This window comes from Triticum urartu, chromosome 1A, assembly GCF_056163025.1.
Source record: "Triticum urartu cultivar PI428250 chromosome 1A, HENAU_Tu73, whole genome shotgun sequence".
In the NCBI taxonomy this organism is placed as follows: domain Eukaryota; kingdom Viridiplantae; phylum Streptophyta; class Magnoliopsida; order Poales; family Poaceae; genus Triticum; species Triticum urartu.
In genome coordinates this window covers 252,363,288-252,435,376 of record NC_141873.1, presented here as the reverse complement: position 1 = coordinate 252,435,376, position 72,089 = coordinate 252,363,288, and the positions used below count along the sequence as shown (strand labels likewise).

At 48.8% G+C, this 72,089-nt stretch overlaps 3 protein-coding genes across 3 annotated transcripts; 1 reads left to right on the top strand and 2 right to left on the bottom strand.

The window, feature by feature from the left end:
* Positions 1-23,261: 23,261 nt before the first annotated feature.
* On the bottom strand, positions 23,262-48,242 carry LOC125556269 (AT-rich interactive domain-containing protein 1). The gene is made up of 2 exons (XM_048719042.2): positions 47,161-48,242; positions 23,262-24,221 (listed from the first exon to the last, which is right to left on the bottom strand). Exons 1-2 carry the CDS (start codon positions 48,004-48,006, stop codon positions 23,529-23,531), a joined length of 1,539 nt encoding a protein of 512 aa, XP_048574999.2. The 5' UTR covers positions 48,007-48,242; the 3' UTR covers positions 23,262-23,528.
* LOC147990739 (uncharacterized) lies at positions 29,468-33,686 on the bottom strand. Its single transcript, XM_087517974.1, has one exon. It carries the CDS (start codon positions 30,782-30,784, stop codon positions 29,468-29,470), a length of 1,317 nt encoding a protein of 438 aa, XP_087374100.1. The 5' UTR covers positions 30,785-33,686.
* Positions 34,699-37,471, top strand: LOC147990738 (uncharacterized). Its single transcript, XM_087542885.1, has 2 exons — positions 34,699-36,245; positions 36,916-37,471. The coding sequence occupies exons 1-2, from the start codon at positions 35,342-35,344 to the stop codon at positions 37,374-37,376; spliced, it is 1,365 nt and encodes a 454-aa protein (XP_087399011.1). The 5' UTR covers positions 34,699-35,341; the 3' UTR covers positions 37,377-37,471.
* Positions 48,243-72,089: the final 23,847 nt, after the last annotated feature.

The following is a 72,089-nucleotide window of genomic DNA, read 5'->3' as shown; positions in this document are numbered from 1 at the left end:
TGTGTATGCTTGCATAATATTTCTAGCATTTGATCGATAAAAGGTAAGGGGTAATGACCTTTCTTAGTAGCCTTATTTAATTTGCGAAAATCAATTACCATCCTAGAACCTGTAATAATTCTTTGTGGAATCAATTCATCTTTATCATTAGGAACAATAGTAATACCTCCCTTCTTAGGGACACAATGAACAGGACTTACCCACTGACTATCAGCAACGGGATAAATTATACCCGCCTCCAGAAGCTTTAGTATTTCTTTTCTTACCACTTCTTTCATTTTAGGATTCAGACGTCGTTGAGGATCACGAACTGGTTTGGCATCTGCTTCCAAATTTATTTTATGTTGACATAGAGTGGGACTAATGCCCTTAAGATCGTCAAGAGTATATCCAATAGCAGCATGGTGCTTCTTCAGAGTTTTCAATAATCTTTCTTCTTCATGCTCTGAAAGGTTAGCACTAATAATAACAGGATATATCTTCTTTTCATCAAGATAAGCATATTTAAGATTATCAGGCAACAGTTTAAGCTCAAACACGGGATCACCCTTAGGTGGAGGGGGGTCCCCTAGGATTTCAACAGGCAAATTGTGTTTCAGAATAGGTTCCTGTTTAAAGAATACTTCATCTATTTCCTTCTTTCATTCATAAACATATCATTCTCATGGTCTATCAAATATTGTTCTAAAGGATCACTAGGAGGTACGGCAATAGAAGCAAGACCAATAATTTCATCCTTACTAGGCAATTCTTCTTCACGGTGTTGTTTACTAAATTTAGAGAAATTAAACTCATGAGTCATATCATCTAAGGCGACAGTAACAACATCCCTTGTGCAATCTATGGTAGCATTAACAATATTTAAGAAGGGTCTACCAAATGTAATGGGACAAAAGCTATCTTGTGGGGAACCAAGAACAAGAAAATCAGCAGGATATTTAGTTTTCCCACACAAGACTTCAACATCTCTAACAATTCCCATTGGTGAAATAGTATCTCTATTAGCAAGTTTAATAGTAACATCAATTTCTTCTAACTCAACAGGTGCAATGTCATGCATAATTTCTTTGTATAAGTTAATAGGTATTGCACTATCACTAGCACCCATATCACATAAGCCATGATAACAATGATTTTATATTTTAACAGAAATAACAGGCATGCCTACCATAGGTCTATTTTTATCTTTAGCACAAGGTTTAGCAATTCTAGCAGTTTCACCACAGAACTGAATAACATGCCCATCAATATTATCAGACAAGAGATCTTTAACAATAGCAATATTAGGTTCAACTTTAACTTGCTCAAGAGATCTTTTATGAACCACAGTTGAAGCTTTAGCATGATCCTTTATCCTAACAGGGAAAGGTGGTTTCTCAACATAACAAGTAGGAACAATAGGATCATTATAAGTGACAGTCTTTTCTTCAACTTTAATAGGTGCAGATACTTTTACTTCTATGGGAGGATGATATTTAAACCACTTCTCCTTAGGGAGATCAACATAAGTAGCAAAAGATTCACACAAAGAAGCTACTATCTCAGAATCAAGTCCATATTTAGTGCTAAACTTACGGAAAATATCGGTATCCATAAAAGATTTAACACAATCAAACTTAGGTGTCATACCTGACTCCTTAGCTTTGTCGAGATCCCAATCTTCAGAGTTGTGTTTAATTCTATCCAGTAAATCCCATCTAAATCCAATAGTCTTCATCATAAAAGATCCAGCACAAGAAGTATCGAGCATGGTGCGATTATTTTCAGAAAGCCGAGCATAAATTTTTTTGAAGAATTGTTTCTCTTGGGAGCTCATGATTGGGGCATGAATATAACATTGATTTAAGCCTCCCCCAAGCTTGAGCGATGCTTTCTCCTTCGCGAGGCCAAAAATTATATATATAATTGCGGTCACGATGAACAAGATGCATAGGGTAATACTTTTGATGAAATCCCAAATTCAATCTTCTATAGTTCCATGATCTCGTATCATCACATAGCCTATACCATGTCAATGCGTCTCCCTTCAAAGATAAAGGGAAGACCTTCTTCTTAGCAACATCATCGGGTATACCTGCAAGCTTAAATAATCCACAAACTTCATCCACATATATTAGGTGTTCATCAGGATGCTTTGTTCCATCTCCTGTAAAAGGATTAGCTAGCAGTTTTTCTATCATACCCGAAGGATACTCATAAGGAATTTCATTTACAATAGGTTCAGTAGGTTGAGGAGCAACTCTTTGCTCTACTGGTTGGGGTGAAGATACCCCGAACAAGCCCCTCAAAGGATTACTTTCCATAGTAACAAGTGACAGTAAATTTCAGCACTCTATATAAATTTTTCCTTACCAAATTCCACCTACCAAAGGCGCTTCACTCCCCGGCAACAGCGCTAGAAAAGATTCTTGATGACCCACAAGTATAGGGGATCTATCGTAGTCCTTTCTATAAGTAAGAGTGTCGAACCCAACGAGGAGCAGAAGGAAATGATAAGCAGTTTTCAGCAAGGTATTCTATGCAAGTACTGAAATAAGTGGTAACAGATAGTTTTGTGGTAAGATAATTTGTAACGAGCAACAAGTAACAAAAGTAAATAAAGTGCAGCAAGGTGGCCCAATCCTTTTTGTAGCAAAGGACAAGCCTGGACAAACTCTTATATAAGGAAAAGCGCTCCCGAGGACACATGGGAATATCGTCAAGCTAGTTTTCATCACGTTCATATGATTCGCGTTCGGTACTTTGATAATTTGACATGTGGGTGGACCGGTGCTTGGGTGTTGTTCTTACTTGAACAAGCATCCCACTTATGATTAACCTCTATTGCAAGCATCCGCAACTACAACAAAAGTATTAAGGTAAACCTAACCATAGCATGAAACATATGGATCCAAATCAGCCCCTTACGAAGCAACGCATAAACTAGGGTTTAAGCTTCTGTCACTCTAGCAACCCATCATCTACTTATTACTTCCCAATGCCTTCCTCTAGGCCCAAATAATGGTGAAGTGTTATGTAGTCGACGTTCACATAACACCACTAGAGGCTAGACAACATACATCTCATCAAAATATCGAACGAATACCAAATTCACATGACTACTAATAGCAAGACTTCTCCCTTGTCCTCAAGAACAAACGTAACTACTCACAAAGCATATTCATGTTCATAATCAGAGGGGTAATAATATGCATAAAGGATCTGAACATATGATCTTCCACCAATTAAACCAACTAGCATCAACTACAAGGAGTAATTAACACTACTAGCAACCTACTAGCACCAATCCCAGGCTTGGAGACAAGAATTGGATACAAGAGATGAACTAGGGTTTTGAGATGAGATGGTGCTGATGAAGATGTTGATGGAGATTTCCCTCTCCTGATGAGAGGAGCGTTAGTGATGACGATGGCGATGATTTCCCCCTCCGGGAGGGAAGTTTCCCCGGCAGAACAACTCTGCCGGAGCTCTAGATTGGATCCGCCAAGGTTCCGCCTCGTGGCGGCGGAGTTTCGTCCCGAAAGGTTGCTTCTGGTTTTTTTCTCAAGGGAAGACTTCATATAGGAGAAGATGGTCATCGGAGAGCCACCAGGGGGCCCACGAGGTAGGGGGTGCCCCCCACCCTCGTGGAAAGGGTGTGGGCCCCCTGGTCTTCATCTTTGGCGAGGATTTTTTATTATTTATTATAAGGTATTCCGTGGAGTTTCAAGACTTTTGGAGATGTGCAGAATAGGTCTCTAATATTTGCTCCTTTTCCAGCCCAGAATTCCAGCTGCCGGCATTTCTCCCTCCTTTATGTAAACCTTATAAAATAAGAGAGAATAGCCATAAGTATTGTGACATAATGTGAAATAACAGCCCATAATGCAATAAATATCGATATAAAAGCATGATGCAAAATGGACGTATCAGGGACAGACCAGCCCCTAAGGGGTTGGTGCGCCCCTCCCATATGGGCTGGCCAAATTGGAGTGGAAAAGGGGAAGGAGGGAAGGAAAAAAGGAATAGGATTCCCCCTTCCCTCTCTTCCCTTCCTACTCCGAATAGGAATAGGAAAGGGGGGAGGCCAAATTGGGAGGACCCCAAGTAGGATTCCTCCTACTTGGGGCGCCCCCTTGGCTGCCTCTCCTCCCCTCCAACCTATATATATGAAGGGGGGCACCGCTAGAACACACAACAAACATTGTTAGCCGTGTGCGGCGCCCCCCCTCCATAGTTTACGCCTCCGATCATATTCACGTAGTGCTTAGGCGAAGCCCTGCGTGTATCAGTTCACCATCACCATGCCGTCATGCTGATGAAACTCTCCCTCGACACTTTGCTGGATCAAGAGTTCTAGGGACGTCATCGAGCTAAACATGTGCAAAACTCGGAGGTGTCGTATGTTCGGTGCTTGATAGGTCGGAACAAGAAGAAGTTCGACTACATCAACCGCTTTGTCAAACGCCTCCGCTTTCGGTTTACGAGGGTACATGGAAACACTCTCCCCTTCTCGTTGCTATGCATCTCCTAGATAGATCTTCCGTGAGCGTAGGAAATTTTTGAAATTGCATGCTACGTTCCCCAACAGTGGCATCTGAGCCAGGTCTATGCATAGAGTAGAACACAAAGATTTGTGGGCGATAATAGTCATACTACTTACTAGCCACGACTTACTTTGATTCGGCGGTATTGTTGGATGAAGCGGCACGAACCGACATTACATGACCGTGTTCATGAGACTGGTTCTACCAACGTGCTTTGCACACAGGTGGCTGGCGGGTGTCTGTTTCTCCAACTTTAGTTGAATCAAGTTTGACTACGTCCGGTCCCTGTTGAAGGTTAAAACAACACACTTGATGAAAAATCGTTGAGGTTTTGATGCGTAGGTAAGAACGGTTCTTGCTAGAAGCCCGTAGCAGCCACGTAAAAATTGCAACAACAAAGTAGAGGACATCTAACTTTTTTTTGCAGGGCATGTTGTGATGTGATATGGTCAAGACATGATGTGATATACGTTATTGTATGAGATGATCATGTTTTGTAAAAGTTATAGGCAACTGGTAGGAGCCTTATGGTTTTCGCTTTATTGTATGAAATGCAAACGCCCTGTAATTGCTTTACTTTATCACTATGTGTTAGCGATAGTTGTAGAAGCAATAGTTGCCGAGACGACCACGACGCTACGATGGAGATCAAGGTGTCAAGCCGGTGACGATGGAGATCGTGATGGTGCTTTGGAGATGGAGATCAAAGGCACAAGATGATGATGGCCATATCATGTCACATATTTTGATTGCATGTGATGTTTATCTTTTATGCATCTTATTTTGCTTAGTTCGGCGGTAGCATTATAAGATGATCCCTCACTAAAATTTCAAGGTATAAGTGTTCTCCCTGAGTATGCACCATTGCGACAGTTCATCGTGCTGAGACACCACGTGATGATCGGGTGTGATAAGCTCTACGTTCACATACAACGGGTGCAAGACAGTTTTGCACATGCGGATACTCTGGTTAAACTTGACGAGCCTAGCATGTACAGACATGGCCTCGGAACACTGGAGACCGAAAGGTCGAACGTGAATCATATAGTAGATATGATCAACATAGAGGTGTTCACCATTGAGAACTACTCCATCTCATGTGATGATCGGACATGGTTTAGTTGATATGGATCACATGTTCATTTAGATGACTAGAGGGATGTCTATCTAAGTGGGAGTTCTTAAGTAATATGATTAATTGAACTTTAATTTATCACGAACTTAGTCCTGATAGTATTTACATATCTATGTTGTAGATCAATAGCTCGCGTTGTAGCTCCCCTATGTTTTTGATATGTTCCTAGAGAAAACTAAGTTGAAAGATGATAGTAGCAATGATGCGGACTGGGTCTGTGATCTGAGGATTATCCTCGTTGCTGCACAGAAGAATTATGTCCTTGATGCACCTCTAGGTGACAGACCTATTGCAGGAGTAGATGCAGACGTTATGAACGTTTGACAAGCTTGGTATGATGACTACTTGATAGTTTAGTGCACCACGCTTTACGGCTTAGAACCGGGACTCCAAAAACGTTTTGAACGCCACAGAGCATATAAGATGTTCCAAGAGTTGAAATTTCTATTTCAGACTCATGCCCATGTCGAGAGGTATGACACCTCTGACAAGTACTTTGCCTAAAACATGGAGGAGAATGACTCAGCCAGTGAGCTTGTACTCAGAATGTCTGGGTAGTACAATCGCTTGAATCAAGTGGGAGTTAATCTTCCAGATAAGATAGTGATTGACAGAGTTCTCTAGTCACTATCACCAAGCTACTAGAACTTCATGATGAACTATAATATGCAAGGGATGACGAAAACGATTCCCGAGTTCTTCGCGATGCTGAAATTGGCGAAGGTAGAAATCAAGAAAAAGCATCAAGTGTTGATGGTTGACAAGACCACTAGTTTCAAGAAAAAGGGCAAATGAAAAGAAAGGGAACTTCAAGAAGAATGACAAGCAAGTTGTCACTCCTGTGAAGAAGCCCAAAGCTAGACCTAAGCCTGAAACTGAGTGCTTCTACTGCAAAGGGAATGGTTATTGGAAGCGGGACTACCCCAAATACTTGGCGGATAAGAAGGATGGCGAAGTGAACAAAAGTATATTTGATATACATGTTATTGATGTGTACTTTACTAGTGTTCACAGTAACCATAGGGTATTTGATACCGGCTGAGTTGCTAAGATTAGTAATTCAAAACAAGAGTTGCAAAATGAACAGAGACTAGTTAAGGGCGAGGTGACGATGTGTGTTGGAATTAATTCCAAGGTTGATAAAATCACCATCACACACTTCCTCTACCTTCGGGATTAGTGTTGGACCTAAATAAAAGTTATTTGGTGTTTGCGTTGAGCATGAATATGATTGGATCATGTTTATTGCGATATGGTTATTCATTTAAGTCAGAGAATAATCGTTGTTCTGTTTACATGAATAAAACCTTCTATGGTCATACACCCAATGTAAATGGTTTATTGAATCTTGATCGTAGTGATACACATATTCATAATATTGATGCCAAAAGATGCAAAGTTGATAATGATAGTGCAACATATTTGTGGCACTGCCATTTCGGTCATATTGGTGTAAAGCGCATGAAGAAACTCCATGCAGATGGGCTTTTGGAATCACTTGATTATAAATCATTTGATACTTGCGAACCATGCCTCATGGGCAAGATGACTAATACTCCGTTCTCCGAAACAATGGAGCGAGCCAATGACTTATTGGAAATAATACATACCAATGTATGTGGTCCAATGAGTGTTGAGGCACGCGGCGGGTATTGTTATTTTCTAACCTTCACAGATGATTTTAGCATATATGGGTATATCTACTTGATGAAACACAAGTCTCAAACATTTGAAACATTCAAGGAATTTCAGCATGAAGTGGAGAATCATTGTAACAAGAAAATAAAGTTTCTATGATCTGATCGCGGAGGCAAATATTTGAGTTACGAGTTTGGCCTTCATTTAAACAATGTGGAATATTTTCACAACTCATGCCACCTGGAACACCACTGTGTAATGGTGTGCCCGAACATCGTAACCGTACTTTATTAGATATGGTATGATCTATGATGTCTCTTGCCGATTTACCACTATCGATTTGGGGTTATGCATTAGAGACGGCTGCATTCATGTTAAATAGGGCACCATCTAAATCCATTGAGACGACATCGTATGAACTATGGTTTGGCAAGAAACCAAAGATGTCATTTCTTAAAGTTTGGGGTTGCGATGCTTATGTGAAAAAGTTTCAAACTGATAAGCTCTAACCCAAATCAGAGAAGTGTGTCTTCATAGGATACCCAAAAGAAACTATTGGGTACACCTTCTATCACAGATCCAAAGGCAAGATTTTTGTTTCTAAGAATGGATCCTTTTTAGAGAAGGAGTTTCTCTCAAAATAACTGAGTGGGAGGAAAGTAGAACTTCATGAGGTAATTGTACCTTCTCTCGAATTGGAAAGTAGCTCATCACAGAAATCAGTTCCAGTGATGCCTACACCAACTAGAGAGGAAGCTAATGATAATGATCATGAAACTTCAGATCAAGTTACTACCGAAGCTCGTAGGTCAACCAGAGCATGTTCCGCACTAGAGTGGTACGGTAATCCTGTTCTGGAAATCATGTTACTAGACCATGACGAACCTATGAACTATGAGGAAGCAATGATGAGCCCAGATTTTGATAAATGGCTTGAGGCCATGAAATCCGAGATAGGATCAATGTATGAGAACAAAGTGTGGACTTTGGTTGACTTGCCCAATGATCGGTGAGCCATAGAGAATAAATGGATCTTCAAGAAGAAGACTGACACTGATGGTAATGTTACTGTCTACAAAGCTCGACTTGTTGCGAAAGGTTTTCGACAAGTTCAAGGAGGTGAATACCATGAGACCTTCTCACCCGTAGCGATGCTTAAGTCTATCTGAATCATGTTAGCAATTGCCGCATTTTATAATTATAAAATATGGAAATGGGCGTCAAAACTGCATTCCTTAATGGATTTCTCAAAGAAGAGTTGTATATGATGCAACCAGAAGGTTTTGTTGATCCTAAAGGTGCTAACAAAGTGTGCAAGATCCAGTGATTCATTTATGGACTGGTGCAAGCATCTTGGAGTTGGACAAGACCCATCCATTAGCTTAGCATAATGATCATTAAGTTTTACTGCTATTGCTTTCTTCATGACATACATATTCCTTTGACTATGAGATTATGCAACTTCCGAATACCGGAGGAATACTGTAACACCCCGGATGTAACTTACCCAATATGTACTCCAACTCTTGTCGTTTCCGGCCTTAAGTTATTTTATTTTCTCAGGTTCAGGTTTTTGTCTCCGTGTGTTGTTATCGTTGTCATGCATCTCATATCATGTCATCATGTGCATTGCATTTGCATACGTGTTCATCTCTTGCATTCGAGCATTTTCCCCGTTGTCCGTTTTGCATTCCGGTGCTTCGTTCTCCTCCGGTGGTCATTTCTACCTTTCTTTCGTGTGTGGGGATTAAACATTTCCGGATTGGACCGGGACTTGCCAAGCGGCCTTGGTTTACTACCGGTAGACCGCCTGTCAAGTTTCGTACCATTTGGACTTCGTTTGATGCTCCAACGGTTAACCGAGGGACCAAAAAGGCCTCGTGTGTGTTGCAGCCCAACACCCCTCCAATTTGGCCCAAAACCCACCAAAACCCTCTCCATCATCTAGAGCGTTCGATCACGATCGCGTGGCCGAAAACCGCACCTCATTTGGACACTCCTAGCTCCCTCTATGCCTATTTATAGCCCCTCCTCCGAAATCTCGGGTCTTCTTCCACCCTAACCCTAGTCCACCTACCCCGTCGCGCGCCGGACAAGTCCGCCGCGCCGGACACCGCGTCCGCCGCCGCCTGCGGCCACTGAGGCGCCACCACGTGGCACCGGCCGCTCCCTCCACCGCCAGGCCCGCGAGGCCCGTTGCTGGCCCTCTGGAGCCCGCGCGTCCACCGCGCCTCCTCGCCTGGGTCCTCACCGAGCCGCCCCGGTCCGCCTCCACGCCGGCGTCCGCGCACCACCACACCGACGACCGCCCCTCGCAGCGACCACCGCTCTCCGCCGCCCCTGGCCGGCGACCACCGCCCCGCCGCCTCGTCCAAACGCCGCCCCGGCCCCGGATCCGGCGAGATCCGGCCGGCCACCGACTCCGGCAAGCCCCATGCCGCCTCCCCAACAAACTCCGGCGGCTGACTTCAAACTCCGGCGAGCTCACTCCGGCCAACCTCGGGAAACGCGCCAGATCCAGATCTGGATCTCGTCTGGGTTGACTTTTTGCCCGAAACCCTAGTTCATATGCTCATGTTCATCGTGCTATAACTCCTCATCCGTAACTCCGTTTTGGGCATATAGCATATCAAAATGTTCGTCTCAGAGAGTACATCATTTCATTTCATTGCATCATTTTCATTTGAGTTCATATTGATGCCTGAAATTCTGTTAGAAGAGTGCTACTTGAGATAATTGTCAGATCTGCTGCTCCATTTAGATATTTGACATTTTTGCCATGATTATTGTGTGCATGATATGCCCATGAGCTCAACATATGTTTTGTTAAGGGTTTTGCCATCTTTCCAGAGGTGCAACCCATGTATTTTTGTGATGTGTGTGGTGACTAGCACAAGCTTGCAAAATGAGGCACTTGGTAATGCTGATTTCAGGGACTTAGCATTTCCACCAAGTCCTTGAGCTATTTATCTCATATGGCCACATGTTCATGTTGTTTCCTAGTGATCCGTGCCTCTTTTGAGGATGATCAGTAAGGATGTTTTGTTAATCTTGTAGTGCTCTATCCATCCATGTTTTTGTTTGCAATTATGGAGCACCCTAGCTTGAGTCAATCGAGCTCTACTTTTGCTACTTCGTGAATCTGGGCAGATTGTCTAGTTAGCAATTTTGCCGGGGATGTTGTAGTTGATCCGTGCATGCTATGTTATTGTTCTTGCCATGTCTAGCTTGAATTTTGTGTATTCTTGATGGATGTATGCTTAGCTTGTCATGACTTTCTCTGTAGTGAGTGCATCGAGCTCGTAAACATGTCTACTTGAAATCTGTTTTCAGCATGATCCAGTTTTCACTAAGTCTGAGAACTGATTATGTTTTTGCCATGTTCACATGCTTGCAATTGTATTTTCTGATCCCTTTTGGCTCAAGGTCACTAAGGGACTTTTGTTAAGCTCTTTGAGTAGCTACATGCCATGCTTTACTTTTCCATGTTCAGGTCCTGTAGCATGTAGTTTTGTTGCTCCGAAGAGTGCTATCTGATCTGAAATTCCAGACAAGTGTTAATTTCACTGTCTGAAATCTGTTTACCATATGCATTTTTGCCATGCTTGTTTAAACCTGTTAATGGATGAATTGGCCGTAGCTCAGTGCTAGACTTTTGTTAAGCATCATGAATGCATACCTGACATGTATTTTTATGCCATGTTTGAGTGCTGTAGCATGTTCATGTTGTTGCATTTAGATGGCTACTTGCTGTAAATCGCAGAACGTGGCCATATTTGATTTGCTTGCCATTTCCAAACCGTAACTCCGATTCCGGTGATATTTATATCGTTTTCAAGCGATTTCATCTCTTCTTTCCAGTGGCACACTTGTATTCCCAAGTTGAGGCCAGGTTCATGCATTCCTTGTCAAATCTTGCATATGTATCCCGCATCGCATCCTGCATAGCATACCATCTTTGCATCATTTTGTTTGAGCTTTGCACGTGGTTGATTGTGATCCGTTTGCTTGTTTGTTTTGTTTGGGTAGAGCTGGGAGACGAGTTCGCTAACGAGGAGCCCGTTGAGTTTGCTTTCGAGGATCCAGTTAACTCTGACAACTTTGCAGGCAAGATGATCATACCCTCGAAATCACTACTATCTTTGCTATGCTAGATGCTCGCTCTTTTGCTATGCCAATGCTACGATGCCTACCACTTGCTTTCAAGCCTCCCAAATTGCCATGTCAAACCTCTAACCCACCATGTCCTAGCAAACCGTTGATTGGCTATGTTACCGCTTTGCTCAGCCCCTCTTATAGCGTTGCTAGTTGCAGGTGAAGATTGGAGACCGTTCCTTGTTGGAACATTATTTTACTTGTTGGGATATCATTATATTGCCATGTTATCTTAATGCATCTATATACTTGGTAAAGGGTGGAAGGCTCGGCCTCTCGCCTAGTGTTTTGTTCCACTCTTGCCGCCCTAGTTTCCGTCATATCGGTGTTATGTTCCCGGATTTTTGCATTCCTTACGCGGTTGGGTTATAATGGGAACCCCTTGATAGTTCGCCTTGATTAAAGCTTTTCCAGCAATGCCCAACCTTGGTTTTACCATTTGCCACCTAGCCTCTTTTTTCCCTTGGGTTTCCGGAGCCCGAGGGTCGTCTTATTTTAGCCCCCCTGGGCCAGTGCTCCTCTGAGTGTTGGTCCAAACTAGAGTCCTATGCAGCGCCCCCTCGGGGAAACTCGAGTTTGGTTTTAGTTGTATGGAGAGCTCATCTGAGTGTGCCCTGAGAACGAGATATGTGCAGCTCCTATCGGGATTTGTCGGCACATTCGGGCGGTGTTGCTGGTCTTGTTTTAACCTGTCGAAGTGTCTTGAAGAACCAAGATACCGAGTCTGATCGGAACGACTCGGGAGGAGGTCTATTCCTTCGTTAACCGTGAGAGCTTGTCATGGGCTAAGTTGGGACTCCCCTGCAGGGATTTGAACTTTCGAAAGCCGTGCCCGCGGTTATGGGCAGATGGGAATTTGTTAATGTCCGGTTGTAGATAACTTGAACCTTAACTTAATTAAAATGAATCAACAGTGTGAGTTACCGTGATGGTCTCTTCTCGGCGGAGTCTGGGAAGTGGACACGGTGTTGGAGTAATGCTTGCCACAGGATGCCCTCTAGTTATTCGTTCGCGCTTTGCCTTCTCTTCTCGCTCTCTTTTGCGAACAGTTTAGCCACCATATATGCTAGTCGCTTGCTGCAGCTCCACATATATTTACCTTGCCATACCTATTAAGCTTAAATAGTCTTGATCGCGAGGGTGCGAGATTGCTGAGTCCCTGTGGCTCACAGATTACTATTACACCAGATGCAGGGCTTGATGATTCCGCTCCAGGTGACGCGCCTGAGCTCAAGTGGGAGTTCGACGAGGACTCTCAACGATACTCTGTGTCTTTCCCTAATGATCAGTAGTGGTGCCCAGTTGGGGTGATCGGGACTGTGTCGCATGTTGGGTTATCTTTTATTTTGGCGCCGTAGTCGGGCCATGAGTCTTTGAATGATGTAATGTTATTTATGTACTTGATTGACGTGGCGAGTGTAAGCCAACTATGTTATCTCCCCTTTTTATCTATATATTACATGGGATGTTGTGAAGATTGCCTAACTTGCGACAAATGCCTTCAATGCGATTATGTCTCTAAGTCGGGCCTCGACACGTGGGAGCTATAGTCGCATCAAGGGTGTTACAAGTTGGTAATCAGAGCCTTCCCTGACCTTAGGAGCCCCATTGCTTGATCGTTTTTAGCGGCCGAGTTGTGTCTAGAAAAATGTTTTGAGTCATTTAGGAATTATATATCGGAGAGTTTAGGAATTCTTTTTACTTCCCAGTCTCCTCATCGCTCTGGTAAGGTATCCTGACGTAGAGTTTTGACTCTTCTCTTCTCAAATTTCACTAAAAAAAATTTAGGATCACGCGGGTATCTTGGAATCGTTCCGATGGTTTTATGATGAGAACATTGTCTTGGTGCCTCCTGTCAGGGGTTTTGTGGAAGTGTCCCGGGGAGTTGAGCTCTGAGGTGTTGTTGTCATAATTTTATCGTTGCAATTCTGGAATACCTGAGTTTAGTACGCCGACATCGAAAATCTCTTTTATGCAGTTCGTTGGTGAGATAACCTCGACGCCACCCAGTACTGGGGCGGGAGTTCGGGAGTATCGCCATAACTTGTATAACAGATGCTTTTCGAAGGTTGAGGTAGATGGTTTCCGAAGTTTTTCTCGGTTATGTGTTAAAGGATGGATACAGCTGGATGTAGGAATTGCTAGATTTGGGTGAGATATTATGCTTCCCCTGTATACCCAACACCTGATTGCATAACCGGAAAGGTTCGGGAGTTTCATAGGTGGGAATTCTTGTAGCTCTAGTTTCTTCTTCCACGGATATTGGTTTGAGATTGGGATTTCTTACCGATTATTCGTTCTTGATCCGTACCTTGTTGATTTATTTCTCTACCTAAATTCCACGTGGCTTCTCAATTTATGGATATGTGACCATTTCAAGAGGAATGCATTCGTTCATTTTGTTCGGATGTGAAGACTATATGTTGCAATTTTCATTCCATTGGATTCAGCTTCATTTTATCTGTCTATGTGCTAACGGTGGTCAACCTCTTCAGGATGGCTCCCGCTAAGAGCACCAATCAGAATCAGAATCAAGATCCGCCACCACCTCCACCTCCTCCGGAGGCATGGCAAGCTGTGATGGCCGCAACCAATGCAAACACACAGTTGATCATGCAAATTCTCCAAGAGCGCAATCAAGGCAACCAAGGGAACCAAGGCAACAATCAGAATCACTTTGCTACACTCAACCAGTTCCTTGCTAACGGGCCAAAGACTTTCAGCAATTGTGTTGAGGCAACTGATGCTGACGATTGGCTTGTGGATCTGTGCAAGCATTTCGAGTGCAGTAACGTCAGGCCTGAGGACTTCGTCAAGTTCGCTTCCTTCCAACTCAAAGATCAGGCTGCAGAATGGTTCCAGCAGTACAAGGATTCCAGAGGTGGACGTGTGATCACTTGGGATGAATTCCGTCAAGATTTCAGAGCTCACCATATCCCTCAGAGCGTGGTTGAAAGCAAGCGTGAGGAATTCCGCAACCTGAAGCAAGGCTCTTTGTCTGTCTATGACTACAACAAGTTGTTCCAGAAGCTTGCCCGCTTTGCCAAGCAGGACGTCCCTGATGAGAAGAGCATGATATACCAGTTCAGGGGTGGTCTCAGAGAAGAGATTCAGCTAGCTCTTGTTCTCTTTGAGCCCTTGAGGTACGATGAGTTCTACAACATGGCATTGAAGCAAGAGGCCGCTCAACTGAGATGTGATGCTTCCAAGAAGTGAGTCAGAGATGCTACTCCTTCTTCCTCTACTCAAGTGGCCAAGTAGCAGAAGTATTGGCTTCCTCCTCCTCCGTTCCGTCAGCCGTATCAGCAGAAGAGCAAAGGTGGCAGTGGATCTTCCCACCCACCCAACCCTGGCTTTCAGAACAAGACTTCGTCTCAAGCTCCAAGATCGAGTGCTCCGTATCACCGTCCGCTTTCAGAGGTCATGTGCAACAAGTGCCAACAGAAGGGTCACTATGCCAACAAGTGTCTCAATCAGAGGCGTCTTCCTCCTCCTCCTCCTGTGAGATCGGCAAGTACAGTTGTGGTCAAGCATAACCCCAAGCACTCCAAGGTCAACTTGATGAACGCAGCTCAGACAGAGGACTCATCAGATGTCATCATGGGTAACCTTCCTGTTAACGATATCCCTGCAAAAGTTCTTTTTGACACTGGTGCATCGCATTGTTTCATTTCCAAACCTTTTGCATCGAAGTATGAGTGCGATTATCAGTATCTGCAAAATTCCTTGCAAATCGTGTCACCAGGCAAGCAAATGACAGCTAATTTCTGCGTCTCGGATATTACTATCACGTTGGGCGACTACAAATTTCTAGCTTCTCCTATTGTTCTGGGTGATTCGGATATTGATCTTATTCTCGGAATGGATTGGATTTCTAAGCACAAGGCACATCTTGACTGTGCAGCCAGGCAGATTCAATTGACTCATTCGTCTGAGGATGTAATTGTCTTTGCCGCTCGTGATGATACCATCCGTCTGTTTTCTCTCAATGAGAAGGGTGAATTGGATGCCATCTCGCAAATTCCAGTCGTTTGCGAATATCAAGACGTCTTTCCAGAAGAGCTTCCAGGAATGCCTCCGCACCGGCCAGTTGAATTGTCATCGATCTTGAGCCCGGTACGGAACCTGTGTGCAAGCGTCCTTACAAGCTCGGACCTGAAGAGTTGAAGGAGCTGAAGAAGCAACTCGATATTCAAGAAAGAATGGGTCTCATTCGGCCTAGTTCTTCTCCGTGGGGTTGTGGTGTTCTTTTTGTGAAGAAGAAGGATGGAACGGACCGACTTTGTGTTGATTATCGTCCATTGAACAAGAAGACCATCAAGAACAAATACCCACTTCCCAACATCAACGAGCTGTTCGAACAACTCAAAGGTGCCCAAGTATTCTCCAAGCTTGATCTCTGTATGGGTTATCATCAGATTCGAATCCGTGAGCAAGATATTCCCAAGACGGCCTTCAGGACAAGCTATGGTTCATATGAATACACTGTCATGTCTTTTGGCCTCGTCAACGCTCCTCCGACGTTCTCTCACATGATGAACTTCATCTTCAACGCCTACACCAATGACTTCGTTTTGGTCTATCTCGACGACATTCTGGTTTTCTCGAAGAACAAGGAAGATCATGCCAAGCACTTGCGTTTGGTACTCGATAAGCTGAGGGAACACCAGTTCTACGCCAAGTTCTCCAAGTGCGAATTTTGGCTCGATGAGGTTCTTTATCTTGGTCATATCATCTCTGCCAAGGGCATTGCCGTGAATCCTGAGAAGGTGTCTGCAATTGTGAATTGGGAACCTCCTCAGAACATGAAGCAACTCCGTAGCTTCCTCGGTCTCGCAAGCTACTGTCGAAGATTCCTTGAAAAAATTTCTAAGATCGCGAAGCCTCTCTCAAATCTTCTCCAGAAGCACGTCAAGTACATTTGGTCTCCGGAGTTTGACATTGCTTTCAACACTTTGAAAGAGAAATTGATCACTGCTCCAGTTCTGACTCTGCCTGATGAATCCAAGCCGTACGAGGTCTTTTGTGATGCCTCTCTCCAAGGTCTTGGCGCAGTGTTGATGCAAGAGAAGAAAGTGGTTGCTTATACCTCTCGCCAACTGAAGCCCAATGAGCAGAACTACCCCACTCATGATCTCGAGTTGGCGGCAGTTGTGCATGCTCTTTTGACTTGGAGACATCTCTTATTGGGAAGAAAAGTGGACATTTTCACTGATCACAAGAGTCTCAAGTACATCTTCACTCAGCCTAATATGAACCTCAGGCAAACTCGATGGGTCAAAATGATTCAAGAGTATAATCCGAGTATCGAGTATACTCCAGGCAAGGCCAATGTGATTGCTGACGCATTGAGCAGGAAGGCTTATTGCAACAGTCTGATTCTCAAGCCTTATCAACCTGAACTTTGTGAAGCTTTCCGCAAACTTTATCAACCCCTCTTATAGCGTTGCTAGTTGCAGGTGAAGATTGGAGACCGTTCCTTGTTGGAACATTATTTTACTTGTTGGGATATCATTATATTGCCATGTTATCTTAATGCATCTATATACTTGGTAAAGGGTGGAAGGCTCGGCCTCTTGCCTAGTGTTTTGTTCCACTCTTGCCGCCCTAGTTTCCGTCATATCGGTGTTATGTTCCCGGATTTTTGCGTTCCTTACGCGGTTGGGTTATAATGGGAACCCCTTGATAGTTCGCCTTGATTAAAGCTTTTCCAGCAATGCCCAACCTTGGTTTTACCATTTGCCACCTAGCCTCTTTTTTCCCTTGGGTTTCCGGAGCCCGAGGGTCATCTTATTTTAGCCCCCCTGGGCCAGTGCTCCTCTGAGTGTTGGTCCAAACTAGAGTCCTGTGCAACGCCCCCTTGGGGAAACTCGAGTTTGGTTTTAGTTGTATGGAGAGATCATCTGAGTGTGCCCTGAGAACGAGATATGTGCAGCTCCTATCGGGATTTGTCGGCACATTCGGGCGGTGTTGCTGGTCTTGTTTTAACCTGTCGAAGTGTCTTGAAGAACCGAGATACCGAGTCTGACCGGAACGTCTCGGGAGGAGGTCTATTCCTTCGTTGACCGTGAGAGCTTGTCATGGGCTAAGTTGGGACTCCCCTGCAGGGATTTGAACTTTCGAAAGTCGTGCCCGCGGTTATGGGCAGATGGGAATTTGTTAATATCCGGTTGTAGATAACTTGAACCTTAACTTAATTAAAATGAATCAACAGTGTGAGTTACCGTGATGGACTCTTCTCGGCGGAGTCCGGGAAGTGGACACGGTGTTGGAGTAATGCTTGCCACAGGATGCCCTCTAGTTATTCGTTCACGCTTTGCCTTCTCTTCTCGCTCTCTTTTGCGAACAGTTTAGCCACCATATATGCTAGTCGCTTGTTGCAGCTCCAGATATATTTACCTTGCCATACCTATTAAGCTTAAATAGTCTTGATCGCGAGGGTGCAAGATTGCTGAGTCCCTGTGGCTCACAGATTACTATTACACCAGATGCAGGGCCTGATGATTCCACTCCAGGTGACGTGCCTGAGCTCAAGTGGGAGTTCGACGAGGACTCTCAACGATACTATGTGTCTTTCCCTGATGATCAGTACTGGTGCCCAGTTGGGGTGATCGGGACCGTGTCGCATGTTGGGTTATCTTTTATTTTGGCGTCGTAGTCGGGCCATGAGTGTTTGAATGATGTAATGTTATTTTATGTACTTGATTGACGTGGAGAGTGTAAGCCAACTATGTTATCTCCCCTTTTATTATCTATATATTACATGGGATGTTGTGAAGATTGCCTAACTTGCGACATATGCCTTCAATGCGATTATGTCTCTAAGTCGGGCCTCGACACGTGGGAGCTATAGTCGCATCGAGGGTATTACAAATACCTTGTGTGCTATGAAACATCACAACGTAACTAGGTGATTATAAAGATTCTCTATAGGTATCTCCGAAGGTGTTTGTTGGGTTGGCATAGATCGAGATTAGGATTTGTCACTCCGAGTATCGGAGAGGTATCTCTGGGCCCTCTCGGTAATGCACATCATGATAAGCCTTGCAAGCAATGTGACTAATGAGTTAGTTACGGGATGATGCATTACGGAATGAGTTGTCGGTAATGAGATTGAACTAGGTATGAAGATACCGACGATCAAATCTCGGGCAAGTAACATACCAATGACAAAGGGAATAACGTATGTTGTCATTACGGTACGACTGATAAAGATCTTCATAGAATATGTTGGAGCCAATATGAGCATCCAGGTTTCGCTATTGGTTATTGACTGGAGAGGTGTCTCGGTCATGTCTACATAGTTCTCAAACCCGTAGGGTCCGCACGCTTAACATTCGATGACGCTTTTATATTATATGAGTTATGTGATTTGGTGACCGAATTTTGTTCGGAGTCCTGGATGAGATCACGGACATGACGAGGTGTCTCTAAATGGTTGAGAGGTAAAGATTCATATATTGGACGATGGTATTCGGACACTGGAAGTGTTCCGGGGGTACCGGGTGCATATCGGGTCACCGGAAGGGGTTCCGGGCATCCCCCCGGCAACTACATGGGCCTTAATGGGCCAAGAGGGCGACAGACCAGCCCTAAGGGGCTGGTGCGCCCCTCCCATATGGGCTGGCCAAATTGGAGTGGAAAAGGGGAAGGAGGGAACGAAAAAGGGAATAGGATTCCCCCTTCCCTCTCTTCCCTTCCTACTCCGAATAGGAATAGGAAAGGGGGGAGGCCGAATTGGGAGGACCCCAAGTAGGATTCCTCCTACTTGAGGTGCCCCCTTGGCTGCATCTCCTCCCCTCCAACCTATATATATGAAGGGGGCACCGCTAGAACACACAACAAACATTGTTAGCTGTGTGTGGCGCCCCCCTCCACAGTTTACGCCTCCGGTCATATTCACGTAGTGCTTAGGCGAAGCCCTGCGCGGATCACTTCACCATCACCGTCACCACGTCGTCGTGCTGACGAAACTCTCCCTCAACAGTTTGCTGGATCAAGAGTTTGAGGGACGTCATCGAGCTGAACATGTGCAGAACTCGGAGGTGCCGTACGTTCGGTGCTTGATCGGTCGGAACGAGAAAAGGTTCGACTACATCCACCGCGTTGTCAAACGCTTCTGCTTTCGGTCTACGAGGGTACGTGGACACACTCTCCCCTTCTCGTTGCTATGCATCTCCTAGATAGATCTTGCGTGAGCGTACGAAATTTTTGAAATTGCATGCTACGTTCCCCAATAATTATGTTATTATGGAGAGTGTCATTATTTGAACGGGAGGATCACATTAATTATGGGAAGTGTCATCGAGCGTTGCACGTGAGGATCACTAGAATATGTATGTCCCTATTGCAATGCATCGACAATCAACTAGTGTGGTTTAAGATAAGAGTTATGAGCCCCAAAAGTTGTGGTGAAATGAAATCCTTTGGAATGCTTGTTCCAGGAACAATCATATTGCAGAGAGGAGATGAAGTGTACTGGATATTTTTGTTTCCTAGTTTCATTTCTCTATTTTTGAGTCATAGGGAAAACCGAACTATTAAGAGGGGGGGGGTCTAAGTGAACGTTGAGATTTAGCTCTTCGGTGATTCTCAATCAAAACCTACATCTTCAAGTGAAGACTTGGAAATCTCTTCGTGCTCTGTGATTTTCTCTCTAAGTCTGAGACAGTGTTCTTCAGGACTACGAGCAAGAACCAAGTGTAGTTGAGTCGTCTTGACTTGTTCCCAAGCAAGTCGTAGGTCACCTTTAAAATCCGACCGTTGTGCCCGCGTTGGTTGTTTGTTAGGTAGAAAATGCCCCTATTGTTCATTTCACACCTCAGGATTGCTCCAGCTATTTATAGCCACCCCCTTCAACCTTAAATGGTTGGTTTCTCTAGAGAGAATTGAGAAGTGTTTGTCAGAGCAATTCCTCCCCCGAAAGAGATTGAGAGAATCCCAAGAGAGGAAAAACCATACAGCCTAAAATCTCCTAAGCGATTGATCATCACTGAAGAACTAGTTGAAACTTAACTTAACCTATTGCTCTTGTGGAATGTGCATCTACTACACGGTTAGGTTTCACTGGACGGCTAAAGAAAAGTTTGTGAAGGTCCTAGAGATCTACCTCGAAGATTTACCACGAGTGATTGGGCGAATCATTAGTGACTTTAGCTCAAGGAGAATAGGGTGAGGACATTGTCCTCTGTGTTAAATCTTGGCCCTCCAACCAAGCATTGAGTTGTGCCAGCAACTTGAACTGGTCGAACAAATCTCTGACTTCCTCAAGCTACAGGTTTACTTTCTCGAGCTCATATACCTCTATAACTTGCATGTTCGATAATCCTCTTCCTGTCTTCTTTCTCTGTGAATGTTGTGAAGAAGTTTTTGAGGACATAATTATTCAACTGCATATGCTATGGTTACTTTCCTATTCACTACTTCTCACATTTACCTCTACTTATTTAGTTGTTTCTCTAAGTTGTCTCTCTGTTCAGTTTATTTTACTCTCTTTTATGTTCAATAATATTCTACATACACTGTCTTATTTTGGAAAGCTTACTTTTTTGAAGCATTTGTCGAATCTCCCATTCACTCCCCCCGGTCCTGGTCGATATCTGGTCCTACAATTGGTGTCGGGGTAAGGTGCTCCCTTGTCTTTGTGTGATTTGGTTTAACCACCTGAAGTTTAATGATGGCGGCCACAGGTAATTATGAAGGATCTACTCACAAGACTGTCTTTGATGGGAAGGAATATCCTTACTGAAGAACTGGATGAGATGCCACTTCGGAGGAATTGATCCTGAGCTATGGAGAGTTGTCGGTGAGGATTTGTTCTATGAAGACCCTCACAAAATCCTACCTCTGAAGACCAAAGGAATATCAATATGGACGCTCAAGCCCAAGACATTCTCTGCAACTGCATCACCAGAGAAGAATTCAACCATATTAGTGAATTGGAAACTGCTAAGGAAGTTTAGGATATTTTACCCAAGGTTAATGAAGGTGTTTACTCTCTGCATGCAACCAGGATGGACTGCAAGTGGTTCAACAACTTTAGGAGAAAAGGCTCAAAAAGTGTTCAAGACACCTACTCGGCACTTGTCACTATCACCAATGAGTTGAAAGGTCTCGGAGGTAAGGATATTGAAAACCATGATGTTGTGAAGAAGTTGCTAAGGTCCCTCAATAATACAGGTGGGCCTAGGTGAAAAAAATGAGGTTGGCCTAGTTTGCTTCGTGTGCGCAAGTCCAAGGACATGTGTCTTCCATGTCGATGTAGTTATCACGACGAACATGGTTTCGGACTAAAAGTGAGTCACTAGGACAACTTTACAATACCAAATCAAAATTTCACGACTACACGAACTTAAACAAGGGCATGCTTCATGAGTGGGCGAGATAGTCTATTTGAAGTATACATCAGGTTTGTTGGGGGCTATAAAATGGTATTCTGTAGAATAATTATGAACAATATTTCTAATTTTGGACTTCATCATTTGGCAACGACGGGTAGACTCCTCCATGCACACTTCAAAATGTTTAAACTCACAGTCCACCAACCGACGGAGGAAAGCCCGAGCGAGGAGGTTGAGATCAATGGTGGAGTTAGATTTTGTAGTGAGAGGCAGGTGCTCAACAACACTGCATGAGGTAAGCACTTGGCATTAACAACGGTGTTGGCAAGCGTCATTTTTCTTCAACAATTATTAGATCTCATTTCTAGCAGTGAGCGGCTATTGCAGTCTTTAAAGTATAGTTTGACAAGGGTGTTTGCGGGTGTCCCTTTCTTTTATTGCTGCCAATTTATTTTTCAATCTCTAATGGTTGCATTCAATCGAAGTAAGACAGATCGATGTAATTTTACTTTTAGATGGTCGTTTTGTATATTGTGCTCTGTTTTCCTTGATAATTTTCAGTTATAGGATATCCTTTAGGTGTCCTTTTGAAAATACAAAGAAGTCAATAACATGGACTCCACAAGACTCGAATCCATTTGCCACTAAGACATAAAACAAAACTGAGCAGGGCGATGTGTAGGGTGAAAGTGTTCCTCGCGGCTTGCCTGGGTCAAAGCTTACCCATCACTGACTGGTGGACCTAGAAAAGTAGTGTTGGAGATGCCACATATTACATCTATAATACTCCATGTTATATAATTTGATCCAGATATTATCATAAGTCTAACAAATAGTCACATGGTACTTTAAAATTTAGAAAACAAGCATTAAGCATTCTCTCCGCACCGAACTAAGTGTCTCAACTTTAGTACAACTTTATACTAAAGTTAATATAAAGTTAAGAGACTTATTTTAGGACGAAGGGAGATGTGCCCAGTTATTACACATCTAAGTGACTCAATTAAAAATAAAAAGGAAATAAAATACCCACACGAATCTCCACGCAAGATCAATAACATAGGACTTAGATGTGCAATCCCTGTGGCACATCTGGATGTGCTTTAGTAAAACTGTAAATGTATTATGGAGGGGGGGGGGGGGGGGGGGGGGGGGGTTGTTAGCACCCATGGACCCCTGCTAGATCAGACCCTGATCACGGATTGTTCGGATGTCACTCCTATCCATTCGATCCCTTCAGATGCGAAGTGATTTATTTCAGCCCGTGTCACAAGTGACCGGAGTTGAATTGATGTGTATCAAAACAATCCCTTGGGGTTTGCTTGGATAGAGGGATTATACCAAACCGCTTTGAATGCGCAAGGATCATATTCAATTTTCTACTCGTCCAAAGGGAGGACATAATCCACACCTATCCAAACAAAGCTCTCAGCAAAAATATACTCCACAGGGAATTCTCCGACGAAATAATAAAACTGCCTACATAATAAAGATAGTCTAAATGTCAACATAATAATTGCATTAATTTCCAGATCCATCAAGATGAAACGAGCCACGGGGCTATTCACAGAGAGAAAACTCTAAATGAGCTCCAGGTAACCAATTGGCGTCGACCTACGGAACCTTCCTGTGAGCTTCACCGCAAAGAAAGAAGAAAACTTCCTCTGAGCTCCAGATAAAGAAGCCGAGCTGGAGCCACCGAGCTACCCTAATAACCTATTGAACCTCCATGACCTAAGAACCCCTTTGAGTTCCGGAGGAAGAAGCAGACATGGAGTTACCCTGAGTACCACCTTGACGAAGATGCAAGAAGCCAGGCTCGAGTGAATCATCATCACTATCCACATCATTTGGAGTGAGCCGATTTTGGTACGCTCTTCGTCGCACTTGGAAAACATTGTGATAGTAACTTACAATGTCTTTTCTGCCCTTGGAACCCATGGCAGCAAACACTTCCTCCATGAATCTGTACTTGGATGAAGGCAGATTATTCTGGATAACGGCATTGAATTTATTTTCTTCATCCCTTCTCCATGTCAATGCAGCATCCTCACCGATGCGGTCAAATCCCATTGCATAAAATGCTGAGCCCAGTTCACGCTTCAGCTTGATCCTCTTCTCTGTCACATGAAATCTAACACAAGCAACAGAACTTGGGATTTGACAGTTGCAATTATCTGGCCTACCCTTACCAATAGCATCAGCATCAAGGCTTTCATTACTTGGTGCAGGCAAAAGAGGTTGTCCTAGAAATCTCAACACATGCGGCTCGTCATAAGGTAGCGAAGGCTTCCCAGTCCAATCTGGAACATCTGCTAGACCACTAAGCCGAGTTCGTGCATGCAAAATCCTGTCACTATTCCCACCTGCACACAGTCGATCGTCCCAACCATCGTACTGAGGCCGCTCCTCATTTGTAAGTCCACTCTGCAATGAACAAAGAGTTATGTTTTATACATTTTCAGAGTATCTCCTTGAGACGATTGAATATCATTGTCATATAAGAGAAGAAATTAATAAATAGAATAAAACATTAGTTCAGAATGCATGACAAACGATTTAAGTTCTTTGGTGATCGTATATGCAGTCTCTAAGCAGAAATAGAGAAGTTCAGGCAGCCAAAGAAACTGGAAGAGTATTTTTTAAGACAACAGACCTATATGTGGTATCAGCTGCTGTATGACAACCTGTTGGGATCATATATCAAGCGGCATAGGGAAACAAAATAATCTTAATAACTGAGTCTTGCAACTACAGGAAAAGCACAATATAAAAGAGGACCTCTGCTAAGGTCAGTAAGGAAATAGGGTGGATCATATGGCTGAAGAAATATACATAGCACATCCACCCAGACTAAAAAGTTTGAAGAAAGATAATCATACACATCGTTTGTCTAGCAAGATAAGTTTAAGCATTAGGATCATTCACAGGATAAAATTTATGAGCATCCGCAGTACAAGAATCATATTCGAAGTATCTAAAAGCCTAAAATAGTAACAACCCAACTAAGTTATCACTTTACAAATTTGTCCACCGTCATCATACTTGCAAATATGTAACAATACAAGATATTCAAATGTCATGATAACTTTGGCTTGCCAAATTTTCCGTGGCAAAATTACAAAGCAAAAGGGGCCTATAGCAATACAGTTGTAACTTGTAAATCATGTTGAGACATTTCCAGTAACATGCTAAATACCAAGTTAATATATGGGAGCTATTGACCCAGCAATGCAAAGTCACGGTGCACAGTCGAGTAACTAACAATGAAAATAATCTTCACTATGCAAGACTAACTGCACCAATAGTGTCGAACGCCAGAAACTGTCTCATAATGCGTGGGTCAACAGATTCGCTGACCTGGAACACTGAATGTGTTTGACAAGCATGAAGCACTCAGAAGCCTCAGTGAAATCCAACCGAGAACCTTGGTTAATGGTTTCGATGAAAACAAACTTTATGGAACCAAGTGATGGTGAACTGTGCTTGGGTGGGCAGAAGCTGGAGGAAGCTCTCATGGATGCTAAAAACGATACTGCAATACTAGTATGTAAATCATTCGTCTGACTTTTGCTGTAAGGGTGAAATACTGATCGGGTCATACTAGGTGCCCCCCTAAATTTTTTCCCTAAGAACCACTGTTGTCAGTTCAAGTTTTACCAAGCAAAGTAAATAATTAGAGGCACTAATGGTCCACCGTTTATTCTATAACTGTATATAATTAAGACAGTTTGGTTGCCTTGATGTGCCTGCATGTTGGAGTTTATAGCTGCAAATATGACATTTTTGGTAGGCACAAATTGTGTGGGATGAACCAAAAGCTGGATTATGCTACAAAGCTATGTTGCACCGGCACTTCACAAACATGCCGTATTCTGCAGGCATATGCGGGTCACATCAGATACACGTGTATTTATTTTCAATTTCAAACTATACAAAAGCCACTTGGATATACCGGGATACTAATAGAGCAAGTACAAGTCTGTTAGACCTTTGAGCCTGAGCATTGATAGTTGTGGATGACACTAGGAGAGTTGGGACAATTTTCGTTGGTTTATTTCTCACACAATGCCATACCAACCTGAGGGGTTGGGGTTACATACTTATAGGCTGCTAGCCAGCCAAGCATATGCTGAGATGCTACTAAGATGCCAGTCTAAGATGCTAGTCTAAGATGCCAGTCTAAGATGCTATCCTAACTGCCAGTCCTTGATGGTCAGGAACTCTATCCTAACTGCCACAAGGACCATGTGCTGCAGCCCCACAACGACCCTAGTACACAGACTTATCCAACATTCTCCCCCTAAGTCTTGTACGTCGTCTTGTGGGAGTGTTGAATCATCCCGATCCTGGAGCAAAGCTCGAGGAACTTGACCCTCCCAAGAGGCTTGGTGAGCAGGTCTGCGAGCTGATCCTTGGTGTTGATGTAGCTCGCCTCAATGCTCCCTTCTTCCACACAGCTGTGGATGAAGTGATACCTCAGCCGGATGTGCTTGCTCCGTTCGTGGAACACGGGGTTCTTTGCCAGGGCCAGGGCGGACTTGCTGTCCACCAGGAGCTGCACCGTTCTGGTGTCTTGGACGAGAAGATCACCAAGCAATCGAGCGAGCCAAAGCGCCTGAGTGCAGGCGGTGGAGGCCGCTATGTACTCAGCCTCACAGCTAGACAAGGCCACCACCTGCTGCTTGACTGATTGCCAGCTCACGAGACACTTGCCGAGGAAGAGGAGGATCCCGCTCGTGCTCTTGCTGGTGTCGATGTCGCCGGCATGGTCGCTGTCGCTGTACCCGACGAAGTGTGCTGCCCCCGGACACCTAGGGTAGTGGAGGCCGTGGTCGAGGGTCCCTGCTATGTAGCGGATGATCCTCTTCACTGCCTGCTGGTGTTCCGACGTCGGTCGCTCCATGAACCGACTGACATAGCCGACGGAGAATGCTAGGTCCGGCCGTGTGTGGGTGAGGTAGCGAAGGCTCCCCACAAGGCGTCGGTACTGCGTAGCATCCACTTCCTCCGTCGTGCTGTCGCGGCTCAGTTTCAGCCTCTCCTCCATCGGAGTGAGAGCTGGATGGCAGCCGGTGAGCCCAGCTAGCTCAACGATGCGCTTGGCGTAGGCGGACTGTCGAAGCGCAATCCCGGAGTGATCCTGGTGCACCTCAATCCCTAGATAGAAGGAGAGGAGCCCCAGATCACTCATCTAGAAGGTGGCCTTCATGTCTTCCTTGAATGCCGCCACCTCTGCATCTTTGGTGCCGGTGATCACCAAGTCATCAACATAGACGCCCACCAGCAGGGCATTTCCTCCACTGCCCCGTCGGTAGACAGCGGCCTCATGCGGGCTTTGCTCGAAGCCCATCTTCTTCAGCGTGGAGTCCAGCTTGGCGTTCCACGCCCTAGGTGCCTGCCGTAGGCCATAGAGGGCCTTGCGCAGGCGGAGTACCTTGCCCTCCTGGCCGGGAATCGCAAAACCCGGTGGCCGATGCACGTAGACTTCCTCCTTCAAGTCACCGTTGAGGAATGCCGACTTGACATCCATGTGATGGACACGCCAGCCCTCCTGGGCAGCTAGCGCAAGGAGAAGTCGCACGGACTCCATCCGTGCCACTGGAGCGAAGGCGTCGTCGAAGTCGACTCCTTCCTGCTGCAAGAAGCCTCGGGCCACCAGGCGAGCCTTGTGCTTGATGATGGCGCCGGCTCCATCCCTCTTCAGCTTGAACACCCACTTAAGGGTGATTGCGTGGTGACCACGAGGGAGGTCAGCGAGCTCCTAGGTGCGGTTTTGCTCGACCGCATCCATCTCCAACTGCATCGCGGCGCGCCATGCCGCATCTCTCTTGGCCTCTGCAAAGGACCGTGGTTTGCCCTGCGCCTCCAGGTCACGTGGCATCAGTCCCGGCACCGGCTGGTCGCCGAGTAGATCATCCATCGTGCGATACCACAGCTGTTCGCCTCCATACCACGCGTCGACCCACTCCTCGTCGTGAGTGAGCGGGGAAGCGAACTTCATCAGGTTGTGCTCTGCGTGAGCTGGTGCTGATGAAGACAAACCCGGAGTGGTGACCGCCGGGGCTGGAGTATGCGGTGTCGCCAGTTGTGGTGCCGTCGGCGTAGCGGGCACCGGAATCGATGTAGTTTTGGGGGCCGGGGTAGACGTGCCCGGCGGAGAGGAGCTGCTTGCTCCCCCGGCTTCCTTGAAGTGAGCGTACTCGACAATGAAGTCGTCATACGTCGGCGTCGCGCCGTCGTCCACCGCCTTGTCCCATTGCCACCCTCGCCCTTCGTTGAACACGACGTCTCGCGCCATGCGCACACGCTGTGTCTTTGGGTCGAGGATGCGGTAGGCCTTTGAGCCCTCCGCGTAGCCGATGAAGACTCCCGGAGTGCTCCTGTCGTCGAGCTTGCCGATGTGGCCAAGCTCCTTAGCGAACGCAAGGCAGCCGAAGACACGCAAATGGGAGACCGCCGGCTTCCGCCCATGCCAGGCCTCATACGGTGTCCTGCCGTCGAGTGCCTTAGTAGGCGAGCGGTTGAGGATGTAGACAGCTGTCAGCACCGCCTCTCCCCCAGAAAACAGCCGGCATCCCTCGCTGCTTGAGGAGAGCCCGAGCCATCCCCACAACTGTCAGGTTGCGCCGCTCGACGACTCCGTTTTGCTGCGGGCTGTACAGCGCGGAGTAGTGCCGCTGGATGCCCTCATCGGCGCAGTACGACGCGAATTCAGCCGCCGTGAATTCGCCGCCGTTGTCAGTGCGCAACACGCGCAATTTGCGGCCGCTCTCCGCCTCCACACCAGCCTGCGCGCGCCTGATGGCGTCCGCCGCTTCTCCCTTGCTGCCGAGAATCATCGCCCACATGTAGCGAGAGAGATCGTCGACAAGCAGCAGGAAGTAGCGTCGACCTCCTGGTGTGGCTGGCGTCACCGGGCTGCACAAGTCTCCGTGCACGAGCTCCAGCTTCTCCTTGGCCCGAAAACTCGCCTGTTGGGGAAAGGGGAGTCGTCTCTGCTTCGTCAGTACGCAGATGTCGCAGAACTGCTCCACATGGTCAAGGCATGGCAGGCCTCATACCATCTCCTTGGCACTTAGACGCTTCAGGGCCTCGAAGTGAAGATGCCCAAAGCGCTCATGCCATTGCCACGCCTCATCGCCCCGACGGACAACGAGACAGACCGGTTGTGCCACCTGCACATCAAGGACGTAGAGTCGATTTCCACCTCTGGGTACCTTGGCTAGAAGGCGACCCTGGCGATCCCAGATGCGTAGGACCCCAAGCTCAATCAGCACGCGTGAGCCGTTCTCATCCAGCTGTCCCAAGCTGATGATGGAGTTCCTTAGCGCGGGGATGTAGTAGACACCGGTGAGCAGCCGGTGCTCTCCCATCTTGGTGGTGAAGATGACGGAGCCGACGCCCTTAATTTCCACAGCGGAGGCATCCCCAAACTTGACGGAGCCTCGCGCATTGGAATCGAGCTCGGCAAAGAATTCCCTTCGACCGGTCATGTGGTGGGTGGCGCCGGTGTCGAGGCACCACCTCGTAGTCTTGTCCTTCCCGGAGGCATCGCCGAGAAGAGCGTGCGCCTTTGGCTCGTCGAGGTGGATGAAAGCTTTTGCGACTGGTGTCGCTGAAGATAGCTCAATGCTTGCATGCGCCATGAACAGAGCCGTCTCCTCCTTCGCCTATGCGACGTGAGCCTGGCCTTGTCGTGGTTGCCGACACTCATTGGCCCAATGGCCAAACCGGCCACAGTTGTGGCAGCTGTTGTCTTGTGCCGGCTTGGGCTTGCCAGCGGCGCCGTCCTTGGCGCCTCCGCGGGCGTCCCCTTCGGCACGTCCTTGTGCCCTGCCCTGGGGGCCTCTTCGCGTCTTACGCTGCTTGCCACGCTTGCGGCCGCCCGTCGTGGAAGAAGGCTCCCCCTTCTTCCTGTCACCAAGGCTGGCATCCCATGGCTCCTGAGTTAGGAGCAGCTTCCCGCCGGTGGTGATGGGCCCCGAGGAAGGCTGTGGCTCATCGGTGTCGACGACCTTGAGGCGACCTATCGCCTCCTCGATTGTCATCGTGGAGAGGTCCAGCAAGGACTCGATCGACCGAGCCATCTGCTTGTACTTCTCGGGGATACACCGAAAGAGCTTCTCGACAGCTCTCTCCTCGGTGTAGGTGGCATCACCAAACTTTACCAACTTCTGCAGCAGAGTGTTGAGACGGAGAGCAAAGTCATCAACGTCCTCACCTGGCTTGAAAGCCAGGCTCTCCCACTCCTTACGAAGTGCCTGCAGAGTGGACTTGCGAGCACGGTCGCTGCCAATGCGTGCCGCGGCGATGGCGTCCCAAGCTTCCTTGGCAGTCCGCTTGCTGGAAAGCGAGAACTGCATCTCGGGCGGGACTGCGGCGATGAGGGCGTCCAGCGCCTGTCGGTCCTCCTGGTGGTCGACGTTGCTGTCCTGGCCTGCCTCCCACATGCGCCGCACCTGGAGCCTGACCTTCATGATCCCGGCCCACTCGACGTAGTTGGTTTTAGTGAGGGTAGGCCACCCAGCACTGGGACCAACATCCCTGACCACAGTCCGGACCTCGTAGAGGCCGCGGTCCTGGTCGTTGCAGCCGCCGTCGCGGTGCGCACCTCCACCTGGAGCGCGGGCGTGCTCGGCTGCCCACTGCGCCGTCCGCTCTTGCGCCACTTTGGCGCGGTCTGCGTCAGCGCCGTCGTCCGCAGGCGCGGAGCTGTTGGAGCTGCCGTAGCCGCCGCGGAGTGCTTTGGCATCCGCCGTAGCCTCACGTGCTGCGTCTGCTGCTGCTGCTGCTTCTAACTCCGCCCTGGCTGCTTCTACCTCCGCTTTGGCTGCTGCCAGCTCCGCTGCAGCCAGCCTTGACACCCTTGCTGCCGCAGCAGCTGCTGCTACAGCTGCTCGCTCACGCTCCTCTGCCACGGCGCGCTCGGCCTCTTGCCGGCGCCGCATGCTCGAGGTAGCCGTGTGCTGAGAGCGACCTGCAGACATGGCTCGCTGCAGGGGGGTTGTTGCGTGAAGAGGAGGCTGTTGAAGACGAACTGCAGCTCGACAGTCCGGAGGGAGGAAAGTAGCCAGAGGCAGACGGAGCAGCTGCTGCTACCGACTTGGGCTGCTCGCAGGAAATGCTTAGGGTACAAGATAACGAGGCTCTGATACCACTTGTTAGACCTTTGAGCCTGAGCATTGATAGTTGTGGATGACACTAGGAGAGTTGGGACAATTTTCGTTGGTTTATTTCTCACACAATGCCATACCAACCTGAGGGGTTGGGGTTACATACTTATAGGCTGCTAGCCAGCCAAGCATATGCTGAGATGCTACTAAGATGCCAGTCTAAGATGCTATCCTAACTGCCAGTCCTTGATGGTCAGGAACTCTATCCTAACCGCCACAAGGACCATGTGCTGCAGCCCCACAACGACCCTAGTACACAGACTTATCCAACAAAGTCAAGCATGAAGTTAACTACTGGTGGGTTTTTTTTTAGGTAACTAACAACTGATGGTTATGTTTTCTTATTTGCGGAACTTCATCATCGAGTTCTTGATAAGATATTAGGTGCTGACTGCTGGTTAACCTGTTATTCACAGACTGTTGGAATGCTGGTTGCATGCAGTAAGATAAGGTAAGGTGTTTTTTCCTGTTCTGTAAATAAATCTATACTTGTTGTCTCCCCTTAACACTGTTTTTAGAACAAAAAAAATGGTGTATCACCATATCCATGTCCCCGTGCCATGCAACATAGATACCAGGTTGTCTGCTAACATATAGCCAACAGAAGGTGCTGGACGTTTAAGAAATATGATGAAATCCACTCAGGACAACTGAACCTCCCAAAACAACTAGCTCCAAAAATGGATGGTGCTAAAGTGTGTAAGAGCATTGTCGCGCCTACTGATGCATCAGTAGCGGACTGAACTAGTGCAGTCAGTTATTCAGATAACTGAACTGCAACACTACATGTGTATGGGCTTTGGGCCAGTGTGTGTGTGCGTTGGGCCAGAGGCCATGTAAGGGTAGCCCAGGAGGGCAGCTACAAATGTACGAACCACCGAACGAGATCAGGAGCGTGTGATGAATGAACCTCTTTCCCGTCCTCCAAGTCTGCTCCTCACCTACTCTGTTCTCTCCTTCCTCTCCCAAATTCTCAGATCGGATCCAGGGGCATTACAATCTGGTATTCAGAGCCTTCCCTAAAAAAATTTCCCACCACCCGCTGCCGCCGCCGTCCGCCGCGTCCCCGCGTCCCCTCGATCAGGCGGTAACACCCACCGAGCTAGGTGCGAGCCGCTCCGGCGAGCTCGCTCGAAATCCTACTCGGGGTTCGCCAGATCCGGAGAGTGACTACTAGTGCAGTCAGTTATTCAGATAACTGAACTGCAACACTACATGTGTGTGGGCTTTGGGCCAGTGTGTGTGTGCGTTGGGCCAGAGGCCATGTAAGGGTAGCCCAGGAGGGCAGCTACAAATGTACGAACCACCGAACGAGATCAGGAGCGTGTGATGAATGAACCTCTTTCCCGAAATCCAAGTCTGCTCCTCACCTACTCTGTTCTCTCCTTCCTCTAAGCATCTCCGGAGTTGCCTAATAGGAGGTCCAACACTACACATAAGTAGTGAAGGCTGCATACCTTACTGCTCACCAGCAAATGTTCTATAAGGTGGACCAATCCTACCTAGCCCTGATCAGACGAATAACACCCAGTCTCTTGCCTACCCTTTAGAACATTACTTGTCATGCATAGAACGCAGTGACTTGATTTCCCTAAATGGGATAATCCTGCTTCTTAAGGATATCCCATGCAGGAGTGGAGCAAGGCCGATGCTACCTGGGCTATAGCACTGGTCGAGCAACATTACTCCAAAGAGCATGGATTGAGTATCTAGCCCATAAATGCGAAAAGCCCACTACCGAAGTTCCAGAATACAACAATCAATCACTAGGGCTCACGCACATCACCTGAATTATCAGTTACTTTCGTTTCATGGAACTATTCCTAATGCTCCTGAGAAATGTTGTGCAAATCAGATATGTATGTTCATGAAGGCCCCGGCATGGACAAGAGGGACAAGCACTGGAGCATGATCAAGCATGGAGATGGAAGCAAACACACAAACAATGAAGACGGAGCCGCAAGTGGAGATCTCAGGACAAAAGCCACTCTAGTAATGCATGAATACATGGAGGAAAAATACAAGATGAAACTTCATAATTCAACCATGGCTATCTATAGATGTCATACCCCCTTATTATTGGGTCATGCCCATGTACTTTTGGAGTAAAACACTATGGGCAATCTTAAGAATCCATATTCAGGGAGGAATAACCCATGAATCGGATTGGGCCACCCTTTCCTTGGCTAGTCGAAATGCCCTCTTATAAGCCCCTTAAATACACTGCACCGCTACTGTTTGGATTTCGGTACTGTTTACATAAAGTTCACCATAGTTGTAACCTCTGTTGGAAAAGGCAACGCCTAGGAGGCACTTAGGCACACTTAGGCACTAGGCAATGATCAAACGCCTCACCTAGGGCATAAGCGGAACTCTAGGCATGGCAAGTAAGAATTGTCCACTCAAGTGAGAAATCATGCCATATTGCACCGACAAATCAAATTGTCCATCTTCCAATTTCAATAGCTGGTAGTTTACTCACTTATATTCTCTAAATTGATTTTGATACAAATATATTATCCCAAATACAACATGATACTCAAAATTGTGAGTCCACCTAGGCTGCGCCTAGGGCGCTTAAGCACCACCTAGGCGCTAGGCGAACGTCCACTTGCAACTCGTGTACTTCATTTGTGTCCATCAAGAAAGGTGCATCAAGGATGGCTCGCTGTCGCTCCCGCTCCGCTCCACCCCCTCCGCCTAGCACCGCGTAGCCTCGCTGCAACCCTGCCGCCGTCGAATCCCCGCCGGTAGCCCACCTCCTCCACTCTCCTCCTGCCCTTCAGCCCCTCCGCCACCGCTTCCCGCCGGTGGCCCTCCCTCCCCGCTCCCCCCCCCCCCCCCCCCCCCCCCCGCCCTCTAGTAATGCATGAATACATGGAGGAAAAATACAAGATGAAACTTCATAATTCAACCATGGCTATCTATAGATGTCATGCCCCCTTATTATTGGGTCATGCCCATGTACTTTTGGAGTAAAACACTATGGGCAATCTTAAGAATCCATATTCAGGGAGGAATAACCCATGAATCGGATTGGGCCACCCTTTCCTTGGCTAGTCGAAATCCCCTCTTATAAGCCTCCCCTCTTATAAGCCCCTTAAATACACTGCACCGCTAGTGTTTAGATTTCGGTACTGTTTACATAAAGTTCACCATAGTTGTAACCTCTGTTGGAAAAGGCAACGCCTAGGAGGCACTTAGGCACACTTAGGCACTAGGCAATGATCAAACGCCTCACCTAGGGCATAAGCGGAACTCTAGGCATGGCAAGTAAGAATTGTCCACTCAAGTGAGAAATCATGCCATATTGCACCGACAAATCAAATTGTCCATCTTCCAATTTCAATAGCTGGTAGTTTACTCACTTATATTCTCTAAATTGATTTCGATACAAATATATTATCCCAAATACAACATGATACTCAAAATTGTGAGTCCGCCTAGGCTGCGCCTAGGGCGCTTAAGCACCACCTAGGCGCTAGGCGAACGTCAACTTGCAACTCGTGTACTTCATTTGTGTCCATCGAGAAAGGTGCATCAAGGATGGCTCGCTCTCGCTCCCGCTCCGCTCCACCCCCTCCGCCTAGCACCGAGTAGCCTCGCTGCAACCCTGCCGCCGTCGAATCCCCGCCGATAGCCCACCTCCTCCACTCTCCTCCTGCCCTTCAGCCCCTCCGCCCCCGCTTCCCGCCGGTGGCCCTCCCTCCCCGCTTCCCTTCCACCCCCCCCCCCCCTCTGTGTCTCCGGACTCGCCATGGCGTCTCCCAGCGCCGACCCCGCCGACCGCGGAGTGACCCTCTCCGACGAGCGCGTGTCCTCAGGTGACGCTGGCTCGACTCAGGAAGCGAGTCCTCCGCGCGCTCCTACTGCGAGGTCGCGCGCCGTCCTGCGGCCCCTCCCGCATCTCCGACGCCGGCGCCCCATGCCCCCGCCCCTGCAGCGGCGCCGTCCAGGCTGCCTGCAAGACACCGCCTCGGCCCCCGCTCTGAGGTGCACCGCGTCTCCAACGCCAGGGCGGTTGACGCGGACGGGTTCCAGCAGCCACGACGCCGGTTTCGCCGCCGCCGCCCGCGCCAGGACGCTGTGCCCAGCTCTCCTCCGCGCCGCCCGCGCAGTCCCTCACCTGAAGAGGTGGCTGGGCTCTGCTTCCGGTGCTTGGACCCTGGCCACCGCGTGCGAGACTGCACCAACGACATCAGATGTCGCCGCTGTCTGACCTCCGGCCATGATTCCCGCTCCTGCGACGCCCACATCCAAGAGGACGAACACCGCCCCCGCGCCCCACCGAGCCAACCCAGGCCGACAGCCGTGGCTCCTCCCCGTCCTCAAGGCCCTCTCCTGCCCACGCCCTCCCAAGCCGCGCCGGCCATGCTGCCGCCTGCGGCCCGCCCGCTCGAGTTGGAGCGCGTTATCGTCTCGCACACCGTGGAGATGGAGGAAGCGGAGCGGGTCCTAGCCCGCGCGCTGGTGGCCTCCGTCACCGGCAACCGACCGCTCGTCTCCGCCGACGAGGTCGCCGCGGCACTTTACGACTCCTTCGGGCTTGTCGACGGGGACTTCACCGTGCACGCGCATCATCCGGAGGATTTCCTGATCCTCTTCGGCTCACAGGCCGCCATGGATCACCTCGCCGGAGAGCACTTCATCCGCTTCCCCCGCTTCTCCCTCTCGATGCGCCCGTGGAGCAAGCTTGCTCATGCCGGCTCGGGCGAGTTCGAATACCGCGTCGAGCTAGAACTCCGCGACATTCCTGCCCAGGCCTGGCACCTCTCCACCGCCGAGCACATTCTGCGGAGGAGTTGCTGGATCGAGCGCCTCCACCCCCACACTCGTTCCCGCGACGACCTCGCCACGTTCCGCCTCTCCGGCCGCACGCATGACCCCGCGGGCATCCGCCGTGACGCCGTCCTGGAGATCGTCGAGCAGATTCCCGCCCGCTCTAGCTCTGATGCACCTTCCATCAGAACGCTCACCTTCCCTATCTCCATCGCCATCGTCCGCGCCGAGATGATCCGTGCTGCCCCCCCTAGCGCGCCGGAGGGACCGGGCCCGGACCGCAACCGGGGCAACGACCACGACAACGGGCATGGCCATGGCCCTGGACGCGCGCGCCGCCGAGGCCGCAAGCGCAGACGCTCGGAGCCGCAACCCTCCGGCCGTGCCGATGGCATGGCGGTTGACTGCCTCAGCTGGCGCACCGGCGGCCTTTCCTCCCGCGCAGACGGCGTGGCCATGGCGGCGAGCTGGCCTACCCCGCCAGGCGCGGCGAAGCGTACGGCCCCCCAGCCTCGGAAAGGCATGCTTTCGTGGCCCGGGCAGCATGGAGCCCACCGACGTCGTCATCGTGACAGAAAAGGAAAGGGTAAAAGGAGAGATAAGCCGCTTTGCGTATGGGCCAGGCTCCCAGCGCTAATGGTGCCCCTGCGGACGGGCAGCCTGGCCAGTCTAGGACAGCTGGCAACACGCCAGTGGCCCTGGCCGAGTCAGACATGACCGGAATTTTGAATTCGGCGGCCTCCCCAGCACCCGGGGACAATCTCGCGGGGCCACTAACTGCCTCGCCTGCCCCCTCAGCCTGTCGGGATCTGGCCGTGCTTAGCGAAGTCCCTGATTCGCAGCAGGCAGCGCAGCCAATGACGCCCATCTTGTCGGGCCAAAGTGGCGCCTCTCCCACACCGAATCCCGAGGTGGGGCCTCCCAAGGACGCTGACCTGGCCGCGTCCCCGGCCCCGCGCGTTGGGATGGACCGCGCTGTGCCTGAGCCCCACGCCGCTGCCGCCGCCGCCCGCGAATCGGAGGGCACACACATAGACAGATCCCTGTCGCCCTCCCCAGAACTGAGGGACCAGCGGGACCCGCAAACACCCATGCAACACCATGCTGCCCCTGTCCCCCCGGGCCCGCTGCGAGCCCCACCGCCAACTCTGGGCCACCACGTCCAGCCATGCATGGATCTGGACCCGGCCGCTTCGCCTCCCCGCCAATCATCATGCGCCGATCGCGCGGAGCGGCTCCCACAGCCCGGCCCTGGACGCTGGGAGATTTCCTCGCCGCGGCCACCAAGGAGCTCAACGCCACCCTGCCGGCGCCTGGGAAGAGACCCCGCCGTCCCCTCGACTTCACCCCCCGACGTGGCCGCTCATCCTCCACCGCGTCCATGACCGCAGCCCCTCCCATAGCTGCAAGACGCGCGCAAGTTCAGGTTCTCCGCACACTCGGCATCGTTGGGACAAACCAGAAGATCTCGGCCGCGGAGATGAAGGCATACGACGATCTATTTGCTGCTCCCATCCCGCTGTCCGTGCTATCTGCCATAGCCGCGCTGGTAGATCGCGAAATCCCAGCTTGCCTGACGAGGCAGTCGCCTGTTCCAGCGCACGTCCAGCCGGTGTGTGCGACTTAGCTCCTCCTAGACGCCACCCCCCCCTGTCGATCCACTCTTTATGGATCACGGCCTCAAGACCGTTGTTTGGAATGTGCGCGGTCTCAACGCATGAGCGCGGCGCCATGCCATTCGCACGCTGCTCGACACCACCGGCGCCTCCATTGTATGCTTGCAAGAAACGAAGATTGAGTTTCTCTGCTCGTCCATTGTCCTTGACACGCTTGGCTCGGAGTTCGACGACTACACCTACCTCTCGGCGCAGGGCACGCGTGGCGGCATCCTTCTCGCTTGGAAGAGCAGGGTTGTTTCCATCTCGGACCCCCTGTTCACCAACAACGCGATCTCGGCCCGCGTTGCTACGGCCGGTGGCACGCCGTGGTGGATCACTGTCGTCTGCGGGCCACAGGATGACGTCGCCAAGGTCGCCTTCTTGGAGGAGCTCCGCGAGATCAGAGCGGACTGCCACGGTCCGTGGATGCTATGCGGTGACTTCAACCTCATCCTCCGCCCCGAGGACAAGAACACGGACAACCTCAATAGGCGCATGATGGGTAAATTCCGCCGCCTCGTCAACAACCTAGCTCTCAAGGAGGTTTATCTCAACGGGCGCCGCTACACGTGGTCAAATGAGCAGTCACCCCCGACCCTGGTACATCTTGATTGCGTGCTCTGCACGTCAGACTGGGAGGACGTACACGGCGAGTGCCACCTGATGTGCCTGGCGTCTGTTGTGTCTGACCACTCCCCCTTGCTGCTGGATTGCGCCCCTGTACCAGTGCTGCACCGCAGGTTCCACTTCGAGGAACATTGGCTGCGCCTGGACGGATTCCATGAGACAGTAGCCGCGGCGTGGGATTCTGTTCACGAGCCTGATCCCTTCCGTCGCCTGATGTTGCGCCTCCAGGCCACGACACGAAGCTTGACGAGTTGGAGCGCCAAAGCTGTTGGCAACGTCAAGACCAAGCTGGCCATTGTCAGAGAACTCATTGCGCGCTTTGACAAGGCCCAGGAAGACCGTATCCTCTCGCCTCCGGAGGACTGGCTACGCAAACAGCTGAAGGTCTCGTACCTAGGACTCGCATCCTTGGAACGGACGATCGCAAGACAGCGAGCCCGCATCGCCACACCCAAAGATGGAGACGCCAACACGACCTTCCACCGGCAATGCTCGTTTCGACGTCAGAAGAACCGCATCTTCCGCCTCTCCGCGGACGGCGCGCTGCTCACCAACCATGACGAGATGGCCGAGGCTGCCTTCCGGCACTTTGACGCCCTGCTTGGTACGGCGGTCGAGCGCGACCACTCGCTGGACCTGTCGCAGCTCATCGAGGGGAGCGACCTCTCCGACCTGGACGTGGCCTTCTGTCCGGAGGAGATCTGGGAGGCAGTGAAACGCTTGCCCGCACACAAGGCGCCAGGGCCCGATGGCTTCAACGCTGAATTTCTCCGTGCGTGCTGGAGCATTGTGAAGCAGGATTTTGTGGATGTATTCCAGCAGCTCTTTCAGATGCGTGGTCGCGGCTTCTGCAAGCTCAACCAAGCTCTTCTCACGTTGTTGTCGAAGCGCGCCGATGCCCAGGAGTTGCGCGGTTACCACCCGATATGCCTCATTCACATCGTGGCCAAGGTTTTCGCCAAGGCCCTCTCGCTCCGGCTGGCCCCAAAACTTGACTGCCTTGTCAGCCGCAATCAAAATGCATTCATCCTCGGACGGAGCCTACACGACAACTTCGTGCTTGTCCGGCAATCGCTGAAGCTTTTGAACCAGCTTGGGGTCCCAAGGGTGATGCTCAAGCTCGACCTCACGCGCGCCTTTGACTCCATCTCCTGGCCGTTCCTCTTTGAGGTCCTACGCCAATTTGGGTTCGGCCATCGCTTCCTCGAATGGATTGCCATCCTCCTGTCCTCTGCGAGCACCCGGGTCCTGCTGAACGGCGTGCCAGGCCCACCGCTATGGCACAAGGAAGGGTTGCGGCAGGGCGACTCTGTCCCCGCAACTATTCGTTCTCGCGGTCGACACACTCGGCCGGCTGATTCGACGCGCGCACGACACGGGCATTCTTTAGCCGCTACATCCGCGGAGACCAATACCGGCTATATCCTTGTATGCCGACGACGTCATGCTCTTCTGCCATGCCACGACAAGCGACATTGCTGCTGTCAAGGAAATACTCGACCTGTTTGGCAGAGCGTCCGGCCTCAAAGTGAACTACGCCAAGAGCTCGGCCACGGTCCTGCATGGGGAACAGGGTGCCCCTGAGATGATCACCGGCTTGGGTTGTTCGACCGCCGCGCTCCCAGTCACTTACCTCGGCATCCCCTTGACGACGCGCCGTCCTTCCGCTGGCCAGCTGCAGCCCCTCGTCGACAAGGTCGCCGGACGCTTACCCACCTGGAAAGCCTGGCTCATGAACAGAGCCGGCAGGCTTGCTCTCGTCAAGTCTGTTCTTAGTGCCATTCCGGTGCACCAGCTGCTCGCTTTTGCTCCTCCGAAGAAAACCTTGCAGCAGCTCGAGAAGATTCAACGAGGATTCCTATGGGCCGGGCGTGCCGACGCCAACGGCGGGCACTGCCATGTCAATTGGCGCCTTGTCTCCCGCCCCCTCGCGCTTGGTGGCCTCGGGGTTCACGACCTCGAACGAACCAGGCTTGCACTGAGACTACGGTGGCTATGGCTCTCACGCACAGAAGACGGTCGCGCCTGGCAGGGGCTGGATCTTCAATTCTCCTGCCACGAGCGCACCCTGTTCTTTGCCTCCACCTACATGGTCATTGGGAACGGCATGAAAGCCCTGTTCTGGGAGGATCGATGGCTCAACGGCCGCTCGGCCGGCGAGCTCATGCCCATGCTCTACAACTGCATCCCCAAGCGGCGGCGCAAGACTAGAACGGTGGCTGAAGGACTCAACGGCAATGCTTGGGCCCGAGATATACAGGGTGTCCTCGGCCTACACGAGATTGGCCAGTATTTGCAGCTTTGGCAACTCGTGCAGTAGGCCACACTCACTGACGCCCCTGACCAGCTGATTTGGAAGTGGACAACGAGCGGCATCTATTCGGCGCAGTCTTGCTACTTGGCTACCTTCCAAGGCTCATCCTAATCCTACTCCTGGAAGCTGATTTGGAAGGCTTGGGCTCCATCTCGGGTCAAGTTTTTCTATTGGCTTGCTAACCTGGATCGCTGCTGGACGGCCGACCGTCTGGCTCGCCACGGTCTGCAGCACCATCCACGCTGCCTCCTGTGCGATCAGGCGCCGGAAACGATCAGGCACCTCATGCTTGACTGCCCCTTTTCCAGGCAGGCATGGCACGAGACCCTCGCCTGGCTTCGCATACCAGCGCCGATCCCCAACCAGGAGCCCACCCCTCATGGACTGGTGGCAACACACCAAGGACGACACGCCGCAAGCACAACGCAAGGCCCTGCAATCCGTAGCGCTCCTAGTTCCATGGCTACTATGGAAACATAGAAACAGCTGCGTCTTCGACAATGCGACGCCCTCCCTCGACACGCTCGTCAACCAGATCAAGGAGGAAGCCGGCTCCTGGGCTAAGGCCGGAGCTCCAGGCCTTAGAGTAGTCCTCCCCCCTTCATGGGATGTGCACTGAGCTCTGTACCTGTTCACCGTCTATTCGTCCTAGGACGACTGTAACTGACACCCTACCTTTTCAATGAAAAGAAACGCAAGGTCCCTTTGCGTTTTCCCGAAAAAAATTGTGTCCATCAACCAGGCCAAGACCGCTTTCGAATCCCAACTTTCATCAATACTTCATCATTATTCACCATAATCATAATTCTATTTTCATACTTCTTGTTCTCGATTTCACACGGAGGTTAGACCTTCGATGTCAAATTGATCGTGATTCGGCATGACAAATAACATCTCGGGGTATTTTTTTAGCAATTGCTAAGGCGCATCAACATGGCATGTTAGTAGTTAGGTCGTCAAAGACGTCTCCACTAGAGTCAAACCCATGATCTCCTCGAAAGATTGGGACACCCATGTAGGTAGGTTATTTGAGGTCAAATGGAAAAATAGATATAAGATTGTCCACATTCGAGTTTGAAAGTGGATGCAGCCAACCAAAACTCTTAACTAATATACACTCTGGAATAACAAGAAGAATGTCAAGCATAATTTCATTTTTACCTTGTAGCAATATTGTAGTTACACGTGATTTGTATAGTCATGGGACATCATCTCAGATCACCACGGGTCTCTGGACACGATCTAGGCTATGTGCATAAGATCGCTAAGGTTTGTGTGTCTCTAGATTGCTCGTCCTCCTTGCCGGGCCTTGGACGCCTTTATATATCCGTACTATGGTGGTGGCCTTCCCTCCTCTAAGTAGGTGACCTCTCCATGTATGTCTGTACGGGTGGGAATTCGGATCATGCAAGTAGAACTCGTGGCCCCTTCGCCAAGCAATCCACAAGGTTTCCTATTTGGGAACCCCAAGCATACACCCCATCGGGTCGGCGTGCTCCGTTGGGCCTTCAAGGCTTGCGCATACCTAGCCCCATATGCCTGTTTACGGTATACGGTATACGTTGTAGGGATAAGGTATTACGGCTACACATCGTCAAAGTCATGGGAATGTGACCACACAGTGTGGGCTCACTTCCCAAGTTTGCATCCTATTTTACCCCTGGTTTTCATATTTGACATTGAGGCTTCAAATGGAAAATTAGATATAAAATGAGATATTCCAAATGCTGGATTGAACCGACATCCTTTGAATTAAGCATTCTCAACTAGCTTGTTTTCATTTCCTGTTTATCTCATGGTTGTTCACTCCATTATCATTGGTTCGAGTTTTAAGATTTGATTTAAGTACGAATGCAACTTGATCCAAAAATTACTGAAAAATAAAATTCATGAATTTTGTTTATATCACTATCCTCTAAGAAAATTTTGAGAATGGCAAGTTCTAGTCGAGGGTGACAGTCCAAGTAGTAGATGTTGTGACTCCATTATCCTCACACCCTTCGAATTAAGCTTTCTCAAGTGGTTTGTTATTGTTGCTTGTTTATCTCATGGTTGTTGACTCGGTTATCCTTGGTCTGAATTTTAAATTTTGATTTCAATATGAACGTAACTTGCTCCTAAATTACTAAAACATTGTAATTCATGAATTTTGTTTCCAGCACCCTTCAAAAGAAATTGCGAATACTTTTGGCTTGTCAAGGCCTCAATGTTGGTAGTGCAGTACTGCAGTTAGTGAATTTGGTGACGGCATGGCCATCCGAGCGTCACAAGAAATCCTCTATCTGCACTTCATCTTCTCCACCATGTCCTTTCATGTAGCCTTGATTTTCCAATGCATCTGGCATGTTGCCGAAAGTGGATGTGGCTAGGCCACCATCTTTCTTTGTTGTGATTCAACTCATACAAGGGAAATCCAAAAATAGAAACCATGGTCTGTCGGCTCTCATAATGGTTTAAGACTAAAAGGTAACCCAAGAGGACCAACACCGTTATTCACCTATAAGCGGTTAAGGCGAGATGCCAGCCTCGCCTAAGACACTAGAGGAACATATCAATTGGGACATATTAGGAGAGAAACAAAAATATTGAATGGCAGGTCACTGGCCATAAACACACCGTCCCCACAACCCGAAAAGCCATCTAATAACTCATTTGTCCCTCTTGCGACACAATTGCCACTATCCCTCCATTCTTTCTCATCGTCAATGTTGAGGATATCAGTAACTAGTACCATATCGGTCGGGTGCTAATTATGTATAAATAGGCAAATCGACCAGTTAATCGGCTATTTGGTGACCCACGGAGTAGCGATTAACTGAGATGCCGCTTAACTGGCCGATATTTGGAACATTGCTCATCATAGTCACAACATTACTCATCTTCCCCCTTTCCCGGCAATAGAAACAAGTAACACCACATGCCTAACTTATCCCTCACAACATAAGACACAACCCCTCCTTTCCCACATGGTAGAGTAGTTGATCGGAAAAGAGAAGCCGCAGGCAAAACAGACACGCTTAGATGCATGCCAGTGTAGGCAGGTGAAAGGAACGCCATCCTCAAGACGAATGCAAGAGCATCGCGGACCGAATAATTGTCAGCTCGGGAGCTTCCCCACAACTTATTTGGGGATCCCCATTAGTGACTCGCGGCTAACTGTAGCCGAGTTGCGCCCTACGGTGGGCAAGCTCCAACACCGCATGGAACCTTGGCAGGGGCGATGGCTTCCGAAAGCAGCTCGGTCCATGCTCATTAACTCCTCCTTGTCCAGCCTGCTTCTATTCATTATGAGCTTCTACAGCCTGCCCGAGACGTTGCATCATGAGATTGCTCGCGTCCAGGGCCGCTTCTTCTGGGCTGGTGAGGGCGATAAGCAGAAGTACCACATGGTGCGGTGGAGTGAGATATGCAAGCCTCGTGATCAGGGCGGCCTCGGGATCATGTCCTCCAAATGCATGAACATCGCTCTGCTAACACGATGGCTCTGGCGGATCTCAAACAGAGAGGGCGGTCTGTGGCTCCGCATCATCCAGCAGAAATACCTCCGTGGCCAGCCTCTCGCCTTCTGCCAGCGGTCTGGGGGCTCCCAGTTCTGGCAATCCATCATACAGCTCCTCCCTGTCCTTCGCATTGGGACTTCGATCGCGGTTGGATCAGGCACTGCCACGCTGTTTTGGTTCGACCGTTGGGCTGGGGACGCCCCCTTTGCGGCCCGCTTTCCTGGCCTGTTCGCCATTGCGGTGGAGCCTAGGGTTTCGGTTGCGGTGGCCCTTACTGACTTAGGGCAACTCGCGTTCCGGCGATCGTTTGGTCCTGTGGACACCACCGATTGGCATGACCTGCTCGACTGCATTGCTCTGCACGAGCCTGTCCTCGCGAGGGGAGTTGACCGCGCCAGGTGGCGGCTAGAGCCATCTGGCCAGTTCACTAAATCACTATATCAGGCGATCGCCCCTTCCCCGGGCCCCGAGGCCCTCACCACCATTTGGGAGATCCGGCTCCCCCTAAAGATTAGAATATTCTTGTGGCAATGGATCCGCGGCCGCCTCCCATCCGGCATGGAAGTCTTGAAGCGCAACGGCCCTGGTGACGGTTGTTGCCCGCTTTGCGGGCCCAAAGAAGACTCGAACCATATCTTCTTCTCTTGCGTGTCCGCGCAGTTCCTTTGGAGCTGTTTCTGCGAATTAATGGGCGGAAGTTGGGACCACAACAACTTCCCCGCTCTCTTCGCCGAACTTCAGGCATCACCACCCTCGTCTCGCCACATTAGGTGGCTGACTATCGGTGTGCTCGCCTGGACGCTGTGGACTCTTACGAATAGGCTCGTGATTCAGCGTATACCTCTTCGGCGCGCTACTGACGCTCTGTTTAAATGGTCTGGGTACTTGCAGCTTTGGCGGCCGCTTAGCCGTCCCAAGGAGAGAGACGCCACCACCTTCATCATCACCCAGCTTCGCGCGATGGCTCTCCGGTTGGCTCCCCCGCTTCCCCCACCACCTCCAGAGCTGGATTAGATCTTCCCTGCGTCGCCGTCGCCACCGCCATTTGTTTGTGTGTGTGTGTTGGGCTAGTTGGGTTGTGCCCACAGCTGAACTTCTCTGTGTGTGTGCTTGTGTGTGAGACCATGTTCGCGATGGCTGTGTGTGTGTTCGCGACTGGTACTTTGTGAATGTTGTGCTCGGTGGTTGCTTTATTTATAAAGCGGGGCGAAAGCCTTTTTCGGTAAAGGAACGCCATTTCCAAGCCTTCGGAGCAACCACATCAACATTGTGGTGAGGACTAAACGGCGGCAGATGCTTCTCTGTAGACAACATGTGCTAGATGGTCAAGGCAAGGGCGGCACCTTCCTCCTAGGGCGCCTTAGCGCTGAAGAAATGCTTAGACAATGCCTTAAAAACCATGACTCTGGCACCAAATAGAGGTGGGGCATTAAAACAGTAAATATCATTGAAGGAGGAAGCATGGCAGGTGTCAAATAAAGAGAGCAAAGTATAGGCTGGGAGGAATCCTACTTCATTTTTTCTTCTCCGTGTCTCAAGCATATAGGCTATATCCTAGCAGTGAACAACATCTAACAATCTTAGAGATATCGATCGGAAAAAGAAGGGAAAAGATAAATATGCAGAACAGCTAGCATAATTAAGGTTAATAGTGCAAGCATAACCCTATAAAGAATTAGAAAAAAAAAGCTGCCATTTTTGCACCATGAAAATAAACTTAGGCCAAAGCCTAACTTTGTTTGTTTGCCGCTAATACAACAACAAAGCCAAAAGAAAGCCTTTAGTCCCAAACAAGTTGGGGTAGGCTAGAGGTGAAACCCATAAGATCTCGCGACCAACTCATGGTTCTAGCACATGGATAGCAAGCTTCCACCCACCCCTGTCCATGGCTAGTTCTTTGGTGATACTCCAATCCTTCAGATCTCTCTTTACAGATTCCTTCCATGTCAAATTCGGTCTACCCCGACCTCTCTTGACATGATCCACACGCTTTAGCCGTCCGCTATGAACTGGAGCTTCTGGAGACCTGCGCTAAATATGCCCAAACCATCTCAGACGATGTTGGACAATCTTCTCTTCAATTGGTGCTACCCCAACTCTATCTTGTATATCATCGTTCCGGACTCGATCCTTCCTCGTGTAGCCACCCATCCATCTCAACATGCGCATTTCCGCCACACCTAACTGTTGAACATGTCGCCTTTTAGTCGGCCAGCACCATACAACATTGCGAGTCAAACCGCCGTCCTATAGAACTTGCCTTTTAGCTTTTGTGGCACTCTCTTGTCACAGAGAATGCCAGAAGCTTGGCGCCACTTCATCCATCCGGCTTTGATTCGATAGTTCACATCTTCATCAATACCCCCATCCTTCCGCAACATTGACCCCAAATATCGAAAGGTGTCCTTCTGAGGCACCACCTACCCATCAAGGCTAACCTCCTCCTCGCGCCTAGTAATACTGAAACCACACCTCATGTACTCGGTTTTAGTTCTACTAAGCCTAAAACCTTTTGATTCCAAGGTTTGTCTCCATAACTCAACTTCCTATTAACCCCCGTCAGACTATCATCAACTAGCACCACATCATCCGCAAAGAGCACACACCATGGGATATCTCCTTGTATATCCCTTGTGATCTCATCCATCACCAAAGCAAAAAATATAAGGGCTCAAAGCTGCCCCCTGATGCAGTCCTAATGATAGCCAAAATTTACCAACAATGCCCTCACCCAAGAATTTACAGAAATATAAGCAATCTTTTGAATTCTTTTTTCACAATAAATAGCTACCACTGATTTGCCTTGTTACCATGATAATTAGATATTATATATGGAAAATGCTGTGTTTTGCTTTTCAGTTTTCACCCATAGCAGATGGGTCACAGCTACAACTAACCAGGAGTAGACACGTGTACGAACATAAAAGGTCCACAGAGCCCTCAGAGTTTTCAGACTCCTTAGATGGGAAAAGGGATAAACAGATCAAAATTAGCAATATTGCAAGATCATCTTATATTCCTTGACCTAGATTGGCATGGTGCTGGGAAAAGAACTGTGAGAATGCTCTAAAATGATCATTTAGCATTCTCCAAGATGACCCTAAGTGAGCATATGAAAAAAGATGTGTGATTCTCTTTTCAGAAATGATAGCACTTCTGTGTAGGTAAATCTAAGGACCAACAGCTATAATTAGACAGCCGATAAGAATGACCAAATCCAGAATCTAAATCCACAATTTAACGAACACAATTACATAATCAAGCATACCATTTATCACGTTCAAAAAACAAAACTATGTGGCCAGAAGTTACCTGCGGTGAGGTAGTGCTATAGGGCAATTTGCTGCAATCGATATTTTCAAACATCAGGCGACGGAACATAAGCGTCGAGGAGAGTTGGCTGCCATGATTCTGTCCAGCGCCATGATCACCCGGATTCTTCGCGACAAGGCGGACCCAGTTAAGCATCTGCAGAGGAACCTCCCTCTTACGCTTCAGATGGGCTGATACGGCGCTTGTGTGGTCCTTGTGTGACGACAGGAACTTATCCTTCTTCGCGTTCGAGCGGTGGGCCGCATTGCGACTGCTCCCGGCCACCTCGTCCTGGCTTTCAGGCTTGCCGATGCTCTGCTCAAGGAGCCAAAGATGCTTGGCGTACACCAGCTTGATGGGCGCATCAGCAGCCGGTTCGAGGCCTACCGCCTCGGCGATGGCCGCCCATGAGGTGACCGCAGCGAATCCGCCGCGAGAGCGCACGGCGAGGTACAAGGGGAGCATGTCCACCAAGCCGCCTTTCCCGAGCACAAGAGGCTTCGGGAGTAACGGAAGCCCGGCAGACAATCGCCCCTCGGCGAGGAAGGCGGCGAGCACGGTGTCGAACAAGGCGGGGGCGCCCGCTTCCGTGAGCTCATCGTCCGGGATCTGCAGCCCCGACAGGTGCCCGCGAGCACGGAGCTTGCCGATGACGTCGCGCACGCAAAGGACGAGGTGGGATGGGCCACTGGACATCGGCGGCGGCGGCGCCGCCGCCGCCGGTGAGGAGGGCGCCCTCGCGGCCGGCGCGCCGTGGGGGTTTGGGCTTGGGGTGTTGGTTTTGAAAGGGGGCGCGGAGGAATTAGTGGCAGGTGGTGGTGGCGGTGGGCTCGGAGGGGTAGCCATTTTTGCCTCCAGGCCCTTTGGGTTGAGGAAAACCCAACCCCTTCGACGTTGGAGATTGGAGAGGAAGGAAGGCTGATGTTTTTTTGTGTGTGTTCTCTTTGAATTTTGGTTTGTGCTTTGTGAAGGAACAAAATTTAATCCATGTGAGCCAAACCCTAGGTCTACTGGGGGTGAGGGTTGGAGATTGGGGAGGAAGGAAGGCTGATGTTTTTTTGTGTGTGTTCTTTTTGAGTTTTGGTTTGTGCTTTGTGATGGAACAAAATTTAATTCATGGGAGCCAAAACCTAGGTCTATGTGTGGGTGTTGGGGTGGGGGTGGGGGTTGGAGATTGGGGAGGAAGGAAGGCTGATGTTTTTTTTGTGTGTGTTCTCTTTGAGTTTTGGTTTGTGCTTTCTGATAGAAAAAAAAATCCATGGGAGCCAACCCCTAGGTCTATGTGTGGGTGTGGGGTAGGTGTGTGGGTGTGGGTAGGAGATGGTGTATAGAGGGAGAAGAAAAGGGGATCATGATGCATGATGATGGTGGGTCCATGTTTCATCGCGTACTAAAAACGCGATTATTTTATGGGAGTGTGAGTTGTCAAAGAAAAAAAATAAACAATGAACAAGAAAATCGACACATCTCATGTCTCGAAATGTGCGTAATACGACAGGGTAGTATGAGTTGTCAAGCAACAACTTATTTAATGTACAACACATGTATAGCATAAATCCGAATGGGAAAGTGTACTCCCTCCGTCCGGTAAAGAGTGTACATCTAGGTTCAAAATTTGTTCACAAAAAAGTGTACGTCTATCTTCCCGATGCACTTTAAAGTAAAAAAATAATTCTTTCTCATCACACGGTAATCAAGACCAATAGCAATCTACATATGGTCCTCTTAATTTCTACATGCGCTTAGCTCATTGGGGGTTGGGTAATTAAAGAGGAGAGAGATGGTGCCTTGCACCTTTCCAATACAATTTTTACTTAACTCCATAATTTGTCCTAAAATTCCTGGATGTACATTCTTCACCGGACGGAGGGAGTAGTACACAAAATTAGTTGAAAAACTTCATACTTTTCAAGTATATTAAAAGACACGGTTAATAGAATATTGTCTTCTTCCTATAGATATATGGTGTGTTCGTATTAAGACATTAATCTCTCTCTCACACACACATACTCCTTTCGTCCCAAAATTCTTGTCTTACATTCATCTAGATACGGATATACCTAATACTAAAACGTGACTTAATACATCCGTATTTAAACAAATCTAAGACAAGAATTTTGGGACGAAGGGAGTATAATATAAATATAAATGGAAACCACAATGGGCAAAGTTATTTCAAAGATTTTGTTACTTTTGGAGCATAATGACAACACACAATTAATATACATTATTAATTATCTCCCAATTATAGATATGTTATGTTTATATTAGGATTTTAATTGTCTCAAGATAGCCATGAACTTGGTGTAGCAGGAATGACCCCAGTTGGTGTCATATGAGCCTAGGAGATCAATCCCCTTGAAGAGTAGAGTCTCGGTCTAGAAGTTATCTGGGTGTCAAAAATGACAGACAGGGTAATCAACTCAAGTGGCTTTGCCTGCCGACCGAGGATGATTGGAAGTTCTTCAGGGTGACGAAAGTGACAAACGGGGGTAATCTACCGAAGTGGCTTCACCTTCCAACCAGGAATGATACCATGCACCAGTTGATTTGCCTCGAAGTGTGTGATCATTGTCTAAGGGTTTCGATGTAGAGGATGTCCATCCCACTCCCTCCATCCTAGAGCACCTTGGTGAGACGGATGTCGTCGATGAGTGGATCCATGACCAAAGGGAATCTACTGATGGAAATATGCCCTAGAGGCAATAATAAAATGGTCATTGTTATATTTCCTTAATCATGATACAGGTTTATTATTCATGCTAGAATTGTATTGACCGGAAACTTAAATACATGTGTGGATACATAAACAAATACCGTGTCCCTAGTGAGCCTCTACTAGACTAGCTCGTTGATCAAAGATGGTTAAGGTTTCCTAACCATAGCCATGAGTTGTCATTTGATAATGGGATCACATCATTAGGAGAACGATGGACAAGACCCATCCGTTAGCTTAGCATATGATCATTCAGTTTATTGTTACTGCTTTCTTAATGTCAAATACATGTTCCTTCGACCATGAGATCATGCAACTCCCGAATACCGGAGGAATACCTTCTGTGCTATCAAACGTCACAATGTAACTGGGTGATCATAAAGATGCTCTACAGGTATCTCCGAAGGTGTCTGTTGAGTTGGCGTGAATCGAGATTGGGATTTGTCACTCCGTGTATCCGGGGGGTATCTCTAGGCCCTCTCGGTAATACACATCACAAGAAGCTTGCAAGCAAAGTGATTGAGAATTTAGTTGCAAGATGATGTATTACGGAACGAGTAAAGAGACTTGCCGGTAACAAGGTTGAACTAGGTATAGAGATACCGACGATCGAATCTCGGGCAAGTAACATACCGACAAACAAAGGGAATTACATATGTTGTCATAAAGGTTCAACCGATAAAAGATCTTCATGGAATATGTAGGAATCAATATGGGTATCCAGGTCCCTCGATTTGTTATTGACCGAAGGGGTGTCTCGGTCATGACTACATAATTTTCCCGAACTCGCAAGGTCGCACACTTAACGTTCGTTGACGCTAGAGTAGTATTGGGATATTTGATGAGTGGTAACCAAATGTTGTTCGGAGTCCTAGATGAGATCCCGGACGTCACAAGGAATCTCGGAATGGTCGAGAGGTAAATTTTTATATATGGGAAGTCATATTTTGGGTTCCGGAAAATGGTGCAGTTTTTTCGGTATTGTACCAGGAAGTTTCCAGGAGGTTCCGGAGGATTTCGGAGGGGTCTGGAAGTCCACAAATGGGTCCACCATGACCCAAGGGCTAGCATGGGCTGCGGGAGGTGCCCTGGCCTTATTGGGCTAGGCGCACCAAGTCCTTAAAAGGCCATGTGGCAAGGGAAGGCAAAAAAGGAAGGAGTCCTAGTAGGAATAGGATTGGACTAGGAGTCCAAGTCCTCTCCCCCTTAGCTGCGCCCTAGGGCTTGGAGGGGCTGTTTCTGTAACGCCCTCAATGCGGCTATATCTCCCACGTGTCGAAGCACGACTTAGAGGCATAACCGCATTGAAAGCACTGTCGCAAGTGAGGTAATCTTCACAACAACCCATGTAAATAAATAAAGGGGAAAGGTACATAGTTGGCTTACACTCGCCACGTCACACAAATACATAAATAAGTCATTACATTCATCCAAATACACTCAAGGTCCGACTATGGAACCAAAATGAAGATAAACACCCAAATGCAACATAGTCCTCGATCGCCCCAACTGGGCACCACTACTGATCATCTGGGAAAGACACGTAGTAACGACGAGAGTCTTCATCGAACTCCCAATTGAGCTCGGTCATATCATCTGGAGCGGTATCATCGGTCCCTACATCTGGTTTTGAAAGTAATCTGTGAGTCACGGGGACTCAGCAATCTCACACCCTCGCGATCAAGACTATTTAAGCTTATAGGTAAGGTAAAGGTATGATGTGGAGCTGCAGCAAGCGACTAGCATATATGGTGGCTAACATATTCGCAAAAGAGAGCGAGAAGAGAAGGCAAAAGCACGGTCGTACAACTATGATCAAGAAGTGAACCTAGAACAACCTACGTCAAGCATTACTCCAACACCGTGTTCACTTCCCAGACTCCGCCGAGAAGAGACCATCACGGTTACACACGCGGTTGGTGCATTTTAATTAAGTTAAGTTTCAGGTTATCTACAACCGGACATTAACAAATTCCCATCTGCCCATAACCGCGGGCACGGCTTTCGAAAGTTCAAATCCCTACAGGGGAGTCCCAACTTAGCCCATCACAAGCTCTCACGGTCAACGAAGGATATTCCTTCTCCCAAGACATTCCGATCAGACTCGGCATCCCGGTTACAAGACATCCTCGACAATGGTAAAACAAGTCCAGCAACACCGCCCGAATGTGCCGACAAATCCCGATAGGAGCTGCACATATCTCGTTCTTAGGGCACACTCAGATAAGCAATCCGTACAACTAAAACCAGCCCTCGAGTTTCCCCGAGGTGGCGCTGCAAGGGGATCTAGTTTGGACCAACACTCAGAGGAGCACTGGCCCGGGGGGTTTAATAAAGATGACCCTTGGGCTTCGGAAACCCAAGGGAAAAAGAGGCTGGGTGGCGAATGGTAAAACCAATGTTGGGCATTGCTGGAGGAGTTTTATTCAAGGCGAACTGTCAAGGGGTTCCCATTATAACCCAACTGTGTAAGGAACGCAAAATCCGGGAACATAACACCGATATGACGGAAACTAGGGCGGCAAGAGTGGAACAAAACACCAGGCAAAAGGCCGAGCCTTCCACCCTTTACCAAGTATATAGGTGCATTAAGATAAACAAGATAATGTGGTGATATCCCAACAATAAAAAAGTTCCAACAAGGAACGATCTCCAATCTTCACCTGCAACTAGCAACGCTATAAGAGGGGCTGAGCAAAGCGGTAACATAGCCAAACGACGGTTTGCTAGGACAAGGTGGGTTAGAGGTTTGACATGGCAATTTGGGAGGCATGATAAGCAAGTGGTAGGTATCATAGCATAGGCATAGCAAAAGAGCGAGTATCTAGCAAGCAAAGATAGAAGTGATTTCGAGGGTATGGTCATCTTGCCTGCAAAGTTTTCAGAGTTGCCTTGATCCTCGTAAGCATACTCAACGGGCTCCTCGATCACGTACTCGTCTCACGGCTCTACCCAAAGCAAGACAACAAGCAAAAGGAACACAATCAACCACGTGCAATGCTCAAGCAACATGATGCAAACATGGTATGATATGCGGGATGTGATATGTGATGCATATGCATGATTTGCAAAGGAATGATTGGACCTAGACTCAACTTAGAAAACCAAGAGTGCCACTTGAAAGAGGAGTTGATTTCGGTTGAAATCGATATAAAGATCACCGGAATCGGATGCACGGTTTGGAAATGGCAAGCAAAACAAATATGGCACCGGTCTGCGATAATCAGCAAGAGGCCATCTAAATGCATCAAGATAAATAAGCTACTGCATTCAAACATAGCAACAAAATACATGGCAGGGATCCACTCATGATGCTTGACAAAAGATGAACACTGAGCTATGGCTAATTCACTCACTAACAGGTTCAAACAAGCATGGCAAAAGTGCAAAAGATAACAGGTTTCAGACTTAGTGAAATTAACAGCTTGTCAGGAATTTATCATCAGGAAGCAAAGTTTAGAGCACGATAACTATATGCTAAAGGAACATATCATGGCAAAGCGAGGCATGGCATGAAGCTAGTCAAAGCATATAACAAAAGTCCCTTAGTGATAATGAGCCAAAAGGGATCAGAAAATACAATTGCAAGCATGTGAACATAGCAAAAACATAAACAGATTCAGACTTAGTGAAAACTGGAGCATGGCAAAACAAATAACGTGTAGGCATGTTTACGAGCTCGATGCACTCACTACGAGGCATTGCATGAAAAACTAAGCATACACCCAGCAAATAGACATGGCATAGAAGTTAGACATGGCAAGAACAACAACATAGCATGCACGTATCAACAACAACAACCTCGGCAAAATTGCTAAACATGTTAACAATCTGCCAAGAACATTTTATAGCAAAAGTAGAGCTTGATTGACTCAAGCTAGGGTGCTCCATAATTGCAAGAAAAGACATGGATGGAAAGCGCACAACATTATATACAAAACATCCTTAATGATCATGCTCAAAAGAGGCATGGATCACTAGGAAACAACATGAACATATGGCATAAAAATAATGACAGGGCAAGGACTTAGTGAAATTCTAAGTCCCTGAAATCAGCATCATTGAGTAAGCTACTTTACATGCTTGTGCTAGTCACCACGAAGATCACAAAAATACATGGCATACACCCCTATAAATATAACATGGCATACATCAAAACACATGTAGAGCTCAGGATCATAGCATGCACACATTAATCATGGCAAAAATGACAAAAGTGCATTTGCTGAAACAGATCTGAAACTATCATCACATAACCCTCTTCCAACATCATTTCGGGCATCAAGATAAGCTCAAATGAAAATGATGCAATGAGATGAAATGATGTACTCGTCGAGACAAACATTTTGATATGCTACACGCACGAATCGGAGCCACTATGAGGAAGTTATGGCATGTCAAAGAATGCAAAAAATAACTAGGGTTTGGAGGGAAAGTCAATCGAGTGGATCTCAGATCCGGATCGTGCACTATAGCGGCGCGGAAAACGAAGTTCAACGGAGGGGTCAACGGAGATGTGCCGGAGTTGCCACGGGACGTCTCCAGGGACTTGGGCTGGCCGGAGCTTGGGGACTCCGGCGAGGAGAGGTAGCCAGGGCGGTCGCCGACGTTCGGGGCGAGGTGGCCACGGTGGAGGAGTGCGTCGGGGCAGCGAGTGGCGAGGAGATCGACGACGGCGGCGCGGCGGAGCAGCAGGCCGGCGCGGGCGGCAGCTCTCGGGCGGCGCGGTGAGGGAGGCACGAGGCGGTGTCGGGCGCGGGGCGTGGCCCGGTTGGCGGTGAGAGGGCCCGCCCTGGGCCGGGACGGGTCGCGGCGGTGGGAGAGGTCGGAGGGACACGTGGCGCGCGGCTACTGGCTGGGCGCGGCGGCGCGGCGTGTCCAGCCAGGGACGGACATGTCCAGCGGCGGCGCGAGGGTTTTTTCTAGGGTTAGGGAAAGAAAATCCGGGAATTGGAAATGGGGGTCTATTTATAGAGGTAGAGGGAGCTAGGAAGCTCCAAATGAGGTGCGGTTTGCGGCCACGTGATTGTGATCGAACGGTCTAGGAGATGGAGGAGGTTTAGGTGGGTTTTGGGCCACTTTGGAGAGGTGTTGGGCTGCAACACACACGAGGCCTTTTCAGTCCCTCGGTTAACTGTTGGAGTATCAAGAGAAGTCCAAATTGTACGAAACTTGACAGGCGGTCTACCGGTAGTAAACCAAGGCCGCATGGCAAGTCTCGGTCCAATCCGGAAATGTTTAACGCCCGCACACGAAAATAGGTAGAAAGGGACACTGGGTGACATAGGAGCGCCGGAATGCAAAACGGGCAACGGGGAAAATGCTTGAATGCATGAGACGAATACGTATGCAAATGCAATGCACATGATGACATGATATGAGATGCATGACAAAGACAAAACACACGGAGACAAAAATCCAACAACGAGGAAATAGAATAACTTAGTGTCGGAAACGGCAAGAGTTGGAGTACAAATAAGGTAAATTACACCCGGGGTGTTACAACACTCCACCACTATGAAAGGATCTCGTCTTGAGATCTAGGACTGGAAAAACTCCGGGTACTCAGAACAGAGGTGATCCTCGCGTTCCCAGGTGGCTTCACGGTCGGAATGATGTGACCACTTGACTTTGAGGAATTTGATAGACTTGTTGCGAGTCTTGCACTCAGTTTCTTCAAGAATAGCAAGTGGGTGCTCACGATAAAAAAGGTCTTCTTGGAGATCAATGTCTTCAAAGTTGACGGTGCGGTCAGGGGTCTTGAAGCACTTGCGGAGCTGAGAGACATGAAACACGTCGTGCACGTTTGCAAAGTTGAACAGAAGCTCAAGTTGATAGGCGAGATCGCCTCTCTTGCTGACGATCTTGAAAGGACCCACGTATCTAGGGGCAAGCTTCCCTTTGATACCGAAGCGACGAGTACCTTTCATTGGAGAGACGCGGAGGTAAACATGGTCTCCGATCTCGAAAGCCAAGTCACGATGCTTGCTATCATAATAACTCTTCTAGCGCGATTGTGCGGCTTTGAGATTATCACAAATGACTTTGCACATCTCTTCTGCCTCTGTGATCAAGTCATTGCCAAAAAGTTGACGTTCACCAGTCTCTGACCAGTTAAGAGGGGCATGGCACTTCCTGCCATAGAGAATTTCAAATGGGGCCTTGCCCGAACTCGCTTGGAAGCTGTTGTTGTAGGAGAACTCGACATATGGAAGACAATCTTCCCACTTTATACCGAAGGAGATGACGCAAACCATGAGCATATCTTCAAGAATTTGATTAACTCGCTCGACTTGGCCACTAGTTTGCGGATGAAAAGCTATGCTGAAGCGAATGTTGGTGCCCATGGCCTTCTGAAAATAATCCCAAAACTTGGAGGTGAAGATGCTGTGATAGATTCTTTTATAGGAAGGAAATGAGCCACTTTAGTGAGTTTGTCGATGACAACGAAGATAGCATCATTGCCACGCTTGGACTTTGGAAATCCAGTTACGAAGTCTATCTCAATATGGTCAAACTTCCATTCTGGAATGGCAAGAGGTTGGAGGAGACCAGCTGGTCGTTGGTGTTCTGCCTTCACTCTTCTGTAGACATCACATTCATTCACGAACTGAGCAATCTCACGCTTCATTCGAGTCCACCAATACGACTGCTTGAGGTCATGGTACATCTTTGTACTTTCAGGGTGGATAGAGAGGAGTGAATTGTGAGACTTGTTCATAATGGCTCTACGAAGGTCACCTTTAGGCACAACAATGCGATCCTCGAAGAATAGAGTATCCTTATCATCAAGGCAATAACACTTGTACTTGGGTTGACTCTTGGCAATCCCAATCTTCACCTTCTTCACCATAGCATCAAGAAGTTGATCCTCGCGAATCTGATCTTCCAAAGTAGGAGAGACTTGGAGGTTGGCCAGAAATCCAGTAGGAACAACTTGCAGATTGAGTTTGCGGAAAGCTTCACAAAGCTCGGGTTGGTAAGGCTTGATAATTAAACTGTTGCAGTAAGCCTTCCTGCTCAATGCGTCAGCAATTATATTGGCCTTGCCTGGAGTATATTTGATACTCGGATTATACTCTTGAATCATTTCGACCCAACGAGTCTGCCTGAGGTTGAGGTTTGGCTGAGTGAAGATGTACTTGAGACTCTTGTGGTTAGTGAAGATGTCCACTTTTCTTCCCAATAAGAGATGTCTCCAAGTTAAAAGAGCATGGACGACTGCCGCAACTCGAGGTCATGAGTGGGGTAGTTCTTTTTGTTGGGCTTCAACTGGCGAGAGGTATAGGCCACAACTTTCTTCTCTTGCATCAACACTGCACCAAGACCTTGAAGGGAAGCATCACAGAAGACCTCAAACGGTTTGGATTCATCAGGAGGAGTCAGAACTGGAGCAGTGACTAACTTCTCTTTCAGGGTGTTGAAAGCGATGTCACATTCAGGAGACCAGACGTACTTCACATGCTTCTGCAGGAGGTTGGAAAGAGGCTTCACGATCTTTGAGAAGTTCTCAACGAACCTTCGACAATAGCTTGCGAGCCCAAGGAAACTGCGGAGTTGCTTCACGTTCTGAGGTGGTTCCCAATTCACAATTGCAGACACCTTCTCAGGATTAACCGCTATGCCCTTGGCAGAGATGATATGCCCAAGGTAGAGAACCTCATTGAGCCAAAACTCACACTTTGAAAACTTGGCATATAACTGATGTTCTCTGAGCTTATCCAGCACCAAACGCAAGTGCTTGGCATGATCTTCCTTGTTCTTGGAAAAGACCAAAATGTCGTCGAGGTAGACCAAGATGAAGTCATTTGTGTAGGCGTTGAAGATGAAATTCATCGTGCGAGAGAATGTTGGCAGAGCATTGACGAGGCCGAAAGACATGATAGTGTATTCATATGAGCCATAGCTTGTTCTGAATGCTGTCTTAGGAATATCTTCTTCACGAATGCGAATCTGGTGATAGCCCATACGGAGATCAAGCTTGGAGAATACTTGAGCACCTTTGAGTTGTTCAAACAGCTCATTGATGTTGGGAAGTGGGTACTTGTTCTTTATTGTCTTCTTGTTCAATGGACGGTAGTCGACACAAAGTCGGTCCGTTCCATCCTTCTTCTTCACAAAAAGAACACCACAACCCCATTGAGAAGAACTAGGTCGGATGAGACCAATACGCTCTTGAATATCGAGTTGCTTCTTCAGCTCCTTCAACTCTTTAGGTCCAAGCTTGTAAGGACGTTTGCAAATAGGTTCCGTGCCGGGCTCAAGATCGATGACGAATTCAACTGGCCGGTGCGGAGGCATTCCTAGAAGCTCTTCTGGAAAGACGTCTTGATATTCACAAACGACTGGAATTTGAGAGATGGCATCCAGCTCGCCCTTCTCATTGAGAGAAAACAATCGAATGGTATCATCCCTTGCGGCAAAGACAATCACATCCTCAGACAGATGAGTCAATTGAATCTACCTGGCAGCACAATCAAGCTGAGCCTTGTGCTTAGAAAGCCAGTCCATTCCAAGAATAAGATCAATATCCGAGTCACCAAGGACATTAGGAGAAGACAGGAACTTATAGTAACCCAATGTGATTGAAACATCCGGAACGAATACTCGAGAAGTCATTTGACGGGCCGGAGAGACAATAGCCAAAGGTTTCGGCAACACTTGAGTAACCAAATCATGCTTAGATGCAAAAGGTCTCGAGATGAAACAATGCGATGCACCAGTGTCAAAAAAACTTTTGCAGGAATATTGTTAACAGGAAGGTTACCCATGATGACATCTGACAAGTCCTCTGCCTGAGCTGCATTCACCATGTTGACCTTGGCGTGCTTGGAGTTATGCTTGACCACTGCGGTACTAGCAGATCTCACAGGAGGAGGAGGAGGAAGACGCCTCTGATTGAAGCATTTGTTGGCATAGTGACCCTTCTGCTGACACTTGTTGCACGTGACCTCCGAGAGTGGACGGTGATACGGAGCACTTGATCTTGGAGCTTGAGACGAAGTCTTGTTCTGAAAGCCTGGGTTGGGTGGGTGGGAAGATCCACTGCCACCTTTGCTCTTCTGCTGATAAGGCTGACGGAACAGAGGAGGAGGCAGCCAATACTTTTGCTGCTTAGCCACTTGAGTTGAGGGAGAAGGAGTTGCATCTCTGACTCGCTTCTTGGAAGCATCGCACTTGAGTTGAGCAGTCTCTTGCTTCACTGCCATGTTGTAAAGCTCATCCTACTTCTTCGGCTCAAAAAGGATGAGAGCTAGTTGGAGATCTTCTCTGAGGCCACCCCTGAACTGATAAATCATGCTCTTCACGTCAGGGATGTCTTGCTTAGCGAAACGAGTGAGCCTCTGGAACAGAATGTTATACTGGTAAACAGACAAGCTGCCTTGCTTCAAGTTGCGGAATTCCTCACGCTTGCTCTCAACAACACTCTGAGAAATGTGATGAGCTTTGAAGTCTTGACGGAATTCATCCCAGGTAATCACACGGCCTCCTCTGGAATCTTTGTATTGCTGAAACCATTCTGCAGCTTGGTCTTTGAGTTGGAAGGAGGCAAACTTGACAAAGCCCTCAGGCCTGACGTTGCTGCACTCGAAATGCTTGTAGATATCCACGAGCCAATCATCAACGTTTGAGGCCTCGACACAGTTGCTGAAGGTCTTTGGCTGATTAGCGAGGAACTAGTTGAGTGTAGCAAACTGATTCTGATTGTTCCCATGGCCATGATTCCTTTGGTTGCGCTCTTGCAGAATTTGCATGATCAGCTACGTGTTTGCATTGGTAGCGGCCATCACAGCTTGCCATGCCTCTGAAGGTGGAGGTGGTGGTGGGGGATCCTGATTCTGATTCTGACCCTTAGCAGGAACCATCCTGAAGAGGGTGACATCCGTTAGCATCTTGACAGACATATATTCAAGCTGAATCCAAAGGATAGAAATTGCAACATATAGTCTTCACATCCGAACAAAATGAACGAATGAATTCCAATTGAAATGGTCACATTTCCATAAATTGAGAAGTCACTTAGATAGAGGTAGAAGAATGAAACAACAAGGTACGGACAAGACCAAATACTTGGTGAGGATTACCCAATCACAAACCAAATATCCGCGGAAGAAATGCTAGAGCTACAAGAATTCCCACCTATGAAACTCCCGAACCTTTCCGGTTATGCAATCAGGTGTTGGGGATACAGGGGAAGCATAATATCTCACCCAAAGCTAGCAAATCCTACATCCAGTTGTATCCATCCTTCAACACATAACCAAGAAAAACTTCGGAAATCATTTACCTCAACCTTCGAAAAGCATCTGTTATACGAGTTATGGCAATACTCCTGAACTCCCGCCCCAGTACTGGGTGGCGTCGAGGTTATCTCACCAACAACTGCATAAAAGAGATTTTCGATGTCGGCGAAACTCAGGTATTCCAGAATCTCAACGATAAAATTGTGACGAAAACACCTCGGAGCTCAACTCTCCGGGACACTACCACAACCCCTAAATGACAGCAGGCAACAAGAACAATGTTCTCGTCACAAAACTATCGGAACGGTTCCAAGATACCCGCGTGATCCTAATTTTTTTAGTGAAATTTGAGAAGAGAAGAGTCAAAACTCTACGTCAGGATGCCTCACCAGAGCGACGAAGGGACTGAGGAGTAAAAAGAATTCCTAACTCTTCGATATATATAATCCTAAATGACTCAAAACATTTTTCTAGACTCAACAACGCCAACGATTCGATCCAGCAGGGGGCTCCTAAGGTCGGGGAAGGCTCTGATTACCAACTTGTAACGCCCTCGATGCGGCTATATCTCCGATGTGTCGAAGCACGACTTAGAGACATAACCGCATTGAAAGCAATGTCGCAAGTGAGGTAATCTTCACAACAACCCATGTAAATAAATAAAGTGGAAAGGTACATAGTTGGCTTACACTCGCCATGTCACACAAATACATAAATAAGTCATTACATTCATCCAAATACACTCAAGGTCCAACTACGGAACCAAAATGAAGATAAACCCCCAAATGCAACATAGTCCTCGATCGCCCCAACTGGGCACCACTACTGATCATCTGGGAAAGACACGTAGTAACGACAAGAGTTTTCATTGAATTCCCACTTGAGCTCGGTCATATCATCTGGAGCGGTATCATCAGTCCCTGCATCTGGTTTTGGAAGTAATCTGTGAGTCACTGGTACTCAGCAATCTCACACCCTCGCGATCAAGACTATTTAAGCTTATAGGTAAGGTAAAGGTATGATGTGGAGCTGCAGCAAGCGACTAGCATATATGGTGGCCAACATATTCGCAAAAGAGAGTGAGAAGAGAAGGCAAAAACACGGTCGTACAACTATGATCAAGAAGTGACCCTAGAACAACCTACGTCAAGCATTACTCCAACACCTTGTTCACTTCTCGGACTCCGCCGAGAAGAGACCATCACGGTTACACACGCGGTTGGTGCATTTTAATTAAGTTAAGTTTCAGGTTATCTACAACCGGACATTAACAAATTCCCATCTGCCCATAACCGCGTGCACGGCTTTCGAAAGTTCAAATCCTTGCAGGGGAGTCCCAACTTAGCCCATCACAAGCTCTCACGGTCAACGAAGGATATTCCTTCTCCCAAGACATTCCGATCAGACTCGGCATCCCGGTTACAAGACATCCTCGACAATGGTAAAACAAGTCTAGCAACACCGCCCGAATGTGCCGACAAATCCCGATAGGAGCTGCACTATCTCGTTCTCAGGGCACACTCAGATAAGCAATTCGTATAACTAAAATCAGCCCTCGAGTTTCCCCGATATGGCGCTGCAAGGGGCTCTAGTTTGGACCAACACTCAGAGGAGCACTGGCCCGGGGGGTTTAATAAAGATGACCCTTGGGCTTCGGAAACCTAAGGGAAAAAGAGGCTAGGTGGCGAATGGTAAAACCAATGTTGGGCATTGCTGGAGGAGTTTTATTCAAAGCGAACTGTCAAGGGGTTCCCATTATAACCCAACCGTGTAAGGAACGCAAAATCTGGGAACATAACACCGATATGACTGAAACTAGGGCGGCAAGAGTGGAACAAAACACCAGACAAAAGGCCGAGCCTTCCACCCTTTACCAAGTATATAGGTGCATTAAGATAAACAAGACAATATGGTGATATCCCAACAATAAACAAGTTTCAAGAAGGAACAATCTCCAATCTTCACCTGCAACTAGCAACGCTATAAGAGAGGCTGAGCAAAGCGGTAACATAGCCAAACAACGGTTTGCTAGGACAAGGTGGGTTAGAGGTTTGACATGGCAATTTGGGAGGCATGATAAGCAAGTGGTAGGTATCATAGCATAGGCATAGCAAAAGAGCGAGTATCTAGCAAGCAAAGATAGAAGTGATTTCGAGGGTATGGTCATCTTGCCTGCAAAGTTCTCAGAGTTGCCTTGATCCTCGTAAGCGTACTCAACGGGCTCCTCGATAACGTACTCGTCTCCTGGCTCTACCCAAAGCAAGACAACAAGCAAAAGGAACACAATCAACCACGTGCAATGCTCAAGCAACATGATGCAAACATGGTATGATATGCGGGATGCGATATGTGATGCATATGCATGATTTGCAAAGGAATGATTGGACCTGGCCTCAACTTGGAAAACTAAGAGTTCCACTGGAAAGAGGAGTTGATTTCGGTTGAAATCGATATAAAGATCACCGGAATCGGATGCACAGTTTAGAAATGGCAAGCAAAACAAATATGGCACCGGTCTGCGATAATCAGCAAGAGGCCATCTAAATGCATCAAGATAAATAAGCTACTGCATTCAAATATAGCAACATAATACATGGCAGGGATCCACTCATGATGCTTGACAAAAGATGAACACTGAGCTACGGCTAATTCACTCACTAACAGGTTCAAACAAACATGGCAAAAGTGTAAAAGATAACAGGTTTCAGACTTAATGAAATTAACAGCATGTCAGAAATTTATCATCAGGAAGCAAAGTTTAGAGCACGATAACTATATGCTAAAGGAACATATCATGGCAAAGCAAGGCATGGCATGAAGCTAGTCAAAGCATATAACAAAAGTCCCTTAGTGGCAATGAGCCAAAAAGGATCAGAAAATACAATTGCAAGCATGTGAACATAGCAAAAATATAAACAGATTCAGACTTAGTGAAAACTGGAGCATGGCAAAACAGATAACGAGTAGGCATATTTACGAGCTCGATGCACTCACTACGAGGCATTGCATGACAAACTAAGCATACACCCAGCAAATATACATGGCATAGAAGCTAGACATGGCAAGAACAGCAACATAGCATGCACGGATCAACAACAACAAGCTCGGCAAAATTGCTAAACATGTTAACAATCTGCCAGGAACATTTTATAGTAAAAGTAGAGCTCGATTGACTCAAGCTAGGGTGCTCCATAATTGCAAGAAAAGACATGGATGGAAAGAGCACAACATTAACTACAAAACATCATTACTGATCATGCTCAAAAGAGGCACGGATCACTAGGAAACAACATGAACATATGGCATAAAAATAATGACAGGACAAGGACTTAGTGAAATTCTAAGTTCCTGAAATCAGCATCATTGAGTAAGCTACTTTACATGCTTGTGCTAGTCACCACGAAGATCACAAAAATACATGGCATACACCCCTATAAAGATAACATGGCATACATCCAAACACATGTTGTCGGGGATATACCCCGCGGTATGACCCGACCGGAAGTATGACCCGGCCGGACTTGGCAATTCGCTAGTGACCCGCCCTAACTTGGCGACTCACTAAGTGACCCACCCGGATCTCTCCACTCACTGATGACCCGGCCGAGCCAGGTGACTCATTGGTGACCCGACCGGCAGAGCAGAGGAGCAACAAGACCCGGTGGCCCAGGCAGACGGTTCATGAAAGGCCAGCTCGTATTATGGTGGGCCGGCTTAAGAGGAAAGCATAAGGAATATTCTCTTACAAAGGAAGCAAGCCTAGGACTCCACTTGTAATAGAGTTGAAGAAAAAGGGTCTCCCCCACTTTGTATTCCAAAGCAACCAACCGATACATACAAGGATAGATGCTGGGGCGGAAGCAGCACAATCACACCCAAAAGAAACAAAAGAGAAACAACAAAAGAAAAGAAAAGAATGCCGACAACGGCGGATCGACGGAAACGAAGAAGCTTCACGACCACTGCGCCCACCGAGGATCTCCCACCAAGCTCCAAGGCTCCGAAGCACCGGTACCAATCAGCACCTCCAAGAGGGACCGCGACAAAGACGACGCTGCTGCCAAGGGTTTCCCCCGGTACCCGACGAGGCGAGGGGAAGGGTCGCCCCCGACGCCCTCCAGGAAGGTGCGGCGACACCCACCAGCGTCGCCGCGTCGGTGTCGGACAGGCCGACAGGGGTTTCCCCCGATCCCAACCTTCACCTCGGGTGCTCCAGAGCCTGCCACCAAACGGACCACCATCTTGCGCCACCATGGTCAAGAAGCCTCCACACCGTCTCACCACGGCACCATGAGGTGAGGTCTGCACGACAAGGGATAGGAGCCGGGACTAGGGGCCGCAGCATTGTCGGCACGCGGGAGGGCACAACCTTCACCGTCAACGACGGTAGCCGACCGGACACACAAGCAGGAGCCTACCAGGCCCGTGTGCCCACAGGCCCGGCCGGGAACACCATTCCCGGACAGCACCCGCCATCGCACTGCAGCCGGCACACCATCGGCATCGCCATCCCCCCATCGGAGCCGCTCCTCCTCCTCACCACACAGACGACGACGAAGCCACGCCGGGGGGTCGGCCCGCTAGGACCCAGATGGGGCCCGCCGGGCCCAGATCTGGGCCGGGGTCGCGACGACGGCCACCCAGCACCACCAGGCCGCCCCGCCGCCAAGGAGCGACGCCGACACCACGCCTGCCGCCGGCCGCCGCCGCGGGGCAGCCGGACCGCAGCCACGCCGAGCTGCACCGCAGCCGCCTCCCTGCCCCGAGAAGGGAGCACGCGCGCGGGGGGAAGGGAAGTCCCGCCGTCGCCGGAGCCACCCGGGCCAACGCCGGGGGCGACCGCCGACGGCGACGAGCGGAAAAGGGGGAAGGGGAGGCCCGCGGAGAAGGGGCACGAGCTCCGCCCCGGCCACCTCCCGGGGAGGCGGCGCGAGGCGGGTGGAGGGGAAGGGGAAACCCTAGTCGCCTACCGCGCCACCATATATATTCCGCGCTCCCGTTGGGGAATATTTACAAAGTTCTGTAATAGAGTTATCCTAATCCTAATAGGACTAGTCATGTAAACCGCCCCTTCAACATATATAAGGAGGGGCAGGGCACCCCAAGAGGGACAAGTTTCATAAGTTTCACAAGTTAGGTTTAGACAAGACAAGTCAATAGCTCTCGAGATAGAGCACCCTTGTGATCGTGATCATCATCATCAATATCAATGAAGCAGGATGTAATCTTTTATCTCCACCATGAGGGGCCGAACCTGGGTAAAACCTCGCGTCTCTCGTTCCGCTCAACCCCTGTCAAGCTACCACATAAATGCGTTAGCCTCACGACTAAGTCATTTTCACGAGGACATTTGCCGTGATAATTTCACGACAGTTGGCGCCTACCGTGGGACATGTGCACGGTGGTGTTGAGTTCTTAAAGGGATCTCTTCAGGGATCAAGGAGCTCGTGATTAGACTGATGAAGGTTTGAGTCCAAAGTTTAAGGTTGCGTGGTGCGCACCGCTACGACCAGATGCTCCGTCGAATCCGGGTCAATTCTGTTCAAATGTCATTAGAAACCAAGGCAAGGTTAATTGCCTCCTCAAGTTCTTAGATGATCAGGCATTGCAGCAAGTTACGAGAAGAAGCGATCTGCTATTTGTCTGATATATTGTATTGAACCAAGTAGTACTTTTGTTACATCTCACATAAAGCTACGGTCAGGTTGGTTATCTGTGAGTATTGAGGATTGGATTGACAAGGAAAAAAAGGAAGGAAAGGGAAGAGTAAGAAGTTTCGACTAGTGCTCCACGACAAGGGAAAGTCCCAAGAGACCTGTTATTTATTGAGAAGGAAAGTTCAGTTAAACAGCACAACAGCTCCATGATCTGAAGGTGGACTCGGACGTGGATAGCCAGCCGCGACCCGGAAACGAACACTGGCCACGGATTCGGTCTTTCACCATGCCGTCGGCTCGCCCCGGTCGAGATACCGCCACGGCTGTGCTCCAGCCTCAACCTCCGCCGGCGAGCCGCCCTCCTCTGCGTTGAGTCGCCTCTGCTTGGCTTTGCTCCGGGATCGCTGGCTTTGGCTGCCGTCTCTGAAACCTTGCCTCTGGCGCCGACGCTGCGACCCGCCCTTGTCTACTACGGACTCACCACTTCACCGCCGCACGGAGCCGTTGCTCGCATCCATAGCTGCGGCCCTGCCTCTCACCTCCGCTGCTTGCTCCGGCGGCTCGCTACGGCCTCGAGCCGAGGCCGCGCCAAGCCGCTTCGCTGGGGCCTCCGAGTTGCCTCCGCCGGGCGGCCCTGCCTCCGCCCTTGGTTGCCATCGCGGACGCACCTCTCCAATCAGCCGTTGGCTCAACTGTGCTTCTTCCTCAAGGTGCCTCTGCCGTGTTGAACCGTCCCCGCCGGAGTCCGTGGTCAGCCGTTGCTCTGTTTCCGCTGACCGGCTCCAATGTGACCGGTCATCGTTGCTACTGTGCCTCGCCTTGGCGTCGTTCCTCCACTGCCGAGACTGACCTCGAGCTACCTAGCCTAGCCCGCCCGTACGCCTGGACCGCGTTGCCACTCCGGTCGGCACCGGCTCGCCCCCGCCGGCTCGCCGTCTCTCTGTTCCTGCCACGGGTCGCCGCCTCCGTGACCTCGTCTCCACGTTGAGCCGCCCTGTGCAGAGCCCGCATCGAGCAGCCACCGATTCGTTTTCGTTTTCATCTGCTGCAAGCCGCCGCCAAGTGGATTTCTCTGGTAACTATGGAATTCCGCGCCCGACTGTGCAAGCCGCCGCTGGCCAAATCATTGCAGCTGCCTCACTGGGTTTGGACAGCTGCGGAACGAGTCGCCCTGCTGCCTTTGCCTTCGCGCTGCACGCCGCTGCGGGCTCTCACGATGAGTCGCCGCTACGACCACTTTCGGGTTGCCTGGCCCTGCTTCTGTCGCGGGACTTCTCGGCCTCTACTACTGCTGAGCCGCCACGAACGACTAGTGGCTTTCGTCGCTGCAAACCACCTGCGGGCCGAGTCAGCCATCGCGCGACCCCCCCTCGCTTCGATGAGCCGTCATCGTCCTCTACCATCCTGCGCCGGGTCGCCAGGCTCCTGAAGTTGCCCCGGCCCTGCGTCACCTTCACTGTGGCCCGCCTCGCGCCGCCTCCGTGCCCGTACGAGAGCAGCGTGACGAGTTCGTGGCCCTGGACAAAAGAAGATGAAGTTGTGAGCTCTGAGTTAAAGCTAAGTGGTGGCTATCTCCAGGCTCCGTTTGGAAATAATTGTTTTGAGATAATAAGGGATGCAATGGCACATTAAGAGATTTTGGAGAAGTGCCTTGGGCAGTTGTAAGCAGCCACGGTTCTAGTCAGCTCCTCATCGGGCGATATTGAGCCATCTTAGCTATACTGAGTCGCCGCTGCGGTCTGCAGTTCAGCCGCCTCTGTCATGTTGAGCCACCGGGGCTATATTGAGTCATCGGTTTGCCTGAACCGTTTTTGTCATGTTGAATGGATCATCCACCATCCGAACAAAACAGGTCAAATCCATTTAAATCTATTTTTGACGCATATTATTTTTTGTCAAAGAACAATTACTTTACCCTGTAATATTTTTAGGCGGGATAAATTTTTTATGCCATCATACTACGGATACGGAGTGCATGCACTAGCATTCGTCCATGCCACGCTGCTCGACAGACATGCGCGCAAGCTGCCGTTCCCGCGGTCCAGTCTGCATCAACTCGTCAGGACCATGCAAATTGCCCAATAAGCACTCACAGGCCGCCGTCCCCCGCAGTCCGGTTTTATATCAACGCGCCGGCCAACTCGCCCGTCCACGCCGTCTTACAACGCCACGGACGACTCGCCCGTCCACCTGCGAGACCGGTTCATGCATCCACACCAGCTTACATCGCGGAGGGTAACTTTCTCGTCCGCACCGGCTTACAACGCCACGGACGACTCGCCCGTCCACCTGCGAGACCGGTTCATGCATCCACGCCAGCTTACATCGCGGAGGGTAACTTTCCCGTCCGCACCGGCTTACAACGCCACGGACGACTCGCCTTAATTATGTAGAGCTCAAGATCATAGCATGCACACATTAATCATGGCAAAAATGACAAAAGTGCATTTGCTGAAACAGATATGAAACTATCATCATATAGCCCTCTTCCAATAGCATTTCGGGCATCAAGATGAGCTCAAATGAAAATGATGCAATGAGATGAAATGATGTACTCATCGAGACGAACATTTTGATATGCTACACGCACGAATCGGAGCCACGATGAGGAAGTTATGGCATGTCAAAGAATGCGAAAAATAACTAGGGTTTGGAGGGAAAGTCAACCGAGTGGATCTCAGATACAGATCCGGATCGTGCACTGTAGCGGCGCGGAAAACAAAGTTCAACGGAGGGGTCGACGGAGATGCGCCGGAGTTGCCGCGGGACGTCTCCGGGGACTTGGGCTGGCCGGAGCTTGGGGACTCCGGCGAGGAGAGGAAGCCGGGGCGGTCGCCGGCGTTCGGGGCGAGGTGGCCGCACTGGAGGAGTGCGTCGGGGCGGCGACCGGCGAGGAGGTCGACGACGGCGGCGCGGCGGAGCAGCAGGCCGGCGCGGGCGACGCGCGTCAGCTCTCGGGCGGCGCGGTGAGGGAGGCAGGAGGCGGCGTCGGGCGCGGGGCGCGGCCCGGTTGGCGGCGGAGAGGGCCCGCCCTGGGCCGGGACGGGCCGCGGTGGTGGGAGAGGTCGGAGGGACACGTGGCGCGCGGCTACTGGCTGGGCGTGGCGGCGCGGCGTGTCCAGCCAGGGACGGACATGTCCGGCGGCGGCGCGAGGGTTTTTCTAGGGTCAGGGAAAGAAGATCCGGAAATTGGAAATGGGGGTCTATTTATAGAGGTAGAGGGAGCTAGGAAGCTCCAAATGAGGTGTTGGGCTGCAACACACACGAGGCCTTTTCGGTCCCTCGGTTAACCGTTGGAGTATCAAACGAAGTCCAAATGATACGAAACTTGACAGACGGTCTATCGGTAGTAAACCAAGGCCACATGGCAAGTCTCGGTCCAATCCGGAAATGTTTAATGCCCGCACATGAAAAGAGGTAGAAAGGGACACCAGGTGACATAGGAGCGCCGAAATGCAAAACGGACAACGGGGAAAATGCTCGAATGCATGAGACGACACGTATGCAAATGCAATGCACATGATGACATGATATGAGATGCATGACAAAGACAAAACATACGGAGACAAAAACCCGACAATGAGGAAATAGAATAACTTAGTGCTGGAAACGACAAGAGTTGGAGTACAAATAAGGTAAATTACATCCGGGTGTTATAGTCTCCCACGCCCCTCCACCTATATATAGAGGGGAGGGGCCGCCCCAAGAGGACACGCCAAGCCCTTGGCGCCCCCTCTCTCCTGTTACTCCGTAGTTCCACCGCCTCGTCCCGGCGACGCTTAGCGAAGCGATGTCGGTGCTCCACCACGACCATCACCACCACGCCGTCGTGTTGGTTGTGATCCCATCTACTTCTCCTCTCCCGCTTGCTGGATCAAGAAGGAGGAGACGTCATCGAGCCGCACATGTGCTAAACTCAGAGGTGTCGTCCGTTTGGCACTTGATCGGATTGCGAAGAGTACGACTACATCAACCGCATGATAAACACTTCCGCTTAGCGATATTCAAGGGTATGAAGAAGCTCTACCCATCTCGTAGCTATGCATCTCCATGGATAGATCTTGCGTGTGCGTAGAATTTTTTTTTGTTTTCCATGCAACGTTCCCCAATAGTGGCATCATGAGCCATGTCTATGCGTAGATGATATGCACGAGTAGAACACAAAGAAGTTGTGGGTAGTGATGTTCATACTGCTTACCACCAACGTCTTATTTTGATTCGGCGGCATTGTGGGATGAAGCGGCCTAGACCAACCTTACATGTCCACGTACATGAGACCGGTTCCACCCACAGACATGCAACTTGTTTTGCATAAAGGTGGCTGGCGGGTGCCTATTTCTCCTACTTTAGTTGAATCGAATTTGACTATGGCCGGTCCTTAAAGAAGGTTAAAACAGCAAACTTGATAAATCACCATTGTGGTTTGCGTAGGTGAGAACGGTTCTTGCTAGTTGCCCGTAGCAGCCACGTAAAACTTGCAACAACAAAGTAGATGACATCTAACTTCTTTTTGCAGGGTATGTTGTGATGTGATATGGTCAAGACATGATGTGATATACGTTGTTGTATGAGATGGTCATGTTTTGTAATATTGACAATCGGCAGGAGCCTTAGGGTTGTCCCTTAATTATTGTATGAAATGCAAGCGCCATCTAATTGCTTTATTTTATCGCTATGCGTTAGCAATAATTGTAGAAGCAATAGTTGTCAAGACGACCCCGACGCAATGATGGATATCAAGGTGTCGATCCGGTGATGTTGGAGATCATGATGTCGCTTTGGAGATGGAGATCAAAAGCACAAGATGATGATGGCCATATCATGTCACATATTTTCATTGCATGTGATGTTTATCCTTTATGCATCTTATTTTGCTTAGAACGATGGTAGCATTATAAGATGATCCCTTCACCTAATTTCAAGATAAAAGTATTCTCCCTGAGTATGCACCGTTGCTACAGCTCGTCGTTTTGAGACACCTTGTGATGATCAGATGTGAAAGACTCTACGTTCACATACAACGGGTGTAAGCCAGTTTTACACATGCAGAATACTTGGGTTTAACTTGACAAGCCTAGCATGTACAGACATGGTCTCGGAACATTGGAGACTGAAAGGTCGAACATGAGTCAAATAGTAGATATGATCAACATGAAGATGTTCACCATTGAAGACTACTCCATCTCACATGATGATCGGACATGGTTTAGTTGATTTGGATCACGTATCACTTAGACAGCTTGAGGGATGTTGTTTTAAGTGGGAGTTCATTAGTAATTTAATTAATTGAACTAAAATTTATCATGAACATAGTCAAAATGTCTTTGCATATTATATTGTAGATCAATAGCTCGCGATGTAGCTCCCCTATTTTTGATACGTTCCTAGAGAAAACTAAGTTGAAAGATGATGGTAGCAATAATGCGGACTAGGTCCGTGATCTGAGGATTATCCTCATTGTTGCACAGAAGAATTATGTCCTTTATGCACCACTAGGTGACAAACCTGTTGCAGGAGCTAATGCAGACGTTATGAACGTTTGGCAAGCTCGATCTGATGACTACTTGATATTTAGTGTGCCATGCTTTACAGCTTAGAATCGGGGCTCCAAAGACGTTTTGAACGCCATGGAACATATGGAATGTTCCAAGAGCTGAAATTTGTATTTCAAGCTCATGCCCATGTTGAGAGGTATGAAACCTCTGACAAGTACTTTGCATACAAGATGGAGGAGAATAGCTCAGCTAGTGAGCATGTCCTCAGAATGTATGGGTACTAATTGCTTGAATCAAGTGGGAGTTAATTTTCCAGATAAGATATAGTGATTGACAGATTTCTCCAGTCACTATCACCAAGCTACTAGAGCTTCGTGGTGAACTATAAATATGCAAGGGATGATGAAAACGATTCCCAAAACTCTTCGCGATGTTGAAGTCGGCGGAGGTAGAAATCAAGAAAGAGCATCAATTGTTGATGGTTAACAAGACCACCAGTTTTAAGAAAAAGGGCAATGGAAAGAAAGGGAACTTCAAGAATAATAGCAAACAAGTTGCCACTCCCGTGAAGAAGCCCAAAGCTGGACCCAAGCCTGAAACTGAGTGCTTCTACTGCAAAGGAAATGGTCATTGGAAGCGGAACTGCCCCAAATACTGGTAGATAAGAAGGATGGCAAAGTAAACAAAAGTATATTTGATATACATGTTATTGATGTGTGCCTTACTGGTGCTCGTAGTAGCCCCTGGGTATTTGATACCAACCCAGTTGCTAAGATTAGTAACTCGACACATGAGTTGCAGAATAAACAGAGACTAG

Bases quoted from the DNA above. Each gene is read 5' to 3' on its own strand.
- LOC125556269 (XM_048719042.2), bottom strand. From the start codon at position 48,006: ATGGCTACCCCTCCGAGCCCACCGCCACCACCACCTGCCACTAATTCC. The intron at 24,222-47,160 runs GTAACTTCTGGC...TGTTCATTGCAG, and splicing joins ATAGCACTACCTCACCGCAG to AGTGGACTTACAAATGAGGA.
- LOC147990738 (XM_087542885.1), top strand. From the start codon at position 35,342: ATGCTGCCGCCTGCGGCCCGCCCGCTCGAGTTGGAGCGCGTTATCGTC. The intron at 36,246-36,915 runs GTACGGCCCCCC...CACCACGTCCAG, and splicing joins CCCGCCAGGCGCGGCGAAGC to CCATGCATGGATCTGGACCC.
- LOC147990739 (XM_087517974.1), bottom strand. From the start codon at position 30,784: ATGTCTGCAGGTCGCTCTCAGCACACGGCTACCTCGAGCATGCGGCGC.